This window comes from Electrophorus electricus, chromosome 26 (assembly GCF_013358815.1).
Source record: "Electrophorus electricus isolate fEleEle1 chromosome 26, fEleEle1.pri, whole genome shotgun sequence".
NCBI lineage: Eukaryota > Metazoa > Chordata > Actinopteri > Gymnotiformes > Gymnotidae > Electrophorus > Electrophorus electricus.
The window spans coordinates 2,113,513-2,174,460 of record NC_049560.1 but is presented as its reverse complement, the minus strand read 5'-3'; the positions used below and the strand labels follow the sequence as shown (position 1 = coordinate 2,174,460).

Below are 60,948 nucleotides of genomic sequence, written 5' to 3'. Positions count from 1 at the left end.
TGGTTCAAATACATGAATATTATATAATTATAGTAATTGCTGTAACTTTGAGAGAAAGGATGCCTACAGGCAGGTCTTGCTGTCATTTTGTCGAAGTTTTTTTTTTCCCCAAACTTGCTGTTCCCATGATGTTCCATATGTCGCTCGGACGCTACCCCTGAGTTTTTCAGATATGCAGAAGGTGGAGAGTTAAAAACTAGGGTGCCTGTCCCCTTAATAGAGTACCAGTGAGCTTACTAGAGTAACAGTGAGCTTTATATAGAAAAGAAACAAATGAGACAAACAAGTCACAGATGCCATCAGTCAATAATCAGGTAATTGGGAGGTGTGTGTGTGTGTGTGTGTGTGTGTGTGTGTGTGTGTGTGTGTGTGTCAGTGGGCATGTCCCCACGATACCATTAATGAACTTATATGTCAGCTATGGCTAAATGATTAAACTATTTTATACCTTAATCTAAGACAGAACATAAATTGTATCTTAAATTGCAATATTGGTCTGGGTCATCCCAGTGAGATATTTCTCTTCAAATCATTTCAGTATAACTTGGCCAGTTGTGTTATGATTGTGGTTGGAACAAAACTCTGCAGGGGAGTAGATCTGTATGACTGGAATGAGGCTTAGGTGGTATTTTGAGGCAGTCAGAGAGAAATGTTTTCTCAAGTAGTGTTTTTAGAAATTTTAATAGATGTTCAAAAACTAATAAAGACCAACACTAGATGATCACCAACTGGATGCAATTATCATTTTTATAGATAAGCCAAAAGTGTGGCCCCTGATTTTCCTTGTAAGACACAGCACATCGCGTTTGGATCAATGCCAGACAACGACTAATGGTTGGTGCTGTAAATATGTTTAATGCTGTCCAAAGTCAAAGGGCAAGTTATGTATTATCTGTGCCCAGAAAGGCAGTGTCAGATTGAGGTGCATATATGTCAAAGGTCAGAGCAATAGGAAATTACAACAGGTTTAATTAGCTCATTATAATTAGTTTCAGTGAGCACACAGGTAACTGCTATTCCCTTACAGATCCAGCCTTTATGACAATTTTAAATTTTAAATCGATTTTAGTTTTAGCCTTCTTTTAGTTTAGCCACTGAAATGGTATTTGGTAGTCTGCTTCAAGCAGATACACCCTATTCTTCTGTACACAGAGCAAAACAGTCACATTTGTATGTCTGTTGATCCAGTTGTTCCTAAGGACCTGGGTATAGCACAAGGACAAATCATATTTCAGCCATGCACGCTCATTGTCAGCGTAAGCCAGTTATTAGCCTGTAAATACTATGTTAACGGAATTTTGATGAGTACTTTCTGTCCTGACACAGTGAATGTAAACAGGTCATGATTGGATTAGCCTAGCTCTATAATTCTTTTAGTTCCATTGTATAAGCTTTCAGTTTTTACCCATATGGATTGAGACACTTCGTATCATATTTAGCACCTTCAAATAAACGCCACGCAATCTTTAGAAATATAAACAAATGATTTTTCAAATGTTTGTTTCTTTCGCTGTTCTTATGAAGGCATCTTTGCTAATGATACACTGACTGAGTGGCTGACCCACTGTCCATTGTTGAAATCTACATGTGTGAGGGTAGGGAACTCTGCCATAATGCTAGCTATAAGTTAGCATTCATGCAAAATGATTAGCGTTTGATATTATTTTAGTGCTGAAGAGCAATAAACGTTTTTTCTTATAAATGGTGATTATTATTCTTACATTAATCGCTTAATTACAGTTAAGTAGTTATACAGATGTGTTACATCCAAGAGTGATTGTTGTTTTTTTTCCTTCTTGTTGCTGGGGAATTGTTCGTTTATTAGTTAGCTACATCCGAATGACTATTTTTTCCAATGTTAGCTAGGGGCTTTGTTTGATGAACAGTTTAACAGTTTCTTGGTTATAATGGAGAGATTATTATCACTATTAATCTACCTAACGATGTGTTATGCTTTGCACAACCCCCCAACACATTTCTGCTCCTCATGAACAGGACAATATTAGCTACCATTAGCTAGCAGGCTCTGAGGCACATTTCCTATCTGTACAGTAGCTATGAAAGATCAGTCTCATTTTATAATCAGGCACTACACTAGTATTTTGAGGAAAGAAAACCCCAAAACAAATGTTTTACATTTTTTTCAAGGGTAATTGTAGGGTGAGAATCTTTTAACATTACTGACTGCCTCTCTACTGCTGAAATACACGCTTACAAAAGAGATGCGCTGTACGCCGTGTATACCGTTTGCTGTCACAGTTCCCGAAGCAGAAAGTTCCAGAAGGCTGGACCTCCTCACACTCATTCACTGAATTCATACGTAAGACTAAACGAGTCCACTCTGTGGAACGATAACAACTGTTCAAATGGTTTATGGGTGTGTTCATGTGTATGGATGAGAGATAGAAAAGTGGAAATGGTCACTCGAGATTAAGACAGCAATACTAATATTTTGGGGTTTTTTGTCACGCATGTTCTGTTTGAGATTTTTCTCTCTTTCTTTGATAGGTGTGGCAGTGTTTTCCTGTGATGAGATTATTCATTTACACGTGTGTCTCAGGGTTATAGAATTAAACCTTATCCAAACAAATCAGACACGAACATTCCCCTTCACTGTCAAACCTATGCATATCCACGTGTGCATGTCATATCTCAAACTTTACTGATGCTGCATAAACAATGACAGTCATCACAGTCAATGAAGAACAGGTATTCCATACAATTGAACCAGTGACTGATTTTGTTATGTAAATGTTCATAAAATATTTGTAGAGATTGTTACTTGAGGTCAATACATTAGATTCTAATGTCTGGGCCAATTCTTAATGAAATTAATTGAACAATCATGAAATCCTACAACATTAGAGTCAGTACTTTATGGTCAAATTTAAATGATAAAAAATCACCTGTTGTCAAAGCAAATAGAAATTCTAGAAAGGTTTCTGTCTGAATTGTGACTTTAAAGTCAAGAAAGCTGCTCTTGTGAGTTCTCATATGAATATGCCTCTGCTACTTCCTCAAACAGGCGGGAAACCAAAGAGAGGAGAAGAAGAATGAGCAAGGAAGTGGTATCTTGCAGCACACCCTACGCTGAAGGCCCTAGAAAAGTGAGATGTATTCATAGAGTCCTTAAACTATATGAACGTGTCTTTGGCTTTTAACCCTAAACAGAAGACTAAATGAATTAGATTTAGATCTGTTCTCAAATTATTTGCCTGGAGAAAATGTGTCATTATTCAGTGTGGATGTGGAATGGATGTTTTAGAATTTTAGTAGGATTTGTTAATATCAAGGGTGTTTATTCGTAATATGGTATTTGTATAATATTTTTGGTTCCTCCTTCACTTCATTGATGCTTTTGGTGTAAGTGGGTTATTTTATAGTGGGACAGTTTAGTAATTTTGAACACACAACACAGCCCACTAATTGCCAAATCTGAAAGCAAATTATTATTATTATTATTATTTTATTTTATTTTTTTGTACACTACCCAGTCAATATCATAAATGCAAACTTAGTTGATACTGATTTTTATTTTAACATTTACCTCATGCTTATGTTGCTTGTGCAGTATGTTTTAACCAGCAGCTATGTTCACTTTATTATTTTAAGATCAAATGCTGTCAGTTGCACAAACCTTCCATTCACTTTAGGATTAAACATTAAAATTATTATGACTAACATTTGTATGCTTCCACATACAGTGCTTCTACATGCTTCTACATAAAATGTGAAATATATGCCCAAGTCGTTGAATTTGAAATGAAAAATTGTTTCCCCACACAAGCTGTGGTTCTCAGTAAAGATACGTACATGAGGACTGGCAGACGTTTTCTGTATAGATGATCTTGAAGCCCTTAGTATTTTGTTTCATAGTTTTAAAGGATGACACAGAAGTACAAGGCGAGAGATTGTGGCGTAGCTTAAAATGCAACTTCCTGTTAAGACGCCCTTAGCGCATTACTGAAGGTGAGAGTGTTCGTGTCATTGCTCTTTTTGTCAAGCCTAAAGCAAGCTTCAGTAAACTGGGGGTGTAAAACTCCCAGGAAACTGTGCCAACTGATTAGACACCAGAGAAAACGTAAGTTTGAGAAGCTGGAGTGTTCAATGAGCAAAATCTACAATGATTTATATTACAAAAGCAGGAAAAAAAAAGTCCCCCAAAAGCAAAAATAGACCAATGTTTAACTCTTTGTTTCTGTTTCTACCAGGACTTATGGTGTCTTAGAAGAGGCACTTGTACCCCTGGTAATGGCGAAATTTCTTGGACTAATGTTCTTGGTCCTAACAGGATTAGCAATTTGTAAGTACAAACTTTTATTATTAACATTTTTGAATGGAGGCACATTTCAAAGTTGTCTTTAGGGGCTAAATAGTGACAGGATGCTTTTCATCCAGATGGGTACATATGAATTAAAACCTGAGCATAACTATACTGTTTTTATTTGATCTTTAATATTTTTTTGCTTAGAGATGAGAATGTTAGTGTGATACTGGTCTGAAGGGCCTGCCATGTAAATGTGAACATAGTAGATTATAGTTTACAGGATTATCATAATAAAAAATGTTTCTAAAATGGAAATGCTTTAATTATGTAATTCTTAACTTAAGGAATTCTCTTTGTGAGTGTAATTAAACATAAAATATAAAAATATATAGAGTTAGAGCAATTTTGAAGAAAGTTAAAAATGAGCAACATTGCAGCTAACCCTAATGGCACAGTTTCTAAAATATGCATGAATGAATAGATTAAGTCCATTAGAACTCAGAACATAGAATATAGAATTACTGACATGGGGGTGCTTCATGTTTGGTGGTGGTCACCTGAGCACAGTGCTGTTGCAGATGGAATTAATGTTTGGTGGAAATGGCACTTGATGAGATTATTGTGGTGGTAATCTGGGAATAGGGCTCCTGTTGATGGGTTGGGTTTTTGGGAGTGAGAACCTGCGGAGAGTGCTGGTGTTGTAGGATTGGTGTTTGCTGGTGGGGTTTGGGTGTGTCCCTGTTGGTGCTTCATTCTGGCTCAGCTGCCTCATGCATAATGGCAGCTCAAACAGTTTCACTCTGTGTTTGCTGTTAGCATCTTAGCCTGATCTTCCCTTCCACATTCTGACAAAAACTGTCTGCAATCCACTGTGTAATGTTAACACTTCTGCTCCATCTCTCCCCAAGACATATGGACCAAGTACAGTTTTAATCTACAGTCTGGATGATCATACCATGTCTGGGTTATGTGAACATTAGGTACCAGTGCTAATACTCAGTGAAGTCAGGGTTTTTTCAGAACGTTTTTTTTTTGTACGTGGGGTGTGTGTGTGTGTGTGTGTGTGTGAATTGTAGGCTCTCGGCACAGGCTTTTGACCACTTCCTCGTTCCAGTTTGCGCTGGTGTCTCTTCCTCACAAGCATGAGCTCATTAGTTTCCATGGTGCTAAATAAAAAAAAATTCAAAAGTTTTAAAAAAAGACATGGCGAAATGAAGTAATACCTATGGCATGTTACAAAAAATCTACACCATAGATGTGTATACACTGTAGGTAGTAGAAAATACTGGGAAAAAAAAGCAAAAATGAGGAAAGGGCCCACTGTAGGAAGTGTGAGAGTTACCATCATGTGCTTACATGTCAGGGTGGTCAGAAGAGGAGAACAGCTAATCATTATTATAGACACTCTAAACATTATAGAACTATTGCATTCAGCTGACACATTTAACCAAAATGTGCAATTGAGGGTTAAGGGCCTTGCTCACGGGCCCGACAGTGGCGGGGCTTGAACTGGCAGCCTTCCAATTGTAAAGCGAGTACCTTCACCACTGAGCTACCACTACCCTCTTACTGGTACACCTCTTATTTTGAGCTTCCGCACCTTTGGTTACAGTGTTATCATATTTTGCCTTCTTAAAGCATGAAAAGGCCATATCTGGTTACAGAGGTGCTTGAATTTTAAACACTGCACTGTGATACTTTTCAAATTAATGAATATGTTTTTAATTAAGTAGAGTGTAAAATTATATCTGCTTGGTTTCTTTTCTGGTCAGATTAGCATCCTTGTCAGATTTCAGTCATTTAGCTTGCTGCCCTCTATTATCAATTATTTACACTACACACAAACTCATGTGTGAAAATAAATTATAACGAACAACCAGATAATTAATTTTTTTTCAAAAACATTAAAGACACTGTAGTCATCTGATTTAAGTATTTGTTACAGTTTAGTAAAATCTGAGTATCACACAGAAATCTTTTTAAAACACCATCAAAATTTTTGATAAATTTAAGTTCAGTTTCTGCTGATCCAAATTTGAATATTTACGGAGGTGCAAGTAATGAGTCACAGAGCACAATGTCTGAACCTAATCTAATGAAAATTTAATAGGAATTATAACAAGTCTGAATGATTTAAATTGGACTTCATATACCTTTGTCATAAAAAAGACACTACTGCTAATCCCTTTCACTCCAACCCATCACTATTTGAAATGTTTTTGGCTCATGTAAATTTGTACACATTTGGAATAATAAGACCATGTTGGATGCCCATTTGGATTTACAATATCTAATATTTATTTACTGCTAAAAGGTAAAATAATAAATAATAAATAGCTCAAAATTGAACTATTGTTTAAACTTTAATCATAAGTTTAAATACCTATTTAAAATTATTCCACCTAAATCATTTAACTGTTCACACTGAAAAATATTTTATGAGTACAGAAAAATCCATCAGTACTTAAAGTGTCGTGTTAGCTATGATCAGTGGTCTAGTGGTAAAAGAAATTGAGGTGGGATGGTGTGTTTCACCTGAGTGAGTGAGGTGGGGGAATCAAATAATCTAGTTCATTCCTGTCTGAATCTGAACTATGGAGTGTGCACGATCGGCACCCCATACACCACTATATATGGGAGTGGCCCCTACTGTATAGGTGCTAACCCCCTCCTCATACTCCCTTTGTATTCAAAACAGAGGTTAGTATTCTGAAGATCTCATCTGTAGATGTAATTAAAATATCGATAATATACATCTTATTTGATAAAAGCAGATGCCGTCGGGCGGGGGGGGGGGGGGTGAACTGGGGAGCAAAGTTTTACATGGGTGCGGTTTTGTCTCTTTTTTTTACTGATGGGATGGCATCCCCTGACATTCCCCCTCAAATCAGGCCCTGGTTATGACAAATATCCAGTAAATATTTTATATATCCAGTATATATTCCTTATTTTTTACTTACTATAACTCTCTCACATTAATGCAGCCATACCTAATTATTGATTACTGAGCCTATAGTTCCAACGAGAGAATAGCCGATCATAAAACTTTTGGATGTAATTATTGTACGGTAAAAAGATTTTAACCCTTTCTCTCAGAAGGCTATATGCCTTTGCAGTATAATTTTTCAAAGTGGCTGTAGCTCATTTCAACTCCAATACAACCTATCAACTGGTTGTATGATAGGTGTTACAGAATGATATCAAATAATTTTTCTGTTGAAAATTCCCACACATTTTTATGAATACATGAAACATTTTCTCAAGTTTTAAAAGTGTATATAAAAAAGGGGCCATTTATGGTAAGGCCATTGTTCATAATGTACCATGTTCCATTAAGTGGGTGGATTTTCTAAAACCATTCTTGCAGAATGTGTGTCGTTCAAGCTGTGAAATGAATTGAGCAAAACCACATCCGGGAAAAGAGAAAGACATAAAAAAGTGTCCTTGCACTGAAAGTCTGGCTAGAGCGACAAATGTGGAGTATTTTCTTATCTGTCTTATTTGATGCCCCCTACTTAAAATTAATATGGCAGCAAATAAATAGAATACGATGCAGGAGCAAACAGATTATTGTAGTACACTGTTCTATTATTTGGCACTTTGTAATGGATATATATTTAAATGTGCTTATTGCTTGTGTATGTTTGGACAGATAATTCTTTCTGTGGTTCTTTACACATCAGTTGTGGCCTGTTAAGTTAATGAAGGTTTAGCTAATTAATCAGTGTATACACTGGAAGCACAAATTGTGCATTGGAATGTGCGTTCAAATTCAAATGTAGATTAACTGCATGAAGCAAAACAAAAGAAAAGAAACCAAAGTGCATCCGAGTGGGGAAGGGGGTAGGCTTTAGCCATCGCACAGGAAGCTGTGGTTGAAAAAAACTGAAATAGCTTTCATGTGCTGAATTGCTATGGCAACTAACTAAGAGTAAGCAGCCCCATGTAAGCTGCTGATTATTGAGCCACCCATTTTAAGTAATTTATAAAAATTAAATCAAAACTGCAAATTTCTGAGAAAACTTTAGATGGACAGAAATATGGTCAAGGAAAAGAAGTTGTTTGTTGTTTTCATAAATCAGTTGTGTAGATATGAAACGGTTTACAAATAGAGTCCTTGGGCATTGGTTCACCTGGTCACTAAAAAAGCTCATTCTCTTTCCACAGGTATATTATCAGCAGCAGGTAAGTAACTGCACCCTTGAAGTGTAATTATTGTTTGCTTTGTGTGGTCACAATGGAGAGAAAAATGAAAAGCTGGTGTTTACATTTGAGTCTGTTATACTCATGATCTTGTCAAACAGGTAGCGACTCAAACATGGATTTACGTAATGAAATTGTGATCATAACCTCCTTCTAGACAGTGTATTAGACTAAAGGCTCTCATCCACATGTGTTTCACATGTACACAGATGAGTACAAACTGGGTTTGCCACAGCAGATCTGTTTTGTCTGAATAGTAATAGAAAAGTAAGAAGCTGCTGTTTAAATTGGTAGTGTTGGACTCTGTTATGCTCATGATCTTGTGATACAGGTAACAACTCAAACAACTCAATCATGACTACTTCCACACAGCCAGCCTCATTCAACACTCTCAGTACCAGTCAAGGTAACCCTGCCTCCACTCATCATTCCTGACACTCTTAATCACTCCTGCACTCCTCAAACTCCCACCTCTAGTCAAAAACTCATCACAATTCAAAACTTTGGTTTGGGTTCAATTTGTATTAATCTACAAAATCTAGAGACATTTGCCTTCCTGTAACTTCACTGTGTATGATCCACATCCAGGCAGTAAGGTATGATGTGCTATATAATACAGTATCATACAGATTTTCTACTAAGTGATTATTCATTTTTATTTCATTGCTTGTTTTTAGTATTTTCCCATTGTTTCATCTTGACTGCTTCTTGATTATTGCACTAATAACAATGAGTGGTATAATGGGCTCCAAATGTATTAGTATTATTTAACCAAATCTTTGTAGCAAGCTCAAGCAAACAGTAGTGCAAACAGCCTTCCACCACTAAGCTCACATCACCACCTAAATGTAGCTCCAGTTGGACCAGCAAAGCAGCATGTATGCTCTCCTCCACCCAGTATCTCACATCCACTGCAACCAGCAACTTCATTGGGTCCCTTCGTGTTAATTTTCATATGAAGTGCAACTATTGTACTCTCAATCAACTTTCCTGGAGATGGTGACTGAATTACAAAAGACTGATCTGATATCTGAATCCAAGTATCTTAGATATAAGATGGATAATTTCTCATGAAATTATTACACGGCAAGCTTTCCTGCAAATATGACTTGACATCAGTCTCAACCACAAAATAGCAAATGTCATAACAGATCCATTGTGTCTTATACTAAGGTGCAGTGTAAAGAATATTTTTGTATATGGTGCAATAAAAACCAAGCAAACAAACCATTAAACAACAACAAAACGAACAGTCACACCAGATAATCTGACCTACATTTTGAATAGTGTAGGTAATGCTTTCATGAATTGTTACTTCTTCTAATCCTCTAATACATCTCTTATTGTGCAGAATGAATGGATGAAGTAGGGCAATATTGATAATTCTCTCTTTCTCAACACAGTTTATTAGACTGCAACCTCATATTCACATGTGTTTCATCTGTACACATCAGAAAAATGGGGCTTATTGCACCAGATCTATTTTGTCTGAAAAGTAATTTGCAAGATTAATTTACCATCATTCTTCTGGTCCTATACAACATTACAGACACCAATCCTCCACTCATCAACTCACAACAACACACAGATGTATCCAGTAGTGAAAAAAAAAAGCAGACTAAACCCTCAGCTCCATCTAGTACCTCACATTCACAGCAAACACCACCAACAACAAATGTTCCTGAGGGTACGGAGCTCCACAAATGTCAGATGTGTTTATTTTCATCCATATACTTTGGTATTTCATCCACATACTATGATGTTAGAGTCATTTTTACTCTTTATGTGTGAGACGTACATAGTTAATTGATTGTTGTTATATATTATTGAAAACAGCCCGACATGTCTGAAGAATATTAAGTCTTATTTAGACATCATAACTGACCAAAAGAGTGATCAGACTTATTCAAATGAAACAAGCTATCCCAGATCAAAGGCTTTAGAGTGTCTGTCTGTCTGTCTTAATTCCATTTATGGAACTTCCCACATTCTCTTATCTAGAGTCATGTACATTCTTTGTAATATCATCGTACGTGTGCTCCTTGGGAACTGATCTTATGTCCCCACTGGTGTTACTTGTACATTGCTGTACAAATGTCCTGCACAGAGAGAAAAAACATTCTTCCTCAGATTAACTGATGTCAATACCAACCAAAAATTAGTAAGAGTAACATAAAGCACATTTTGTATTAGTGTATTGTAAAGAACATGTGTAGCCTATATGATATTATTATGGTATTAATTTAAATTAAATTAACATACTCTCACTTCTTGTAGACATAAATATGGGCACATCCTCTCCTCCACACACCCCCTCACATCAACACCCACAATTACCCACAACCACTGCTGGAACAGGTAATGAGCTCTTATACTGCAGAATGATTTACATAATGAAATTGTGATCATAACCTCTTTCTGGACACAGATTATTAGACTACAGGCTCTCATCCACATGTGTTTCGCATGTACACAGATCAGTACAAATGGGGTTTGCCACAGCAGATCTGTTTTGTCTGAATAGTAATAAAAAAGTAAAAAGCTGCTGATTAAATTGGTAATGTTGGACTCTGTTATGCTCATGATCTTGTCATACAGATAGCAACTCAAAGATGGCCTCTACTTCCACACAGCCAACCTCATTCAACACTCTCAGTACCAGTCAAGGTAACCCTGCCTCCACTCATCATTCCTGACACTCTTAATCACTCCTGCACTCCTCAAACTCCCACCTCTAGTCAAAATCTCACCACAATTCAAAACTTTGGTTTGGGCTCAATTTGTATTAATCTACAAAATCTAGAGACATTTCTCCTCCTGTAACTTCACTGTGTATGATCCACATCCAGGCATTATGGTATGATGTGCTATATAATACAGTATCATACAGATTTTCTACTAAGTGATTATTCATTTTTATTTCATTGCTTCTTTTTAGTATTTTCCCTTTGTTTGAGCTTGACTGCTTCTTGATTATTGCACTAATAACAATGAGTGGTATAATGGCCTCCAAATGTATTAGTATTATTAAACCAAATCTTTGTAGCAAGCTCAAGCAAACAATAGTGCAAATAGCCTTCCACCACTAAGCTCACATCACCACCTAAATGTAGCTCCAGTTGGACCAGCAAAGCAGCATGTATGCTCTCCTCCACCCAGTATCTCACATCCACTGCAACCAGCAACTTCATCAGGTCCCTTCGTGTTAATTTTCATATGAAGTGCAACTATTGTACTCTCAATCAACTTTCCTGGAGATGGTGACTGAATTACAAAAGACTGATCTGATATCTGAATCCAAGTATCTTAGATATAAGATGGATAATTTCTTATGAACTAATTACATGAGATGATACTACAGGCTTTCCTGCAAATATGACTTGAGATGCGTCTCAACCACAAAATAGCAAATGTCATAACAGATCCATTGTGTCTTATTCTAAGGTGCAGTATAAAGAATATTTTTGTATATGGTGCAATAAAAAAACAAGCAAGCAAGCAAACAAACCAACAAACAACAACAAAACGAAAAGTCACACCAGATAATTTGACCTACATTTTGAATAGTGTAGGGAATTCTTTCATGAATTGTTGCTTCTTCTAATCCTCTAATACATCTCTTATTGTGCAGAATGAATGAAGTGAAGTAGGGCAATATTGATAATTCTCTCTTTCTCAACACAGTTTATTAGACTACAACCCCTCATTCACATGTGTTTCATCTGTACACATTGGAAAAATGGGGCTTTTTGCACCAGATTGATTTTGTCTGAAAAGTAATAGATTCATATAACATGCTTTTTCTGGTCAAAGATTTTCTATGGATTATAATTTTCCTAATATCTCTAGATGTAGATTAGTAGAATATGATTTGCAAGATTAATTTACCATGATTCTTCTGGTCCTATACAACATTACAGACACCAATCCTCCACTCATCAACTCACAACAACACACAGATGTATCCACTAGTGAAACAACAAAGCAGACTAAACCCTCAGCTCCATCTAGTACCTCACATTCACAGCAAACACCATCAAGAGCAAATGTTCCTGAGGGTAAGGAGCTCCACAAATGTCAGATGTGTTTATTTTCATCCATATACTTTGGTATTTCATCCACATACTATGATGTTAGAGTCATTTTTACTCTTTATGTGTGAGACGTACATAGGTAATTGATTGTTGTTATATATTATTGAAAACAGCCCGACATGTCTGAAGAATATTAAATCTTATTTAGACATGATGACTGAGCAAAAGAGTGATCAGACTTATTCAAAGGAAACAAGCTGTCCCAGATCAAAGGCTTTAGAGTGTCTGTCTGTCTGTCTTAATTCCATTTATGGCACTTGCCACATTCTCTTATCTAGAGTCATGAACATTCTTTTTAATATCACCGTACGTGTGCTCCTTGGGAGCTGATCTCATGTCCCCACTGGTGTTACTTGAATATTGCTGTTTAAATGTCCTGCACAGAGAGAAAAAACATTCTTCCTCAGATTAATTGATGTCAATACCAACCAAAAATTAGTAAGAGTAACATAGAGCACATTTTGTATTAGTGTATTGTAAAGAACATGTGTAGCCTATATGATATTATTATGGTATTAATTTAAATTAAATTAACATACTCTCACTTCTTGTAGACATAAATATGAGCACATCCTCTCCTCCACACACCCCCTCACGTCAACAATTACCCACAAGCACTGCTGGAACAGGTAATGATCTCTTATACTGCAGAATGATTTACATAATGAAATTGTGATCATAACCTCTTTCTGGACACAGATTATTAGACTACAGGTTCTCATCCATATGTGTTTTGCATGTACACAGATCAGTACAAACGGGGTTTGCCACAGCAGATCTGTTTTGTCTGAACAGTAATATATTCATATAACATGTTTTTTCTGGTCAAAGATTTTCTATGGATTATAATTTTCCTAATATCTCTAGATGTAGATTAGTAGCATATGATTTGTAAGATTAATTTACCATGATTCTTCTGGTCCTATACAACATTACAGACACCAATCCTCCACTCATCAACTCACAACAACACACAGATGTATCCACTAGTGAAACAACAAAGCAGACTAAACCCTCAGCTCCATCTAGTACCTCACATTCACAGCAAACACCAACAAGAGCAAATGTTCCTGAGGGTAAGGAGCTCCACAAATGTCAGATGTGTTTATTTTCGTCCATATACTTTGGTATTTCATCCACATACTATGATGTTAGAGTGATTTTTACTCTTTATGTGTGAGAAGTACGTAGGTAATAGGTTGTTGTTAAATATTATTGAAAACAGCCTGACATGTCTGAAGAATATTAAATCTTATTTAGACATCTTGACTGACCGAAAGAGTGATCAGACTTATTCAAATGAAACAAGCTATCCCAGATCAAAGGCTTTAGAGTGCCTGTCTGTCTGTCTTAATTCCATTTATGGCACTTCCCACATTCTCTTATCTAGAGTCATGAACATTCTTTTTAATATCATCGTACGTGTGCTCCTTGGGAACTGATCTCATGTCCCCACTGGTGTTACTTGTACATTGCTGTACAAATGTCCTGCACAGAGAGTAAAAACATTCTTCCTCAATACCAACCAAAAATTTGTAAGAGTAACATAAAGTACATTTTGTATTAGTGTATTCTAAAGAACATGTGTAGCCTATATGATATTATTATGGTATTAATTTAGAATATATTAACATACTCTTATTTCTTATAGCCATAAATATGAGCACATCCTCTCCTCCACACACCCCCTCACATCAACACCCACAATTACCCACAACCACTGCTGGAACAGGTAATGAGCTCTTATACTGCAGAATGATTTACATAATGAAATTGTGATCATAACCTCTTTCTGGACACAGATTATTAGACTACAGGCTCTCATCCACATGTGTTTCGCATGTACACAGATCAGTACAAACGGGGTTTGCCACAGCAGATCTGTTTTGTCTGAACACTAATAGATTCATATAACATGGTTTTTCTGGTCAAAGATTTTCTATGGATTATAATTTTCCTAATATCTCTAGATGTAGATTAGTAGCATATGATTTGCAAGATTAATTTACCATGATTCTTCTGGTCCTATACAACATTACAGACACCAGTCTTCCACTCATCAACTCACAACAACACACAGATGTATCCAGTAGTGAAACAACAAAGCAGACTAAACCCTCAGCTCCATCTAGTACCTCACATTCACAGCAAACACCATCAAGAGCAAATGTTCCTGAGGGTAAGGAGCTCCACAAATGTCAGATGTGTTTATTTTTGTCCATTTACTATGTTATTTCATCCACATACTATGATGCTAGAATGATTTTTACTCTTTATGTGTTAGAAGTACGTAGGTAATAGGTTGTTGTTATATATTATTAAAAACAGCCTGACATGTCTGAAGAATATTAAATCTTATTTAGACATGTTGACTGACCGAAAGAATGATCAGACTTATTCAAATGAAACAAGCTGTCCCAGATCAAAGGCTTTAGAGTGTCTGTCTGTCTGTCTTAATTCCATTTATGGCACTTGCCACATTCTCTTATCTAGAGTCATGAACATTCTTTTTAATATCACCGTACGTGTGCTCCTTGGGAACTGATCTCATGTCCCCACTGCTGTTACTTGCACATTGCTGTACAAATGTCCTGCACAGAGAGTAAGAACATTCTTCCTCAGATTAACTGATGTCAATACCAACCAAAAATTAGTAAGAGTAACATAAAGTACATTTTGTATTAGTGTATTATAAAGAATATGTGTAGCCTATATGATATTATTATGGTATTAATTTAGAATATATTAACATACTCTCACTTCTTGTAGCCATAAATATGAGCACATCCTTTCCTCCACACACCCCCTCACATCAACACCAACAATTTCCCACAACCACTGCTGGAACAGGTAATGATTTACATAATGAAATTGTGATCATAACCTCTTTCTGGACACAGATTATTAGACTACAGGCTCTCATCCACATGTGTTTCGCATGTACACAGATCAGTACAAATGGGGTTTGCCACAGCAGATCTGTTTTGTCTGAATAGTAATAAAAAAGTAAAAAGCTGCTGATTAAATTGGTAATGTTGGACTCTGTTATGCTCATGATCTTGTCATACAGATAGCGACTCAAAGATGGCCTCTACTTCCACACAGCCAACCTCATTCAACAGTCTCAGTACCAGTCCAGGTAACCCTGCCTCCACTCATCATTCCTTACACTCTTAATCACTCCTGCACTCCTCAAACTCCCACCTCTAGTCAAAAACTCATCACAATTCAAAACTTTGGTTTGGGCTCAATTTGTATTAATCTACAAAATCTAGAGACATTTCTCCTCCTATAAGTTGTGTATGCTCCACATCCAGGCATTATGGTATGATGTGTTATATAATACAGTATCATACAGATTTTTGTACTAACTGATTTTTTTTTTTTTACATTTTAATTTCATTACTTCTTTATAGTATTTTCTCTTTCATTGAGCTGCAAGACTAATTCCATGATTCTTCTCACCGTAGACAGTAATTCAAACAGCCTTCTTCCACTCATCAACTCACAACAGCTCACATTTGTATCCGCTATTTATACACGAAAGCCGTTACACCTTCCCCTCCATCCCCAGTGGTTCCACCAGTAATGGTCCACATATGCCAAATGTTTTTATTTTATTCCAAACTACAAGTATTGCCCTTCTGTAGCCAGAATGATAGCCATTTTACATTTTTACAAGTGTGAGATCTCTTGCTTCTTTTAGCCACAGAAAATAAAAGAGCCTCTCGTCCACACACCTCCTCACATCAACATCACTATTCACACACAACCACTGCTGGATCAGGTAATGATCTCTTATTGTTGGCAGTGATATTCCACAGACCTGCCTGTAGGTCCAGACTCTCATTGATCACTGTTGTAGCTAGATATTATACCCTGTTTCTGGAAACAGATTATTAGGCTATAGACTATTTAAAAGCTTAGACTTATAGACTATTATAAAGAGCCTGACATGTTTGAAGACAAGTAAATGTTATCTGGATATGATGACTGACTTGTGAAAGAGTGATTAGGCTTATTCAGATTAATCCAAGTATTCCAGATCAAACGTTTTAGAGTATTTATGCCTCGAGTCCATTTATGGCAGTTGTCACATCCTCCTATCTAGAGCAACAAACATTGTTTTCAGTAGCATTGTACGTGTGCTCCATGAGGATTGAACCCAGAATCCCACTGATGATGCTAGCACCTTTCTCTTCCTCAAATTAATTCATGTCAGTACCAACTAAAATCTATGTGTAACATAAAATTAAATTTGCACTAGTGTATTATAATGAACATTCTGTGTAGCCTACATGACACACACACACACACATACACACACACACGCACACGCAGAGACAGACACAGACAGGTCTAAATAGTGTATAATTTTAAATATATTGACATACTCATATTAACAACACCAACAATTAACCACAACCACTGCTGGAACCTGTAATGATCTCTTATACTGCAGAATGATTTACATGATGAAAGTGTGATCATAACCTCTTTCTGGACACATTGGATTAGACTACACTCTCTCATCCTCATGTGTTTCGCACATACACAGATCAGTCCAAATGGGCTTTGCCACAGCAGATCTGTTTTGTCTGAATACTAATACATTTATATAATGTGGTGTTTCTGGTGAAAGATTTTCTAAGGATTATCACTATTTCCTATTTTTCCTGGATGTAGATTAGTAGAATATGAGCTACAAGATTAATTTACCATCATTCCTCTGATCATAGACAACAATACAAACAGCTTTCCTCCAACCACCTCACAACAACACACAGTTGTGTCCATTGTTGAAGCAGCAAACCAGACCACCACACCCTTTCTTTCACCTAAAACCTCACAATCACTGCAAACACCAACAACAGCAAATGTTCCTATGGGCAAGGATCTCCACAAACGTCAGATGTGTTGCATCCATGTACTATTCTTGAGTCAAAATTATTTACATCCTCTATACAAAAGGCTGATCCTCTATACAAAAGGCTTTTGAATCCAAATCGATCACTTACTTTGGCAAGTTTTTAAAAAATTGCTTCCAGGTTGTGTATGTCATTCTGGAATTTTCAGTGCTTCATTTTCCTTGTATTTTGTTGCTTCTTTTTTCAATATCCTGTTTAAATTACTCTTTTCACAGGAGACCATAGCACGGAAAATTCATCACGTGAGTAACAAGCATATTTATCGAATCCATTTTGTCTGTATTGTGTGAGATTAGTTGGTTTCTGACAAGCTGGGTGTCTGCAGAGTAAAGGCAAATGTGCTTTTGGTAGAATATTTTGGACAAATTATCCAGCAGCAAATTATCCAGCAGCACCTCAGTGAACTAAACCTTTATGCACAAATCATAACATGTATTCATTACTGACATTGTAGTACTGGTAACTTTGTCTCACTTTACAACCTGTTCATAATGTTGAAAATCTGCAGGACTCATTATCACAGACACCACTGACGCTTCGCACACAGCATCCTCCATTAACACAATCTTACCCCCACGCATGTCCACCACAACAGGTAACAGAGGTGTCATTAGTCACAGATTTGTTTCTGTTTTATCCCTGTACAAAGCCTTCACTTGATTTAACCCAGATGTACCTCATGCAGATGTCCTTTATGATCAGAGCTACTATAGGAGATGTTATGTGTGTATTGTAGTGCTGGCAACTTTGTTATACACTTTACAACCTGTTGGTAATATTGGTTATTTTCAGAGGCCTCACCCACATTCACCTCTGACTCATCGAGTCTTAGCACAGCCTCACCCACACTCACATCCACTGAAGCAGGTAATAGTGTCAAATGTGTCACGGGTTTGTTCAGTTCATATGCAAACAGTGCTTTTGTTTCAGAACATTTTATTGACGTGGTTTAAAATGTAATCTTTTGCCTCAACAGGTTCTTGCTCCACATGTAAGTGTCCATCATGTTTAAAAGTAACACAGCATAATGTAACACAGCATGTACCACAGCATGTAACACATGTAATCTTGTTTTGATACATTTGTCCCAGGTTCATTATATTTTTTTGTTTTCAGGTGTGTACACCATAACAAATGTGTAACAAATGTCTTTGCAGGTGAATCCTCTGTAACAGTAAAAAAAATAGAAAGTAAACATGCATTGCTAGTGACGTTTGAAGAGTTTAATAAAAATAATTGCCCCAGTAAACCCTACTTTATGATACTCAAGAATAACGCTTCCAATAAAACGATAACCAGTGCAACGATAAACATGACTGAGAGTATTTTCGAGATACCACTTGAGAAATTGGAGCCTTGCCAATATTATAATGTCAGTTTAAACCATACCTGTACACTCAAGAAGAACATAATTTCGTCAAATGTTACTTACTGGGGTAAGTAATTAAAGCAGACATTCAATATTTATTACAGTGATTAAATAAAATATTATCCACACAATTTGTATTAGTAACTCATATAAACAATTGTGTACTGACGTCTGAGATATCAAACCATTTCTGGTAAATAAAATAACAAACATACAAATGAATAATAATGTTAAATTGAATATAATAATGATAATTGAAACTAAGTGGAATATGATGTCATGTTTTGAGAAAAGAGAGTCCTGTATTATAATAATAATGCAGTCTTTCTTTAGAATATGTCTCTCTGTCTCATTTCCATTTAGAAATATAAAATCTTCAAAATATTTGTGTGCTCACAGTATGTGTAATATGATCTTTAAAAAATGATTCAGAATCTCATTGGTTTTCCTGAATGTGTTCGTTACAGATAAACCTACTTTCAATTTTACCAAAAATGTCAGCAGCGAATTCTATTGGACAAATAGAAATGAAACATGCGCTGGAGATGTTACATTCAGCTGCGACTCCATTGGTGAGCATTAGAACTGTTGTGCATAAAATGCATAGGAGGTGCTGCTTGTTTTGTTTGTTTCACAAATTGTTAAAATCATCTAACATAATAATATGTCAATTATAATTTTTTTTTTCAGCAAGACCATATAAAGAAAATGAACATGTTAAACTGGAACCTTACCATAATTACTCTTGTAATGCCACATACGCTTTCTTTGCCCCTGAGACATTTCCAGTTTACTTTGAATGTGGTAAGTTGATAATTAGTATCAGACTCTAAAAAACAGTTTGACATTTTTGCTAGCACGCAGAATCCTAGACATGATGACACTTTTCCTCCTTATGTTTAAATTGATCTCAGGTGCTTTAAGCAAATTGTGATTTGTGATTTTAGATATTAACTGTCATTAGCACTGGTTCAAACCAGAAACTACCCCCAGCCCTGCTTCCAGTAACTTTACTGTATTACACTAGCATCTTGTAGAGTGGTACCTCCGAGCTGGAGGTCAGAGTATTAAATATCAGTTTGTGTTGCACAGATCTAAAGACCCAATTAAACCTCACCTTCTACTTATTTATTGAATTAACAGTGATTTGATTCGCTTTTTACTATTAGTAGTGGTTCCCACTGTGTTGCCTTTTGAATTCTTATTACCATTCCTTGTCGTAGTCAAAATGTAAGCAAAACAGCTATTTATAAACCTTTCTTTTACATGTCTTACTTTATTTTGGGCACATAAACCATCATATTGTCCATTTTCAGTTAACAGCGTATATATGCATAACACATGGGTCCCCACACAATGTAAATATCGGCCTCTGCATTCGAAGTACTGATACAGTTGTTTTTAAAAATATATATATTTCATCCCGTTTTTGGAAAATATTCTGTGTTTATAATGTTCTAAATAATTACAAATCCATGTTTCATCCATTGGTCACATGACCTATCTTCCTCTTTCAGTTTGTGGTTTATTCCTCAAAGAGAATGTTACCAGAGAAGGTTCAGGACAAAACCAATTACAAAATTCAGTTTTTAAAAGCTTGTTATGTTACTTTTAGCCACAGTAACTGCAGCCATGCGGTTATTAATTATGCATTTAATGACATATTCAATGATGTTTTTACCCACATCTATATATAAACTCCATTGCAGCATGTACTGCTTACATTTACAGAACTTAACTGGCACTTTTATCCAAAGCAACTTACAATTATGACTGAGTACAACTTGAGGGTTAAGGGCCTTGCTCAGGGGCCCAACAGTGGCAGGGCTTGAACCATAAACCTTCTAATTACAAGTCAAATACCTTAACCACTGAGCACATTTGACTCATTTAGGGCTCATTTCAAATTGTGCCAAAATGTCTTTTTGGTGTTTAGTTTTAAAAGTTGAATAAGTCAGTTCAAAAATGCACATTTGTTGCATGATTCTGAGTCTAACTTTTGTATTTTAAGGCTTTATATTACTGTAGAGGACATTTGTCACACTATTTTAAAATCCCGTCTCGCACCACAGAAAGGAACTGGGGCTATCAGTGGCCGTAATCAAAACACACATCAGCTCTTTCTTTTAATTACATATTCACTCTACATGTAGCAGTTTAATTTAATTCATGTTTAAAATGTGCTAGCTAATGTTTGGTAAGTTATTCAACACCTTTACCATCATATGAGCATGTCATAACCTTTTAGTGTTTCATTAGTATGTCATTTCTCCACAGACTTCATATTGGTGTACTTCAGGGATTATATAGAGTATATCAGAGTATATCATAGGATAGTATGCAATTTCAGATTTTAGATATCTTAGCTATCTGTACATAAGCAAGAGCACTTATCTATCTATCTATCTATCTATCTATCTATCTATCTATCTATCTATCTATCTATCTATCTATCTATCTATCTATCTATCTATCTATATATATATATATATATATATATATATATATATATATATATATATATATATATATATATATATATAGCGCCACTATCATTACAGTATTCCTGTTACTTAACCAGCAGGCACTGATGAGTTCTAAAAAGATTGGAGGACACAACAATACCAAACTTCAGAGAACACAGCAATACCAAAATTTACCAGCACCAAAGAAGTTGACTCTGTGACCCATTTTTGGTTTATATCAAAAATCATCTTTTTTCTTTTAACCATGGACTGTTGTTCTGATAGCCAAAGTTAGACTGCACACACTTGAAAGTGGCCTAGTGGTTATACTGACTGCTCAAGCACTTCAACACTCTGACTAACAATCCAGACTGTCCCTTTAAAGAGGTTGAGTACACTATCAGATTCATTTGAAACAAATAAAAAGCCATTTCTGTCTGTCAGTACTGGAGCAAAAATATTTTTAGCCTTTTTTTCAGTACAGTACTGATGCTTTGTCGAAAGAATTAATAAAGCAATACTGCTCCAAAGAGATGTAATTCACCTGTCAAATCATTATATCTAAAAATTAGCTCATTTTGAATTAGTTTTGTGCAAATTGTCCTCAAAAATGCCATCAATAGTGAGAAAATGGAAATGTTCACATCACTTTACCTTATTATTTAATTTGGACATGGAGTGAAAATAAAACACTTAAATGTTCATCTGCTAAATTTATTTTCATATAGAGTGGAAAAATAGTAGTGAACCTAAGCTCGAGGCAAGTACTAATAGCATTATGGCATCATGGAGTTTAACAAGCCCAAACTGTGATGAGCAAAAGGTTACCTATAATGTCACATGTGAGAGTAAACAAGGTAAGACATAATTCTTTTCTATAACATTCTTTCATATAAGAATCTTTTAAAACATTTCTCTTTTTACATCAGAATTTATTTTCAGTCATTTCTAGTTTCTATTATATATATATATATGGAATGGAAACTAAAACTTGAGAGAGTATTCTTTGCATTGTGTATTCTGCCCATATTCATTATTAAGAGTTTTGTCATCTTTTTGTGAGTTAAGATGCGAGTGCTCTTTGTTCTTTCAGAAAAAACAGATTCATGCATTTGGAACCAAAATCCGAATTCCTGTAATGTGCCTGCATTGGAATTTGATAGCCATTATACATGTACAATTCGTGTTGACTATAACAACAGCAAAAATGTCCACAGTATAACAATGGCTGTTGAAACACTGTCTGGAAGTAAGTATGACATGTAAAGAATTTGCAATGATTAAATGCTTTAGACCTTTAGAACAATATTTTTGGAAATTTGATACTATTATAATCCAGATCCTTCATGAAACACTCTCCATGCCACTATCCAGCAATGCTGACAGATGAATTCGAATGATTCTGCCTTAGTCTTGGCCTGATCATCTGGGCCAAGCTGTACACCTCACTGTATGTTTGTGCATCTGGTGAGAAGAGATGTAGACTAGCAGACAATGTACCACTTTGCTCCTTATCCCTCCCCCCCCCTCTCCCTTACTCACGTACTGACTTCACCCCCACCGGTCCTCTCTGGCCAGTAAAGCTTGTCCCAGTGACAGGGTTCTCAGCACAGAGGACTGTTTATGCAAACATAACTATAAGTAACAGAATGAATGGAGAGCTGGTAGCTCTGTGGTTCTTCCTTCTAAAAACCTGCTAAAGAACCCATGAGCTCCACTTGGACCTAGATCAGATGCAAAATGGATACATATTTCCTGGCAAGCTGATCTAATTGCTCCTATTTAGGTTAAATGCCCTCAAATCAGTCTTATTTGGTGCATACAACACAAATACTTTTATGATGAATACAATACATGTTTTGAAATGATGTGGCATTAGCTATATGTCAACATGTGGTGTCTGTGCGCAGGGTGGTTCACAATATGTTTCACGATATTGCAAGATAATGAGATTTCACAAGGAGTTATAAAGATGGGGTCAATTTCGGTTACTCCCAGTGTGATCCTCAGAATGATACTGCAAACATTGGGAATCCACGTTCCAAAATGCTTAGTATTCTTTTGCAAGTGACTGAGATACTAGACACTTGAGTTTGTATGTGTATGCCTCTCATTTTGTATGCCTCTCATTTTGCCTTTATAGAACCTGAAATCTCTGAGAAGAATTTTGTAATGCCTCAGCATAATGCCTTTTATGTGACATATCATGTTAAATGGAATGGGAAAAATGGAACGTGCTATCTAAACCTCACAAATGGCAATAAGGTGGAATCTACCAAACAAAATACATCAAATGAAGAGAATTGTTCCTTCCTTTTGGAGAACCTCTATTACTTAACGACTTATACATTTCTGGTATTTATGACTCATCATTTGCAGTTTCTTAATACTAACTTTGGGCATCACTGCATTTGCATTTCATCTTATATATTTTCCTTTCAGGTCTACGCTGAAAATGGCAAAGGAAATAAAAGTGATGTCCAAAGTACACAACATACAACTCAATGTAAGAGGTTTTAATTGAATCCAATTTGTGTTAGTCAAGATGTTCTAGATATTATAGGAAATAATTCAGAACTCATAATTTTCCTTTACAAACATATCTATATGTTTCTCAATGACAGACAATTATAAAGCTGTTCTGGGCTTCCTGGGCTTCCTCATCTTTGTTACATCTCTTGCTCTCCTGTTCGTCATGTACAAAATCTTTGCTCTGCAGAGGAAGCGGTCAAGGTCTGTGTCAGCACTCACTACTGCTGAGCTGTCATCTATATTGGCCTACATTGTAGGTTAACTTTTTTAATTAACCCATTTTTAACCCAATCTCAAGTTGGTCTTCTGCTTTTTTTTGTTACTGCAGTGAAGTATGTGAGATGGATCACCTTCTTCCTCAAGGTAAGGTATTGTTCCCTTTACCTGCAAGTGTCCATTTTTTGGGACTGGAGGTCTTGGGCTAATGTAGTTCTCTTCCTGTCCAGAAAACCTGCTCCACGTGGAGCCCATCAGTGCCGATGCGCTGGTAGACACTTACAGGAAGAAGATCGCTGATGAGGGACGCCTGTTCATGGAGGAATTTCAGGTGACTCGCGCTGATTTCATTCCACACTACGCGTGTCTCGGCTCCCTCGGCAAGAATAAAGAGCAAAGCCTGAGTTGGCAGAGAGGCTAGACATGTGATGATTCGCTTCCGTTAAGCCTTGCTTGTTTTTTCTTCATAGAGCATTCCACGTATTTTCTCAAATTACACCGTCAAAGAGGCCAAGAAATCAGAAAACCAATCAAAGAATCGATATGTGGACATTCTTCCCTGTGAGTTAAACATGGACCAAATACAGTCTGAACTCCATTGTTTGTACATTTAGTTTCTTGTTCAGTTTTCAATCATTATTCAATTAGTAATAAAGTGTTCCCTTACATGTGTTCTCAGATGACTACAATCGTGTTTCCCTCTCTAATGGAGGAAGACATGACTACATTAATGCCAGTTTTATTGAGGTACGTGTAGTGCATCAGAAACCTTGCCTGCAGGTTACAATGTAACATTTAACTTACCCATTCCCATTGTCCTCATATTATAAAGTTACAAATTGGTTACATGTCTTTGTACAGGGTTACAAGGAGCCCAACAAATACATAGCAGCCCAGGGTAATCACATAGCTTATTGTTCTGATCTTTAAGGCCTACACTAGCAGTCTTTCCTGATCGCTAATGTTGATTGTAATGCTGATTTCATTCAGGGCCAAAGGATGAGACAGTGGAAGATTTTTGGAGAATGGTCTGGGAGCAAAAGTCATCCATCATCGTCATGGTTACCCGCTGCGAGGAAGGGAACAAGGTGGGTGGATGAGTTTGTTTGCATGCCAGTGTTTTTATTCATTCATAAAGGGTTTGACCTCACCAAATCAGTTTTTTCCATTGTCAAAGAGCAGCTTTTATATCTTACATTACAGATTAGGTAAAAGATTTCAAGTTTATGTTCTAAAGAGACCAAAACCCATTTTCTTTGGAAAGCATTGTATAATCTGTTCAGACACAAGGCTCGATGCGTAATATGTAAAAGCTCCGTAAGTTTGACCGATGATGTTTTGCTTCTTAGAACAAATGTGCCCAGTACTGGCCATCCGTGGAGAGGGAAACAGAGATTTTTGATGATTTTGTTGTGAAGATCAAACACGAGGAGAACTGCCCAGACTACATCATTCGCCAGCTTAGCCTGATGAATGTGAGTTCGTTACGGTTGTCTTGTTTCCACTCCGTGTTTTCATCTACAGGCATTTTCTTGTTAATCGCATTAGAGTCTACGTGGACATCACTTCTGATCAAAATTAAGCTACTGACATTTATTTAGAAATCTTGGTTTAGGTCTTGGCAGTGGTAGCTCAGTGGTTAAGGTACTTGACTTGTAATTAGAAGGTTTATGGTTCAAGGTCCACCACTGCCAAATTGCTGCTTGCCCTGAGCAAGGCCCTTAACCCTCAAGTTGTACTCAGTCATAATGGTAGGTTGCTTTGGATAAAATTTCCAGCTAAATCCTGTAAATGTATTGCACTATCTCTTCAGGTTGAAGAGTTCTCAGAGACTTTCATGTCTTGGCCAAATGAATCTCATTGTATCTCTTAGGCACTGCATTGTCTGGCTCCTCAGCTGTGCTCTTATGTGTGCGCAGCGAAAAGAGAAGGCAGCTGAGCGAGATGTCACCCACATCCAGTTCATGAGCTGGCCCGACCACGGCGTGCCCGGAGACCCCGGACTGCTGCTCAAATTGCGGCGCAGGGTGAACTCCTTCAAGAACATCTTCAGTGGACCAATTGTTGTCCACTGCAGGTAGGAGGTGCTGTTTTATGGCTGCAGACACCTGCTCTTCTCAAATGAGAATTTTATACTATTATTCACAAGCTGTTTTAGCCAGTCTCTTAACCGTGTTGTTTTTCACTAGTCTCTCAAGCCTGGAGTTTTATTTCTTTATTTTATTTTACAAATTCCTACTTATTAACGTGATATTTTGTAGTGTATCATTTCCCCCAACAAGGGATGCTGAATGTTCCTTCTCCCACAGTGCTGGAGTGGGCCGCACTGGCACCTACATTGGCATCGATGCCATGATCGAGAGTCTGGAGGCAGAAGGCCGCATGGACATCTACGGCTACGTTGCCAAACTGCGTCGCCAGAGGTGTCTCATGGTTCAAGTGGAGGTAAGGCTGACGACAACCGCAGTGTCTGTTTTCTCGGGTTCCGTGTATTGAGGTAGGCAGTTGTTGTGTTTGTTTTCAATAAGCCTATATATGTTTTGTTGAGAGTTTTTTTTTGTGTGTTTGTCTGCTTTCAATCTCTCAGTCACAGTATGTTCTGATCCACACTGCACTGATCGAGTACAACCAGTTTGGCGAGACGGAGATCTCGCTGATGGACTTCCATTCAACAGTCAACACACTTAAACAGAGGGAAGGCAATGAGCCCAGTCTGCTGGAACTAGAGTATCAAGTAGGTGCTTTCACCTCAATTCATGTGCATTTTAGTTCTTCATGACTGCATAGCAATACCGTGCCATACTAAAGTTTGGAGTATTTACTAGAATTTACTAGAGTTTCTCACCTCTCCTGCCCTAATAAATTATATAGTTACCATGCTAAAATCTGAAATTTTTAATAGAATCCTCTGATCATTAAGCACTCCGTGCGTTAGAGGCTTCTGTGGAATGGCACAGGAAATTTCCAGCACAGCATTACATTGTGTGTTGCTATTATGCAGAAACTTCCAAAGTTTAAAAACTGGAGGTTGTCCAACCTAGCGGCCACTGAGGAGAACAAGAAGAAGAACCGCTCCTCGATAGTGCCATGTAAGTATCAACGCACTGGTCCTGCTGCTCTCGTACAGACCGACAGAGCGGTTTTTCAGTTATTATCATCATTTCTTAATCACTGATTCATGAACAGTGTGTAGTAATGAACGCGAATTAATATTTTTAGATTTTAATTGATGTGAGCAATTACTTTCTGTACTAATGTTTTGAAAATTAGTCTGAGTGCTATTGTAGTTTTGTGTTTTGAGGGGTTGGTGGCCACCCATTTTGGTCTATAATCTGTGGTGTTAGAATTCACCTACGACAGTAAACTGAAACTCTTCAGGTCATGCCATGTTTAAAGAGTCTAAATAGCAAGATAGTGAAACGTCTGTGAGGAACATGTGCGTTTCACGAAGGAGCAACCAGAGCATTAAATGATCAGCTATTTCCATTTATCCCAGATGACTTCAACAGAGTGCTGGTAAAACTGGAGGAAGAAGAAGGCCATAACAGTGATGCCGAGGATGAGGAAGACTATTCCTCCGACGAAGATGACGAAACATCCACCAAATACATCAATGCCTCTTATGTGAATGTATGTGCCTTTACAGGTTTTTTACTTTTGTGCAGGGGAGACAAAATTTGACAACAAGGGAGAACAGTTTTCACAACCCTCAGTCAAATGTGTACGGTTGCTCTAGGGTTACTGGAGTCCAAAGAGCCTCATCACTGCGCAGGGACCTCTGGACAGCACAGTTGAGGACTTCCTGCAGATGCTTTTCCAGAAGCAGGTTCCAGCTGTGATCATGCTCTCTGACTGCATGGAGAATGGCAAGGTGGGTCTCCGCACATGTCCGCTGTGTTCCCAGTCGTGCTGGCACAGAGAGCCTGGAACTCTCAGGGGTGTCGGGGGATGTCGTGCTCACGACTTGGATTCGTGTGCTCGTTCTTCAGGAGTTCTGCGCCCAGTACTGGGCGGAGGAGAAGAAAGTGTTTGGGGAGATGGAGGTGGAGGTTAAGGAGACTGAAAGTACTCCCACATACATCAGACGTCGCCTACAAATACAGAGTACAAAGGTATGCACTGCACCACGGGCTTCACCCCCTTGTTTATGAGTATATATCAACCAATTAAAATTAAATTAAATGGAAATATAGTGACTACTGTGCTGCAGCTGGCCTGGCAATATGGTCATTTAAATTGCAGTTATAATAAAAGTATGTAATCCATTTTTGCTTTTATCCTATAGTATAAAGAGTTATAGTACACTCATAACCGCTTATGACTCTGGCAGGTAAAAGAAAGTGTTACGTCAGAGCAGTATCACTTCCTGAAATGGGCGGGGCACGAGCTACCAGCCAACCCTCTTGACTTGATCGACATGATGAAGAGCATTAGGCAGAACGTTGGTCACGGCAATAGCAGAGACAACATAAGCTCCCCCATTGTGGTGCACTGCAAGTGAGTGTAGCCACCTGTGGTTATGGGGAGTGGCCACTTTTTACAGGGTGACATGGCTGTGGTTGTGTGTAGAATGTCACCAGATGTGTAGCACAGATACCCTCAAACTGAAAAACAAGCTTTTGGCAACTTACATATTAAAAAACATATGAGCATTTAATATATCTATCAGTCAACTGTGTATTTGTGAATGGCTGTCTGTCATATCAGTGATGGGTCCTCGCGTTCCGGAATCTTCTGCGCCTTGTGGAAGCTTCTGGACAGTGCGGACACGGAGAGGCTGGTGGACATCTTTCAGGTGGCTAAAGGCCTGCGCAAGGAGCGCTTGGGCATGTTTACCAGCTTGGTGAGTCTTTGTGCCTGAGCAGGCGTCCCACAGTCAAAGTCTTTGTCAAAGAAACATGAACCCCACAGACTCAAAGTCTACAAAATAGAGAAATATGGGAAAAATATGAGAACAAAATGCTGCATAACTTAACCAACATCACTTAAAGTTTCTGTCTTTGCAAACGTATAATGCCCATCCATGTTGTGTTAACTGGCTGTGTCCTGTTTGCACAGGAGCAATACCAGTTCCTCTATGAAGCTCTGCAGGCAGCTTTCCCTGTGCAGAACGGCGAGGTGAAGAAGGCCGCCGCTTCCCCTGACTCTGTGCAGGTCATCAACGAAGCGAGCGGTACTACCAGTGCAGACCAAGTGGAGGCAGCAAACAGCCAGGCTCCTGAGAACCAAGCGATTGCTCCTCCTGAGAACCAGGCAGTTGAGAACCCCAATGCTGCCACTGCTTCGCCATCGCCTCAAGAGGGCACTTGTGAGTCGAGCTGTGTACCAGAGAAAGCCCCCAGTGAAACCACCACCAATGGTCCCACTGTTACTGTAGAGGTATAAGCTGTCTGCTTAACATTGCATATATGCAATCAGTGGTAGTAGATTATATCAGGTATATATATCAGCATAAGAAAGTAAAGTCAAGCAGTTTATATCATACCACTTGGAAATGTTAATATTCATTTGGTTTAAAGATGAAATTGTATGTCTTGTTGATATTGTTTGTTTTAGATTATACTATTATTACCTACACCCTCAGTTGGGTTGTTTTTGGATTTTGTTGTTGTTGTTGTTGTTGTTAATATTATCTTTGTACATAATTTTTCATTTAATATTTTGAGAATTTTCATTGACTTTCATTGAGTTTATTGAGTACAGAGCACAGTTCGGGTTTTATTCTACTTTACTCCTTACATACAATGACAGCATGAACAAAGAAAATACAAAGTGTACCTTTAGGTTAATACATCTCATTGTAATGTGTTATGAGTATATATGACACCGTTATGGTCTTTTAGTACCATGAGGTTTCATATATTCCAAGTTCACAATTCATGTTCAAATAAGCCTCTTTTAATATGAATCTGCATTGCCATCTGTAAAAGTAACTTCTAATTGATTGGTTTATCATTTTTGGTTTAGTTTGTTTAGTTTTTGAAAATGTGAAAGTAATGTACCCTGAAAGTTTACTAAAATCTATTGTTTTATCTGATATCTAGAGCCTATTTTAAGTAATTAACTTATGCAGTGCAAAATGGTAGAATGTTTGTGCAGAATGTACCCTGAAAGAGTGATTTGATTACATAAGGCAAAGATAACTTTGCACTACATAGTCAACTTCAAACTATTAATTGGTGTGCTTGTCATTTCTTGATAACTATATCAGTGTAATTCTGCATATATGGTTAAGTTGGTTAACTAAAGAATAAATAAAATTGAAGTGTTTTCTTTGTATCTGTTCATTTTTTTTCTGTAAGGAGGCAAGAGTTTATTGAACAACATTTACCTGACACATTTATCCAAAGCAACTTACAATTATGTCTAAGTACAATTTGAGCAATTAAGGGTTAAGGGCCTTGCTCAAGAGCCAAGCAGTGGAAACTGGGCACTGAACTGGTAACCTTCTAAGTACTAGTCAAGTGCCTTGACCATTGAGCTACCACTACCCCAAGCACAGCTGAGCTACCACTCACATATGTCAATGCACCAGGTAGCTGTTCTGTAAGCTAAGCATTTAAGTGGGTTTGTAGGGCATATGAAGTTATTTCCATCTATAAGGTGCAACAAATGAGTAATTTTCTCCACCTGCCGTAAGTTATGCACGTAGCCACTCATCCCCCCAAAAAAACATTCCTGTGATGACTTCCTGCGCAGATGGGGTCCGACATGTGACGTGTCGTACAGACCTCACTGTAACACTGGGTGTCTACTTGAAGCCTGCCAGTGTGTTGTCTCCTTCAGTTTATGATATCTGGAAACCCTGTGGTCTACAGGGTTTGTTAACACAAGGTGATACAGTTGGGCACTTTTTGTACTGCTATTAAAAACTCAGTGCAGATGAAAGTGTAGCCCTTTCAGTAAGCTGTAAGATTTCACATTACCAATGAAATCCCACATTACCAACAAACTGCACATCCACATCTAAGACAGTTTTACACCTGATGATCTCCAAGGCTGTCCTGTGCTGACACCATACTGAATATTTCCCCTTGTTTATAAACAGTGTGTGAAAGTTATGATTTACTATGTTTTACAGCCATGATTTGCCTGGAGTTATATGAGTGGTCCTTTTTGAATTCAAGTTTATTCAAATCATACATTTATTGATTTGACTTGCACAACCAATTTGATTAAAGGCATTCAAATATATGTAGGAAAGTAAATTTCCCTAGAACGTGTGCGCCCAGGAATAAGTGACCTTGCATTCTAGTTTGAGACTAAGTCTGTACTGTTCAGCTGACCTTCAGAGACGCTCAGTCTTTAAGTTCACAATTTCCATAGAAACATTAATCTATTTTTTGTTATGCACTCATTCTAAGTTTTATTAAAATTATATTATTGAAACTTTTAACAAATTCATTTAATTACATTTATACAATTATTATTCAATAATGGTGGATGGTTCTGCAATGCTCTGCGCTTCCTACAGTCTACATTCTATACTTAGTGTTGTGTATGTATGTGTTTCCTAAGTCTAGTCTGGGAAGGCCCCTGACCTGTGCATGTAAGGGTCCTCCCTAATGTCTTCTTTGTATAGCTAAATAGTTAATGTCAGGAGTCCTGGGAGATGAGAAACACTAAAATATGCAGGTTCTCAATACTGGGCAACAGCAATGTTAATCCTGTGCATTTACATTTACGGCATTTAGCAGACACTCTTATCCAGAGCGACTTACAAAAGTGCTTTGTCATTTACTCATAGAATATATCCAAGTACACTACAGTAGGTTAGAATCAAACATACCAATGAACTAGAATACTGTAAAATGCAGGGATGAATGCTGATACCTAGAAGTGCAAAATACATAAAGTCTATCTTAAACAATGTTAAGTGCTATAAGCAATATGTGCTAGTTTGTTAAACAACATGAACAATACCCTACAGTAAGTATTAAATTAGTCAGTCAATATGGGAGCAGTGTCAGGTGTCCTTTAAATATTCTGCAAAAAGATGGGTCTTCAGTCTGCGTTTGAAGACTGCAAGGGACTCTGCTGTCCGGATAGCAAGTGGGAGTTCATTCCACCATCTTGGAGCCAGGACAGAAAATAGGACAGAAACTTTTAAGAGAATAAATGAGGAACAATTGCTTACCAATATGTAATGACAGATAATTACAACTTATAGTAGACATAGATGAGTGCCAGCATAATAATGTAGCTCATCACTCAACACTTCTAATGCTTTAGGCGTACAGGCATAAATGTATCAGGGTGCCATTGGTAAACTGCAAAGAAAGTTCCTATTCTTCTCGAGAAATAATGAGATAATGGTTCAGAGACTCATCTGTTTCGTGCACTGGAGGGAAAAAAAATTGCCACAAGGATCTTGGTCCATGAGCACAGTAAGAAATGTAGCTTTCCATACTATGCGTAACCCACTGGCAATATCGCCGTGTTGTCTGCCAAAACTTGGACGGCATTAGTTGGACGAAAATCTATCCCTGATCTTTTTAAAGAGTGCGCCATTTAATCGGTGGACAAACAGATGCAAATCCACCTGACCTTTATTGAGCTATAGCAAACAGAGTGAATAAACAATCATGTTTTCGCACGTCGCGCCGTGATACAGCGCCTTGGGAGCGAGCATGAACCCACTGGCTGGTGCTTAGAATGTTCGTGAGACAAGTATTAACAAGTACCCACAGGTTTCTAAATGGATGCTGGTTGGGAAACGTATTTTTGCTTCTCTCCCCTGGAAGCAAACACAAGACACAGCAGGCCTGTTACCAAAAGCGAATAACCAGCAGACCCGAACGAAAAAGCGAAGACGATGTCCGAGGTGGCGTGAGTTTAGCCGCGCCCCGGTTCTTGGACACTGACGTCTCACGCTCAGGGCGATGCTGCTTCTGGAAAAGTGGTACAAAAATGTTTTTACAAGTAATAAATATCTATACAAAAGAACATTCATACATTAGTTATTTGGATGCTGTGGTCATTTTGCCTGACACATTAAATTCTCATGGGTGAGGGACCACTAGTTCTATTGTAGGGTAGGTTTATTGTAATTTTTGCATCCTACAAGTTAACAATAAATTATTTATTATAATTACACAATAAATATATACAAATAATCTAATTATCTATAAATATAATATAATAAATACAATTATGGCAAATATCAAATTACTGAATTATGCTGTATGTACAGGCATCCATGGGTCTCTAATTGTACATTTTTTCAATGCATAATCCAAACATTGTGCTGTTTGGAGCATCTAATAACAAAAGGGATTTATTCACTGGGAGTTTTTTTCTTTCTCACCATAAATCCCTGAAGCGTGTTCTCTAACCACCCAGATATGTTTCCTGTATGAAGAGTCATTTTCCCACATTGATGGAAAACTGTCTCCACTTCATATGGCAGCCTGAAGAGCCTGTTTCTCAACATTTAACCTCTTTGAAGGCACTTTCTAGATATGAGGGCAGAGAAACTGGCAGACGTTTTCTGTATAGATGATCTTGAAGCCCTTAATATGTTGGTTCATAGTTTTAAAGGGTGACACAGAAGTACAAGGTGAGAGACTGTGGCGTGTCTTATTAAAATGCAACTTCCTGTTAAGACGCCCTTAGCGCATTACTGAAGGTGAGCGTGTTCGTGTCATTGCTCTTTTTCTCAAGCCTAAAGCAAGCTTCAGTACACTGGGGGTTTATAAACACCCAGGAAACCGTGCCAACTGATTAGACACCAGAGAAAACGTAAGTTTGAGAAGCTGGAGTGTTCAATGAGCAAAATCTACAATGATTTCTATTACAAAAGCAGGGGAAAAAAAGCCCCCCAAAAGCAAAAATAGACCAATATTTAACTCTTTGTTTCTGTTTCTACCAGGACTTATGGTGTCTTAGAAGAGGCACTTGTACCCCTGGTAATGGCGAAATTTCTTGGGCTAATGATCTTGGTCCTAACAGGATTAGCAATATGTAAGTACAAAATTTTATTGGTAACATTTTTGAATGGAGGCACATTTCAAAGTTGTCTTTAGGGGCTAAATAGTGACAGGATGCTTTTCATCCAGGCGGGTACATATGAATTAAAACCTGAGCATAACTATACTGTTTTTATTTGATCTTTAATATTTTTTGTTTAGAGATGAGAATGTTAGTGTGATACTGGTCTGAAGGGCCTGCTATGTAAATGTGAACATAGTAGATTATAGTTTACAGGATTATCATAATAAAAAATGTTTCTAAAATGGAAATGCTTTAATTATGTAATTCTTAACTTAAGGAATTCTCTTTGTGAGTGTAATTAAACATAAAATATAAAAATATATAGAGTCAGAGCAGTTTTGAAGAAAGTTAAAAATGAGCAACATTGCAGCTAACCCTCATGGCACAGTTTCTAAAATGTGCATGATTGAATAGATTAAGTCCATTAGAACTAGAACATAGAATATAGAATTACTGACATGGGGGTGCTTCATGTTTGGTGGTGGTCACCTGAGCACAGTGCTGTTGCAGATGGAATTAATGTTTGGTGGAAATGGCACTTGATGAGATTATTGTGGTGGTAATCTGGGAATAGGGCTCCTGTTGATGGGTTGGGTTTTTGGGAGTGAGAACCTGCGGAGAGTGCTGGTGTTGTAGGATTGGTGTTTGCTGGTGGGGTTTGGGTGTGTCCCTGTTGGTGCTTCATTCTGGCTCAGCTGCCTCATGCATAATGGCAGCTCAAACAGTTTCACTCTGTGTTTGCTGTTAGCATCTTAGCCTGATCTTCCCTTCCACATTCTGACAAAAACTGTCTGCAACCCACTGTGTAATGTTAACACTTCTGCTCCATCTCTCCCCAAGACATATGGACCAAGTACAGTTTTAGTCTACAGTCTGGATGATCATACCATGTCTGGGTTATAGGAACATTAGGTACCAGTGCTAATACTCAGTGAAGTCAGGGTTTCTTCAGAACGTTTTTTTTGTATGTGGGGTGTGTGTGTGTGTGTGTGTGTGTGAATTGTAGGCTCTCGGCACAGGCTTTTGACCACTTCCTCGTTCCAGTTTGCGCTGGTGTCTCTTCCTCACAAGCATGAGCTCATTATTTTCCATGGTCCTAAATAAAAAAATTTCAAAAGTTTTAAAGAAAGACATGATGAAATGAAGTAATACCTATGGCATGTTACAAAAAATCTACACCATAGATGTGTATACACTGTAGGTAGTAGAAAATACTGGAAAAAAGCAAAAATGAGGAAAGGGCCCACTGTAGGAAGTGTGAGAGTTACCATCATGTGCTTACATGTCAGGGTGGTCAGAAGAGACACTCTAAACATTATAGAACTATTGCATTCAGCTGACACATTTATCCAAAGTGACTTACAATTATGACCCAGTACAGCTTGAGCAATTGAGGGTTAGGAGCCTTGCTCAGGGGCCCAACAGTAGCAGGGCTTGAAATGGTTGCAAATCAAGTACTTTCACCACTGAGCTACCACTACCCTCTTACTGGTACAGCTCTTATTTTGAGCTTCCGCACCTTTGGTTACGTTGTTATCATATTTTGCCTTCTTAAAGCATGAAAAGACCATATCTGGTTACAGAGGTGCTCGAATTTTAAACACTGCACTGTGATACTTTTCAAATTATTGAAGATGTTTTTAATTAAGTATTATGTAAAATTATATCTGCTTGGTTTGTTTTCTGGTCAGATTAGCATCCTTGTCAGATTTCAGTCATTTAGCTTGTTGCCCTCTATTATCAGTTATTTACACTACACACAAACTCATGTGTGAAAATAAATTGTAATGAACAACCAGATAATTTAATTTTTTTCAAAAACATTAAAGACACTGTAGTCATCTGATTTAAGTGTTTGTTAAAATTTAGTAAAATTTGAGTATCACACAGAAAGCTTTTTTAAAACACCATCAAAATTTGTGATAAATTTAAGTTCAGTTTCTAATGATTCAAATTTGAATATTTATGGAGGTGCAAGTAATGAGTCACAGAGCACAATGTCTGAACCTGAATAGGAATTATAACAAGTCTGAGTGATTTAAATTGGACATCATATACCTTTAAGTCATAAAAAAGACACTACTGCTAATCCCTTTCACTCCAACCCGTCACCATTTGGAATGTTTTTGGCTGTAAATTCGTACACATTTGGAATAATAAGACCATGTTGGATGCCAATGTGGACTTACAATATCTAATATTTATTTACTGCTAAAAGGTAAAGTAATCAATAATAAATAGCTCAAAATTGAACTATTATTTAAACTTTAATCATAATTTTAAATACATATTTAAAATACATATTTTAAATACATATTTAAAATTATTCCACCTAAATCATTTAACTGTTCACGCTGAAAATTATTTTATGAGTACAGAAAAATCCATCAGCTATAAGTACTTAAAATGTTCATGCTTGACATAAAGTGTCGTGTTAGCTATGATCAGTGTTCTAGTGGTAAAAAAAATTGAGGTGGGATGGTGTGTTTCATCTGAGTGAGTGAGGTGGGGGAATCAAATAATCTAGCTCATTCCTGTCTGAATCTGAACTATGGAGTGTGCACGATCGGCACCCCATACACCACTGTATATGGGAGTGGCCCCTACTGTATAGGTGCTAACCCCCTCCTCATACTCCCTTTGCATTCAAAACAGAGGTTAGTATTCTGAAGATCTCATCGGTAGATGTAATTAAAATATCGATAATATAAAAGGGGGTGAACTGGGGAGAGAAAAATAAAAAGCTGGTGTTTACATTGGACTCTGTTATGCTCATGATTTTGTCAAACAGGTAGCAACTCAAACATGGATTAATGTAATGAAATTGTGATCATAACCTCTTTCTAGCAGTGTCTTAGACTACAGGCTCTCATCCACATGTGTTTTGCATGTACACAGATCAGTACAAACAGGGTTTGTCACATTTGTTACATTAATTTACCATGATTCATCCTATACAACATTACAGCCACCAATCCTCCACTCATCAACTCACAACAACACACAGATGTATCCACTAGTGAAACAACAAAGCAGACTAAACCTTCAGCTCCATCTAGTACCTCACATTCACAGCAAACACCAACAAGAGCAAATGTTCCTGAGGGTAAGGAGCTCCACAAATGTCAGATGTGTTTATTTTCATCCATATACTTTGGTATTTCATCCACATACTATGATGTTAGAGTGATTTTTACTCTTTATGTGTGAGAAGTACGTAGGTAACTGATTGTTGTTATATATTATTGAAAACAGCCTGACATGTCTGAAGAATATTAAGTCTTATTTAGACATCATAACTGACCGAAAGAGTGATCAGACTTATTCAAATGAAACAAGCTATCCCAGATCAAAGGCTTTAGAGTGTCTGTCTGTCTGTCTTAATTCCATTTATGGCACTTCCCACATTCTCTTATCTAGAGTCATGTACATTCTTTTCAATATCACCGTACGTGTGCTCCTTGGGAACTGATCTCATGTCCCCACTGGTGTTACTTGTACATTGCTGTACAAATGTCCTGCACAGAGAGTAAAAACATTCTTCCTCAGATTAACTGATGTCAATACCAACCAAAAATTAGTAAGAGTAACATAAAGCACATTTTGTATTAGTGTATTGTAAAGAACATGTGTAGCCTATATGATATTATTATGGTATCAATTTAGAATATATTAACATACTCTCACTTCTTGTAGCCATAAATATGAGCACATCCTCTCCTCCACACACCCCCTCACATCAACACCAACAATTACCCACAACCACTGCTGGAACAGGTAACGATTTGCATAATGAAATGGTGGTCATAACCTCATTCTAGACAGATTATTAGACTACAGGCTCTCATCCACATGTGTTTCACATGTACACAGATCAGTACAAACTGGGTTTGCCACAGCAGATCTGTTTTGTCTGAATAGTAATAGAAAAGTAAGAAGCTGCTGTTTAAATTGGTAGTGTTGGACTCTGTTATGCTCATGATCTTGTGATACAGGTAACAACTCAAACAACTCAAACATGACTACTTCCACACAGCCAACCTCATTCAACACTCTCAGTACCAGTCAAGGTAACCCTGCCTCCACTCATCATTCCTGACACTCTTAATCACTCCTGCACTCCTCAAACTCCCACCTCTAGTCAAAATCTCACAATTCAAAACTTTGGTTTGGGCTCAATTTGTATTAATCTACAAAATCTAGAGACATTTCTCCTCCTGTAACTTCACTGTGTATGATCCACATCCAGGCATTATGGTATGATGTGCTATATAATACAGTATCATACAGATTTTCTACTAAGTGATTATTCATTTTTATTTCATTGCTTCTTTTTAGTATTTTCCCTTTGTTTCAGCTTGACTGCTTCTTGATTATTGCACTAATAACAATGAGTGGTATAATGGCCTCCAAATGTATTAGTATTATTAAACCAAATCTTTGTAGCAAGCTCAAGCAAACAGTAGTGCAAACAGCCTTCCACCACTAAGCTCACATCACCACCTAAATGTAGCTCCAGTTGGACCAGCAAAGCAGCATGTATGCTCTCCTCCACCCAGTATCATACATCCACTGCAACCAGCAACCTCCATCGGGTCCCTTCGTGTTAATTTTTATATGAAGTGCAACTATTGTACTCTCAATCAACTTTCCTGGAGATGGTGACTGAATTACAAAAGACTGATCAGATATCTGAATCCAAGTATCTTAGATATAAGATGGATAATTTCTTATGAACTAATTACATGAGATGATACTACAGGCTTTCCTGCAAATATGACTTGAGATGTGTCTCAAACACAAAATAGCAAATGTCATAACAGATCCATTGTGTCTTATTCTAAGGTGTAGTATAAATAATATTTTTGTATATGGTGCAATAAAAAAAAGTAAAAAGCTGCTGATTAAATTGGTAATGTTGGACTCTGTTATGCTCATGATCTTGTCATACAGATAGCGACTCAAAGATGGCCTCTACTTCCACACAGCCAACCTCATTCAACAGTCTCACCAACAGTATCAGTCAAGGTAATCCTGCCTCCACTCATCATTCCTGACACTCTTAATCACTCCTGCACTCCTCAAACTCCCACCTCTAGTCAAAAACTCATCACAATTCAAAACTTTGGTTTGGGCTCAATTTGTATTAATCTACAAAATCTAGAGACATTTCTCCTCCTATAAGTTGTGTATGCTCCACATCCAGGCATTATGGTATGATGTGTTATATAATACAGTATCATACAGATTTTTGTACTAACTGATTTTTTTTTTTTTACATTTTAATTTCATTACTTCTTTTTAGTATTTTCTCTTTCATTGAGCTGCAAGACTAATTCCATGATTCTTCTCACCGTAGACAGTAATTCAAACAGCCTTCTTCCACTCATCAACTCACAACAGCTCACATTTGTATCCGCTATTTATACACGAAAGCCGTTACACCTTCCCCTCCATCCCCAGTGGTTCCACCAGTAATGGTCCACATATGCCAAATGTTTTTATTTTATTCCAAACTACAAGTATTGCCCTTCTGTAGCCAGAATGATAGCCATTTTACATTTTTACAAGTGTGAGATCTCTTGCTTCTTTTAGCCACAGAAAATAAAAGAGCCTCTCGTCCACACACCTCCTCACATCAACATCACTATTCACACACAACCACTGCTGGATCAGGTAATGATCTCTTATTGTTGGCAGTGATATTCCACAGACCTGCCTGTAGGTCCAGACTCTCATTGATCACTGTTGTAGCTAGATATTATACCCTGTTTCTGGAAACAGATTATTAGGCTATAGACTATTTAAAAGCTTAGACTTATAGACTATTATAAAGAGCCTGACATGTTTGAAGACAAGTAAATGTTATCTGGATATGATGACTGACTTGTGAAAGAGTGATTAGGCTTATTCAGATTAATCCAAGTATTCCAGATCAAAGGTTTTAGAGTATTTATACCACGATTCCATTTATGGCAGTTGTCACATCCTCCTATCTAGAGCAACAAACATTGTTTTCAGTAGCATTGTACGTGTGCTCCATGGGGATTGAACCCAGAATCCCACTGATGATGCTAGCACCTTTCTCTTCCTCAAATTAATTCATGGCAGTACCAACTAAAATCTATGTGTAACATAAAATTAAATGTGCACTAGTGTATTATAATGAACATTCTGTGTAGCCTACATGACACACACACACACACACACACACACACACACACACACACACACACACACACACACACACACACACACAGACACAGACAGAGACAGACACAGACAGGTCTAAATAGTGTGTAATTTTAAATATATTGACATACTCATATTAACAACACCAACAATTAACCACAACCACTGCTGGAACCTGTAATAATCTCTTATACTGCAGAATGATTTACATGATGAAAGTGTGATCATAACCTCTGGACACACTGGATTAGACTACACTCTCTCATCCTCATGTGTTTCGCACATACATTGATCAGTCCAAATGGGCTTTGCCACAGCAGATCTGTTTTGTCTGAATACTAATACATTTATATAATGTGGTGTTTCTGGTGAAAGATTTTCTAAGGATTATCACTATTTCCTGGGTGTCAGCTGGGTGTCTGCAGAGTAAAGGCAAATGTGCTTTTGGTAGAATATTTTGGACAAATTATCCAGCAGCAAATTATCCAGCAGCACCTCAGTGAACTAAACCTTTATGCACAAATCATAACATGTATTCATTACTGACATTGTAGTACTGGTAACTTTGTCTCACTTTACAACCTGTTCATAATGTTGAAAATCTGCAGGACTCATTATCACAGACACCACTGACGCTTCGCGCACAGCATCCTCCATTAACACAATCTTACCCCCACGCATGTCCACCACAACAGGTAACAGAGGTGTCATTAGTCACAGATTTGTTTCTGTTTTATCCCTGTACAAAGCCTTCACTTGATTTAACCCAGATGTACCTCATGCAGATGTCCTTTATGATCAGAGCTACTATAGGAGATGTTATGTGTGTATTGTAGTGCTGGCAACTTTGTTATACACTTTACAACCTGTTGGTAATATTGGTTATTTTCAGAGGCCTCACCCACATTCACCTCTGACTCATCGAGTCTTAGCACAGCCTCACCCACACTCACATCCACTGAAGCAGGTAATAGTGTCAAATGTGTCACGGGTTTGTTCAGTTCATATGCAAACAGTGCTTTTGTTTCAGAACATTTTATTGACGTGGTTTAAAATGTAATCTTTTGCCTCAACAGGTTCTTGCTCCACATGTAAGTGTCCATCATGTTTAAAAGTAACACAGCATAATGTAACACAGCATGTACCACAGCATGTAACACATGTAATCTTGTTTTGATACATTTGTCCCAGGTTCATTATATTTTTTTGTTTTCAGGTGTGTACACCATAACAAATGTGTAACAAATGTCTTTGCAGGTGAATCCTCTGTAACAGTAAAAAAAATAGAAAGTAAACATGCATTGCTAGTGACGTTTGAAGAGTTTAATAAAAATAATTGCCCCAGTAAACCCTACTTTATGATACTCAAGAATAACGCTTCCAATAAAACGATAACCAGTGCAACGATAAACATGACTGAGAGTATTTTCGAGATACCACTTGAGAAATTGGAGCCTTGCCAATATTATAATGTCAGTTTAAACCATACCTGTACACTCAAGAAGAACATAATTTCGTCAAATGTTACTTACTGGGGTAAGTAATTAAAGCAGACATTCAATATTTATTACAGTGATTAAATAAAATATTATCCACACAATTTGTATTAGTAACTCATATAAACAATTGTGTACTGACGTCTGAGATATCAAACCATTTCTGGTAAATAAAATAACAAACATACAAATGAATAATAATGTTAAATTGAATATAATAATGATAATTGAAACTAAGTGGAATATGATGTCATGTTTTGAGAAAAGAGAGTCCTGTATTATAATAATAATGCAGTCTTTCTTTAGAATATGTCTCTCTGTCTCATTTCCATTTAGAAATATAAAATCTTCAAAATATTTGTGTGCTCACAGTATGTGTAATATGATCTTTAAAAAATGATTCAGAATCTCATTGGTTTTCCTGAATGTGTTCGTTACAGATAAACCTACTTTCAATTTTACCAAAAATGTCAGCAGCGAATTCTATTGGACAAATAGAAATGAAACATGCGCTGGAGATGTTACATTCAGCTGCGACTCCATTGGTGAGCATTAGAACTGTTGTGCATAAAATGCATAGGAGGTGCTGCTTGTTTTGTTTGTTTCACAAATTGTTAAAATCATCTAACATAATAATATGTCAATTATAATTTTTTTTTCAGCAAGACCATATAAAGAAAATGAACATGTTAAACTGGAACCTTACCATAATTACTCTTGTAATGCCACATACGCTTTCTTTGCCCCTGAGACATTTCCAGTTTACTTTGAATGTGGTAAGTTGATAATTAGTATCAGACTCTAAAAAACAGTTTGACATTTTTGCTAGCACGCAGAATCCTAGACATGATGACACTTTTCCTCCTTATGTTTAAATTGATCTCAGGTGCTTTAAGCAAATTGTGATTTGTGATTTTAGATATTAACTGTCATTAGCACTGGTTCAAACCAGAAACTACCCCCAGCCCTGCTTCCAGTAACTTTACTGTATTACACTAGCATCTTGTAGAGTGGTACCTCCGAGCTGGAGGTCAGAGTATTAAATATCAGTTTGTGTTGCACAGATCTAAAGACCCAATTAAACCTCACCTTCTACTTATTTATTGAATTAACAGTGATTTGATTCGCTTATTCTTATTACCATTCCTTGTCATAGTCAAAATGTAAGTAAACAGCTATTTATAAACCTTTCTTTTACATGTCTTACTTTATTTTGGGCACATAAACCATCATATTGTCCATTTTCAATTAACAGCGTATATATGCATAACACATGGATCCCCACACAATGTAAATATCGGCCTCTGCATTCGAAGTACTGATACAGTTGTTTTTAAAAATATATATATTTCATCCCGTTTTTGGAAAATATTCTGTGTTTATAATGTTCTAAATAATTACAAATCCATGTTTCATCCATTGGTCACATGACCTATCTTCCTCTTTCAGTTTGTGGTTTATTCCTCAAAGAGAATGTTATCAGAGAAGGTTCAGGACAAAACCAATTACAAAATTCAGTTTTTAAAAGCTTGTTATGTTACTTTTAGCCACAGTAACTGCAGCCATGCGGTTATTAATTATGCATTTAATGACATATTCAATGATGTTTTTACCCACATCTATATATAAACTCCATTGCAGCATGTACTGCTTACATTTAAAGAACTTAGCTGGCACTTTTATCCAAAGCAACTTACAATTATGACTGAGTACAACTTGAGGGTTAAGGGCCTTGCTCAGGGGCCCAACAGTGGCAGGGCTTGAACCATAAACCTTCTAATTACAAGTCAAATACCTTAACCACTGAGCACATTTGACTCATTTAGGGCTCATTTCAAATTGTGCCAAAATGTCTTTTTGGTGTTTAGTTTTAAAAGTTGAATAAGTCAGTTCAAAAATGCACATTTGTTGCATGATTCTGAGTCTAACTTTTGTATTTTAAGTCTTTATATTACTGTAGAGGACATTTGTCACACTATTTTAAAATCCCATCTTGCACCACAGAAAGGAACTGGGGCTATCAGTGGCCGTAATCAAAACACACATCAGCTCTTTCTTTTAATTACATATTCACTCTACATGTAGCAGTTTAATTTAATTCATGTTTAAAATGTGCTAGCTAATGTTTGGTAAGTTATTCAACACCTTTACCGTCATATGAGCATGTCATAACCTTTTAGTGTTTCAGTAGTATGTAATTTCTCCACATGCTTCATATTGATGTACTTCAGGGATTATATAGAGTATATCATAGGATAGTATGCAATTTCAGATTTTAGATATCTTAGCTATCTGTGCATAAGCAAGAGCACTCATCAATCTATCTATCTATCGATCGATCGATCTATCTATCTATCTATCTATCTATCTATCTATCTATCTATCTATCTATCTATCTATCTATCTATCTATCTATCTATCTATCTATCTATCTATCTATCTATCTATCTATCGCGCCACTATCATTACAGTATTCCTGTTACTTAACCAGCAGGCACTGATGAGTTCTAAAAAGATTGGAGGACACAACAATACCAAAATTTACCAGCACCAAAGAAGTTGACTCTGTGACCCATTTTTGGTTTATATCAAAAATCATCTTTTTTCTTTTAACCATGGACTGTTGTTCTGATAGCCAAAGTTAGACTGCACACACTTGAAAGTGGCCTAGTGGTTATACTGACTGCTCAAGCACTTCAACACTCTGACTAACAATCCAGACTGTCCCTTTAAAGAGGTTGAGTACACTATCAGATTCATTTGAAACAAATAAAAAGCCATTTCTGTCTGTCAGTACTGGAGCAAAAATATTTTTAGCCTTTTTTTCAGTACAGTACTGATGCTCTGTCGAAAGAATTAATAAAGCAATACTGCTCCAAAGAGATGTAATTCACCTGTCAAATCATTATATCTAAAAATTAGCTCATTTTGAATTAGTTTTGTGCAAATTGTCCTCAAAAATGCCATCAATAGTGAGAAAATGGAAATGTTCACATCACTTTACCTTATTATTTAATTTGGACATGGAGTGAAAATAAAACACTTAAATGTTCATCTGCTAAATTTATTTTCTTATAGAGTGGAAAAATAGTAGTGAACCTAAGCTCGAGGCAAGTACTAATAGCATTATGGCATCATGGAGTTTAACAAGCCCAAACTGTGATGAGCAAAAGGTTACCTATAATGTCACATGTGAGAGTAAACAAGGTAAGACATAATTCTTTTCTATAACATTCTTTCATATAAGAATCTTTTAAAACATTTCTCTTTTTACATCAGAATTTATTTTCAGTCATTTCTAGTTTCTATTATATATATATGGAATGGAAACTAAAACTTGAGAGAGTATTCTTTGCATTGTGTATTCTGCCCATATTCATTATTAAGAGTTTTGTCATCTTTTTGTGAGTTAAGATGCGAGTGCTCTTTGTTCTTTCAGGAAAAACACATTCATGCAATTGGAACCAAAATCCGAATTCCTGTAATGTGCCTGCATTGGAATTTGATAGCCATTATACATGTACAATTCGTGTTGACTATAACAACAGCAAAAATGTCCACAATATAACAATGGCTGTTGAAACACTGTCTGGAAGTAAGTATGACATGTAAAGAATTTGCAATGATTAAATGCTTTAGACCTTTAGAACAATATTTTTGGAAATTTGATACTATTATAATCCAGATCCTTCATGAAACACTCTCCATGCCACTATCCAGCAATGCTGACAGATGAATTTGAATGATTCTGCCTTAGTCTTGGCCTGATCATCTGGGCCAAGCTGTACACCTCACTGTATGTTTGTGCATCTGGTGAGAAGAGATGTAGACTAGATGAAGACCAGCAAGTAGCGATTTGCAGTAGTCTATCTTTGAGATCACAACAGACTACACAAGCACCTGGGTAGCTTCCTGCAAAAGAAAGGGTCGAATCCTTCGTATGTTACAAAGGAGGAATCTGCAAGACCGGGTTAGATTAGAAACATGAGCTGAGAACGACAACTGGTTGTCCAAAGTCATGCCCAGCTTCAGATGGTGATACCAGGGAATTCTCAAAGGAAACAGTGAGGTCATGGTAAGGGTTGTGAGTACCTGGGATGAACAGAAGTTTGGTTTTACTGGGATTGAGCTTCAAGCGGTGAGCTGTCATCCATGACACAATGTCAGTCAAGCATACCGAGATACATCTGGAGACCTGCGTGTCAGAGGGTGGAAAAGAAAGAAATAATTGAGTGTCATCGGCATAGGAGAAACCATGAGAAGATATTACATCACCAAGAGAATGAGTATACAAAGAGAAGAGAAGGTGGCTTAATACTGAGCCTTGTGGAACACCAGTGGAGAGTCTACATGGTTTGGATGTGGATCCTCTCTCCAGATAGGACTGAAACCATCTCCAAGCAGAGCCAGTCACACCAAACCTGGAAAAAACAGAGAAGAATGCTGTGGTTCACTGTGTCAAAGGCTGCTGAAAGGTCTAGAAGAATCAAAACAGATGACTGTTTGGCAGCTTTAGCAGAATGAAGTTTCTCAGTCACTGCTATGAGGGCCGTTTCTCTAGAATGTGCTGGTTTGTAGCCAGACTGATTGGGATCATGCAGCTGGTTCTGGGTGAGAAAGAGACAACTGATTATAAACTGCTCGTTCAAGGACTTTTGAGAGGAAAGAGAGAAGTGATACCGGTCTGTAGTTGGTAACGCTGGAGCTGTCAAGTGTGGCCTTCTTGAGGATTGGTACCACTCTGGCGGTTTTGAATGCATTAGGCACATATCCAGAAGATAAGGAGTTGTTGATGATGACAGAGATGAAAGGAAGCAGATCTCTTGCAATTGTCTGGAACAGAGCAGAAGGAATTGGATCCAGCGGACATGTAGTCGAATTGCTGGAAGTCAGGAATTGAACAATTTTATCTAAGGAGAGAGGAGAAAAAGAAGTCAGAGAGTTGGATGTTGGGGAATGCACATTGGTTGGAGGGGTGGGAACAGAGGACAAGGACTGGCAGATTGCTGTAACCTTCTCCTCAAAGAAGGTGATAAAATCCTCAGGAGTAAGAGATGAGGAAGGAGGGGGAGGGGGAGGACTAAGGAGAGAAGAAAAAATAGTGAAGAGCTTGCGTGGATCAGATGATGATCTAAATTTCTCTCTGTAGTTGGATGACTTTGCAGATGTTACTTCCAGTGAGAACTTGGAAAGGAGAGACTTGTATGAGCTGAGGTCTGAATCTATGCGAGATTTCCTCCACCGCCTCTCTGCAGTCCTTAGTTCTCTCCTGTTGTAGTGAAGTGTTTCTGTTAGCCAGGGGGCAGGTAGGGAGGACTTAGTAGGTCTAGAGGAGAGAGGGCACAGAAGATTCATTGATGAGGAGAGTGTAGAAATGAAAGTATTTGTAACTGTATCCAAAGAGAGAGAGGATAGAGAGTCAAGGTGAGGAAGGGTGGACAAAATGGTAGAAGTAAGGGAAGAGGGAGCTATGGAGTGCAGATTGTGACAGAGGGAGGAGGAACATGTTGGAGAGGACTGGATGGAAAGAAAAGGAAGGGAGAGAGAGGATAGAAAGTGATGGTCAGAGAGGTGGAGGGGGGTGACTGCGATATCCGATGTGGTGGTACGGGTGAAGATCAGGTCCAGAACATTGCCCGCTTTGTGAGTCGGAGGAGAGTGGTTGAGGGTGAGGTCACATGCTATCAACAGCGGAAGGATGCAGGAGGAATGCAGCTTGTCTGATGGAAGGCTGAACTCACCAAGGAGAATGAGTGGATTTCCTCTAATAGGGAATTGACTTAGAAGGATGTCAAGCTAATCAATGAAGTGATCTAGGGAACCTGGAGGGCGGTAGATGACAATGATAGTGGGGAAAGACACTGTAATGGCATGAAATTCAAAAGAGGAGATGGAAAGTGTAGAGAAGGAAAGTGGAGTGAAACGCCACTCTCGAGACATTAGTAAACCTGTGCCACCACCCCTGCCGAGACGTCTCGGAGAATGTGTGGATGAAAAGGCAGAGGACAGGGCAGCCGGAGTCACCGAGTTCTCAGGGGTGATCCGTGTTTCTGTCAGAGCCAGGAAGTGTAGGAAGTGGAGGGATGCTAATGCTGAGATGAAGTCAGCCTTCTGGACCGCAGACTGGCAGTTCCAGAGCCCTCCTGCCACCACGATATGTGATGGTGTGAAGCGTTGCGAGTCAGTGAGGTTGGTGAGATTGCGACGTCTATGATTGTGTCGAGGAGACCTGTGGGATATGTGGACAGGAATTGTGAAGCACATTTCAGATGCTTGATTTGTGGATGTATGAGATGAAGGATTGAGATAATATGAGAAGATACTTAGCTGAGTTTGTGAAGTCCTGTAGGTGAGATGTAGATGAACTGATTGAGAACACCAAACCTTCTCCAAATGTTGATTACTGCTACAGACACATGTGTCTGTAACGGAATCATCCTAATTTAACTCAGTTCAATAAGTGCTGAGCCCGCCCATCAATTCACACCTAAGGTCAGGGCGAAACTACACCTTTAGTGTGTAAATACTGCTAACAAGCAACTAACAACTAGGTTTAGACAACAAGCCTTGAATTTCACAGAATCTAAGACAAAAGTAAGTGAACTCAGAGCCTACCTTAACCAACCAGATGATAATCCAACGAGACAAACCAAAGCATACTGTACAAAATATTTCATAGCACTATTGCAATACAGGAAGAAGACACTAGATGGCGATTTAGGACAAAGAACAGAGAGGACACACTTTTCCCGAGCGTACCCGCTAGTCTACACAGAAATTGGCGGATATCTTTTAACTTTTTACAAGCCTGGCTGCTGGTTATGAGGAAACCTTAACCATCATACTGATCTGTACACGGTAAACTGGGATGATATGATGCTGTCACGTCACCCCTTTTTTGTCACTTGTAGGCTGTGAGTGGCGGAGTGCTGATGTTCCAGGGAGCTCTCGGGCCATTGCTTCCTTCTGGCTCTTTCCTTTTAGCTGCGCTGCCATAGCGAGATCTGCCAGAGTCCATCCTTGCGCATTACAGTTCGACCTAATCTTTACATCTTTGTACATACCAAATAATCAATTCTGTCTTTCTACCGAGGTACCTGTCTCAGCTGCCACGGCTCTTCTCACCACCCCTCCACCACAGCCAACTACTGCGTTGCCTCGGAAAGACGTTCTCATGGCAGATGAGTTTTGAACACACGTACTGTCATCTAACCCAGACTAGGATTTATAGAAAAGCAGAATAGACATTATTTTATTTTATTTTATTTTTTTTGCTTTTTTTTGTTGTTGTTGCTTTTCCTTGTTTATATAGCTCAGTGGTTAAGATACTTGACTTGTAATTGGAAGTTTGCTGGTTTAAGTCCCACCACTGCCAAGTTGCCACTGTTGGGCCCCTGAGCAGCACCCTTAGCGCTCGAGTTGTACTCAGTCATAATTAATTGTAAGTCGCTTTGGATAAAAGCGTCAGGTAAATGCAAAAATATTGTTGCTATTTTGGTGTCTGTTGTTGGCCAGAGGCTGGGCCCCTCTTTGAGTCTTGGTTTCTTCCTCATGCCCTGAGGAGTTTTTCCTTGCCACTGTCGCCCTTGGCTCGCTCACTGGGGGCTTGGATTCAGATATGTGTAAAGCTGCTTTGTGACAATGGCTGTTATAAAAAACTATATAAATAAATTTTACTTTGACTGCATGATGGACAACAGCAGTCCAGCTGAAATAAAAACGGAAGGAAAATGTTTTCTGGTTTTTAGTGTTTATTTCCTTTTTAAAGACATTTTCTCTCAATTGTTTTATTTCTCGGAGAATGATACAGTTACATATAGTAACTGTAACGTGCCTATCTGTCCCATCAACTTGTGTTCCCAAATGTCGTTAGTTCACAGACGTCAAAATCCGCATACTGAAAGAAATCATTTGTTTACCCTTCAAAAGTGCTTTAAGATTTCTGACGACACCATCTTTTGTATTGTTTAATGCCTCCTAATCCTGAAGGGAAAATTGACTCCTTTACCAGAAATAAAAAAATAATAATAAAATCAATCAAGCCTCAACTGTTTATGATACCATGTCAAAAAATAATGAACTTACACCAGTAACGCAGTTGGTAACCTTGATATCCTCGTTTACATTTTTCATGCACAATATTAAAAACACTCATTTTGACATGTGAGCTATGTGCCTCTAGGCTTTACAAGAAGCAAAACGTTTAGCTCATGAGTCTAGTGGCAGCTCCTATGACTGCTTTTCCATTGAAAGTAATGATGTGAATATCACAAATACATTATGCACTCACTGACAGCAGAAGCTTCAAACATAAACCAGAAGCATCTAATACTTTTTAGTACATTCAGCTCAATCCATACAAAGCTTTACGACTCTCGCGGTTTCAGAATCGGTACTTTAAGTATACACTGTACATCAAATGACAAAAATAAGGGCGATTCCCCTTTAATAAATGATTACTTTGTAGCTTCCAAAGGGCATTTGCATTCAGCTGCCACATGCAACCCCACCCAAGCATGCAATTATCATATCATCTTTCTCTGCAACCTTTGTGTCAAATAATGGCAGAGACTGCACGAATTGGCAGTAGGTGTGGCCCACGTTTACAGCTATAGCCACACATAAATAAGGACTAATATACAGCTACGTAAGGGAAGGCTCTAAATGTGTCTTTCCCTATATAATATATATGTGGTGTGTCTTGTCCACAGCGGGTCTATGTAATTATAGTTACTGCTTTGGGATGGGGGTAGTTACTGCGCACCTCCAGCTCCGTTGTAACTTTAGCAACTGAGAATTTGGGATTTTTCCTCCTTTTATTTTCTTTTGGCGTTCACGTTAAATTACTGACGTCATGACATCACAACTATGGGCCGGCGTCTTTGAAAGACCCTGGAAATAGCGCTTAAAAGCAGCAGATCTGAGTTTGCATCTGGTAAAAAGCTCTGCGCTAACAAACATACCGGCAGATATTTGAAGTGAGCGTGTTCACTCCCCGTGCACATGGGTGGGTGCTTTTAGCACAAACACACAGAACACGTGCGTAGCGGAACGTCCATGGAACAAACTGAAAATGTCCTTTCCAGTACAGTATTACAAGGAGAGACCACACAAAAGGAGTAGTATATTCCTAGGTATGCGAACCGTGCGCTGTACTCTCATTCCACATTATATGTGATGATCTCTAGCACATTCCTCCATACCACAGGGATTTTCCATGGACCTCAGATTAACTCTTTCCAAATGACTCTTCATAGCACTTTAAAAGCAGCTAATGGTTAGTCCAACCCTGGTTGTTTTCATGTTTAACTTCTTCTGACACAATCGTCACCTGCACATACATGAACCAGGGCAGCTCCTTTTCCTATGTGCCAATTTATAGTTTTCCAAATGAAGCTAATTATTAGGCACTTGAGTTAATGAAGCAACCAGCTGCTATCAGGTGCACAGGGAAAACCCTAAACTGAACAATGTGCAGGCACACCAGTACTAGAGTCACCCAAACCCCCCTCCCACGCCACCCCTGCCCCCTGCCCACACTGCACCCACATCCCACCGCAGCCATTTACTGCCTGCTCCAGAGAGAATTCCCATGCCTATATCCATAACATACCACACAGTTCTGAAAGCCTTTGTCTCGATAGAGACGTCCTCATTTGGTGTCTGGTTGGTGGGACAAGAGGGAGCAGGAGAGGCTCAGGTGAAGCCCGACAGAGATTTACACACCACGCTCGGTAATGCGAGGCATCTGATTGCAGGGACGACAGCCTGGCTTGGATTTACACGCACCCTCCCCCATCGTATTTCAAAGTCACACATTCCTGCGGGCCCTGCACCGAGAGGCTGGGGCGAGCGGTGCCAGGCGCCTCTTTTCAAAGCCCAGGATTTTAATGCCTGCGCAGAGGGAACTGGCCCAAGGAGGCCCTGACTGACGCCCCGTCATCAGTGGCAGAGAAAGCGGGGTCCAGTCCTGCTCTCCTTTTACATCTCCTCTACAAAATGAGTAACGTTTCACGTGACTCCCTGTGATGGCCCAGACGGAGTATTATCATGCAAAAAGAGGGTCCCCCTCCTCAGCCCCCACCTCCACCCCCCATACAAAGAGGGTACATATCTTATACAAAAGATGTCTTCAGCTGGGACAAAACCCACACAGTGCAGGGCCCGGCTTCATGCCCTGATACAGTCATGTTTTGTCTGTGCTGCTTCTCACAGCTGGCCAATCTGCATCACTCTCTCTCTTTCTTTCTCTCTCTCACTCACTCTTTCTTTTCCTCATTCTCTTTCACAACCACACACACACACACACACACACACACACACACACACACACACACACACACACATCTAGCACTTTGGCTGTTTCTAAGCTCTACTTTCTTTGGAGGTGTGGTGCATGCATGGCCTACAATCTACAGTCCCGCTAAGTTTGATCACCTTGCAGAGCTTTAGATTCGTGCTGGGTAAACAAACCCCTTTGCAGCTCCTGTCTAGACTCCACATCATCCACTACTACTAATAGCATTCACTTCAACAGGCTATCATCTCCGGCGCAGAATTTCAGGATGACCTTCTGATACCGCTGCACACCCACATTCTCGCTGCGAGCTTCATAGCATCAAACATACTTTCAAATCAGGCCAAATTCTATTGACTTTCTACAAAGGATTATTTTAATATGGCAACAAATAATGAAACATGCCAAATTGATTAAAAACAAATAAAATGATTATTTGCTTATTCAAAGCCACAATAGTTCTTGTATACAATGGGTTTGTGCTTCAGCTGTAGTGAATGCTATGTGGTACTAGACTAATTCATGATTGTATGTATGGTGAATGGGTGTGCCTGGCAGACCGACTGTCCTAAATAACTGTGACGCTCTATTGCATGCCTCATTGTTGCATGATAACACAGCGCCGGGACAACTGCTGCCTCCGCCCCCTAAAACACCAATCAGATTCCACCTAGCCAGAATATAATTCCCCATGTAGGGTCCATTTATGAGGCATTATGGGAGCACTTTAAAATCTCATTAGACGGTACAGCTGCACTTCGATACTGCATGCTGATTTTAACGTTTTTTATTAATTCTGCTGGGTAGCGCACAACTCCCTTCACCACAAGACAAGCCTCATTTTGGGTGTTTTAATAGAGCTAAACAGAGTTCAAAGTGTAGATAACTCCAGATTGCACAATACACTATATGAAGAACAGCCTACCATGAATACATGTGGTGTTCTGAAATACATCAGAAGAATGCTCCTCCCCCCTTAAACTGAGCCAAAGCTAAATATGTAGGGTGAAAATGTTGACAAAAATGATTTTATTACCTACATTTAAATGTTTCATGTCCCCAAAATGCCCCACACTTTTATTTTACCAACTTATTTTAATAGGCTATGCTGAAAGTTCTGTGATTCAGTTTGCACCTTCTCATGACAGGTTCATGTCACACCTTGATCAGGTGCAGAGTCATTTAATAAACGTCCTTAAAGATGTGCAACTTGAAACAAACAATAAAAACTAGACAAAAAACATTTTGGACTAAGTATTTTACCTGTTACTACAAAAAATGGAATTATGGATTCTTTTTAATTTTTTTTTTTTAACATAGATTCTGTTATATATTTGTGCTTTCTCCTGGGGCTTAGTGTTTAGGGCTCTCTTTGCAGCTACTCAGTGGACTGTCTCTCTATACTGAGTGTGATTACTAATTAAGTGAGAGGAATGAAAACTGCTGGTAAGCTGTTCACTGAAGAGGGAGGCACACAGAGGAACACTTTGTTCACACCTGATATTTTTGGAGGTCTCTTGTTCCAGCTTGAGGAGGGAAAAAGAGAAGAAGTTTAAAAAAAAAACTGTCCATGTTTATGTGGAAACCTCGTTGTGGAAATTCGCCTGCCGTCTGAAGCCAGTGCGAGTGAAGAATGTGGCGGTGGGTATTTTTAAACCCCAGAGAAACCTCAGAGCCGGTACTTAGAGTGGGGTCATGCGAGGCAAGATGGAGACACGCCAGCCATAAGGTCCCTCCCACGCAATGGGGCCTGGCGGAGTGCTTCGTCTCTCCACCCCTGACTCCAACCCCAACCTCTGACACCTGAGGAGACTTCCCTGTCCCCTCCTTGCCAGGGTCTTGACCCTTTACTGCTGACCTTTCACAGCAGTCCCACCCTCTGCCTCGACCATCACACAAACACGTCTCATCTGTTAAACACCAATGAATGCGTCAGTGTAGGTTCCTTGATGTTCGAAAAATGTAACGAGGGTTGTGGAATATGACAGTTTTTCATTCTTTCATTCCTGCTTCCTATCTTTTATGGTTGCTTTCTAACACGTGCAACTAGTGTCATGGCAGAGAGCCTCTCCATGTGAAGAGATGCTCAGTGATAGGCGCTGAGGTGACAGCCGCGTGCAGGATATCGGAGTAGACACTTCCTTCTTCTCACTGTGCCACCGATAATCACTCTTGCTAATTTATGGTCATGAAAGAGATGAAGAGATCTTGCTACTAGGAAGCAAGCGTGATGAGAGAAGCAGCAGTCCATCATAGTTTCAGTGCCATGAGCTTTCTGAGCTTTAGAACATCGCCCTGCTGAACAGAAAGACACAAATAAATTATAACACTGAGAGAATTACTAAAACTACCCATAGCAAAGAAAGACAAATACTTCTGGTCTAGAATGTCCCTAGAACAGAATATGTTGGGAGGATCACTTTAAAGACAAAGTGTGAAATTTAATGTGATAGTAATGTGTATTTTAAATGGTTTACATTTAGAAAAACTTGCAAATTAAAACTCTTTACTATGTGTACGAAGTGACCTGATTAAAATGCAAATACTGCGTCTATATGGGTGTCACATTCCAGTGCATTTTAACAAGCATGTTGCTTACATACTTTAATGAGCACTGACCTGTAAAGATGTGAACCATATTGGCAGGTGACATCCTTAAACATGTCATGTTGGATATGCTAACTGAAGATGGAAAAACCCAAACATGCTAACAGAAAACGAAGTGAAATGCCTAAGTTCATACTGCCATACATGCATGGTCCACTGGCTTCCCGCTCATGCTTAAACTCCATTATGAGTTTGATGATTCCATATGCAGGATGGGATTAAAATTGGCCGTGTCACAGACGTGTGCTTATTGTATAAATGTTTTCCCCTGAAAGATGTGAGTGAGAAAGGACTAATGGTTTAAATTTGCACACTCCATTGATGGGGTCCTCTAAGGATTTAGCTCCATTTACCTGCTCGCGTGTGGAATATTTTGAATAAAAAGGCGGTAATGTGTGTGTTGGGAAATATCCAAGAAATTATGTCAAATAACTCAAGTGCTCTGTGCCTGCAATTCAGTCAAATGAAGTGCTTTTTGAACATAATGAAAGCAGCAGTTACATTAACTCAGTCACACAGTTTAAAGTCTAGGAAAAGCCAGTTGAATCAATGAGAGACATGTGGTAGTTTTTGCAGAGTAGAACTGTCCATTCACTGACCATTAATTGTAGTGTAGTCTCACCATGGCATATCAAGGTTAACGACAAATAATAAGGTGTGAATGTCTTTGGGGCACACCCAAAGCCGGATTAGTGAAAGTAGAGAGATGATCCACATAGCTGCCTGAATCTTACTTGACTGGAAACTTCCTGCATGTCATATTAAATGACTTACAATCAAAAGGAAAAGGAGATTAATGGATGACACAGAAAGTGAGGTCCAAATAAAATGCTTTTTATCTCGAGAGGTTTTCCTCAGGATAGAACACACTTTGTCTCGACCACAGTCTGCCTCGACGTTCCATGAAATCACATCCAAACTGAAGAACCTTACTGAGTAAAGGGAACACTATTTCAGTGTTGTTGCATTATAGGCCACAGTTCACTGAATGGACTGTTGCCTTATACTGCACATTTTGACCCAGCTCGCAAAATTACAATTTTACATTTACATTTCCTTTACATTTCATTTACATTTACGGCATTTAGCAGACGCTCTTATCCAGAGTGACTCATTTACTCGTAGAACACATCCCAGTACAGTACAGTAGGTTAGTCCAACATACCAATGAACTAGAACACTGTAGAAATACAGGGATCAACGCTGATACCTAGAAGTATAAAATACAAAATATGTAAGGTCTATCTTAAACAATGATAGGTTCCATAAACAATAAGTGCTAGAGTTTGTTAAACAACATAATAAAAAATACCCTGCAATAAGTACTTATTTAGTCAGTCAATATGGGAGCAGTGTCAGTTGTCCTTTAAATATTCTGTAAATAGATGGGTCTTCAGTCTGCGTTTGAAGACTGCAAGGGACTCTGCTGTCTGGACAGCAAGTGGGAGTTCATTCCACCATCTTTGAGCCAGGACAGAAAATAGGACAGAAAATTTTAAGAGAATAAATGAGGAACAATTGCTTACCAATATGTAATGACAGATAATTACAACTTATAGTAGACATAGATGAATGCCAGCATAATAATGTAGCTCATCACTCAACACTTCTAATGCTTTAGGCGTACAGGCATAAGTGTATCAGGGTGCCATTGGTAAACTGCAAAGAAAGTTCCTATTCTTCTCGAGAAATAATGAGATAATGATTCAGACACTCATCTGTTTCGTGCACTGGAGGGAAAAAAAATTGCCACAAGGATCTTGGTCCATGAGCACATTAAGAAATGTAGCTTTCCATACTATGCGTAACCCACTGCCAATATCGCCGTGTTGTCTGCCACGACTGTTAGAAAACTTGGACGACATTAATTGGATGAAAATCTATCCCTGATCTTTTTAAAGAGTGCGCCATTTAATCGGTGGACAAACAGATGCAAATCCACCTGAGCTTTATTGAGCTATAGCAAACAGAGTGAATAAACAATCATGTTTTCGCACGTCGCGCCGTGATACAGCGCCTTGGGAGCGAGCATGAACCCACTGGCTGGTGCTTAGAATGTTCGTGAGACAAGTATTAACAAGTACCCACAGGTTTCTAAATGGATGCTGGTTGGGAAACGTATTTTTGCTTCTCTCCCCTAGGAGCAAACACAAGACACAGCAGGCCTGTTACCAAAAGCGAATAACCAGCAGACCCGAACGAAAAAGCGAAGACGATGTACGAGGTGGCGTGAGTTTAGCCGCGCCCCGGTTCTTGGACACTGACGTCTCACGCTCAGGGCGCTGCTGCTTCTGGAAAAGTGGTATAAAAATGTTTTTACAAGTAATAAATATCTATAGAAAAGAACATTCATACATTAGTTATTTGGATGCTGTGGTCATTTTGCCTGACACATTAAATTCTCATGGGTGAGGGACCACTAGTTCTATTGTAGGGTAGGTTTATTGTAATTTTTGCATCCTACAAGTTAACAATAAATTATTTATTATAATTACACAATAAATATATACATATAATCTAATTATCTATAAATATAATATAATAAATCAAATTACTGAATTATGCTGTATGTACAGGCATCCATGGGTCTCTAATTGTACATTTTTTCAATGCATAATCCAAACATTGTGCTGTGCATGCATATGCACATCATTGAAAAAGCATCAAATAACAAAAGGGATTTATTCACTGGGAGTTTTTTCTTTCTCACCGTAAATCCCTGAAGCGTGTTCTCTAACCACCCGGATATGTTTCCTGTACGAAGAGTCATTTTCCCGCATTGGTGGAAAACTGTCTCCACTTCTTATGGCAGCCTAAAGAGCCTGTTTCTCAACATTTAACCTCTTCAAAGGCACTTTCTAGATATGAGGGCAGAGAAACCTGTGGGCCACACTGCTCGCCTGACAACTACAGAGCAGAAAACCCTCAGACGAGCAAGCTGATTACTTAATGTCTCCATGAACTAGCATAAGGTGACCCACTGAGTGGCTGCAGGATTTTTGGCCAAACCCTGCCCAAGATAGATGATGTTGCTTTCAAGCTCATGAGATCAAACTGAATGAACTATAAGATGGTTTGGAGTTTTTAAGAAGGTCACAGTTTGATGGCCAGCCCATTATAAGTGCATTTTCTGGGTTGCTGCAAGTGGTTGGTTCCTGTACTGATGAAAAAAAGTTCATTTTGAATATTAAAATATGTTTCCTAGGGTTTTCTTTTTTAAATAATAAATGGTTTGACAATAGGAAATACACTGTGTATGCTTCAGGGTCCTCTAGAGACCCATTCAGTTATTTACAATTCAGGGAATTAATCACACTTAGCACAGGCAGGAGTCTCCTGAAGACAATCTCCTTAAAAAAGCACTGGATGGGGTGTAGGGGGTGGTTGTGTGTACTGAGGGTGGGGGTGGTGGAGTGTACAGGGGGTGGAGGTGGTGGGTGTACTGAGGGTGGGGGTGGTGGAGTGTACAGGGGTGGAGGTGGTGGGTGTACTGAGGGTGGGGGTGGTGGAGTGTACAGGGGGTGGAGATGGGGTGTACAGAAGGTGGGGGTGGTGGAGTATACAGGGGGTGGGGTGGTGGGTGTACTGAGGGTGGGGGGGGGTGTCTGCACAATTCAAGACTTATTTAAATCCCCCTCGTAGATTAGAAACCGGTTTGACAAGCCTTTCACCACTTGTGATATCTGAGGGCTTTTTATGCCATACAGAAGTAGGTAATCCATTAGGACTTTACAAATGATTTGAAGCAGGCCTACAGACACACTGCTGGGTGTTTCCAAGAAAATATTTCCATATTGTAGATAATTTGTGAACTGAAATGCAAATGAGGGCAGCATTTGAGCCATTGTGTGGCCCATTGCCAAATTTTACCATTGTTGGGGCTGAATTACCCAAGGCATCTCTGCCTGAGGCTCATCAACATTTCAAGTGCAGATATTGTTATTTATGGCTGGGTAAATATCACGGAAACATTATGGAAATAAGTGGTGATGTGTATTGTTGTGTTTTGGATATTGCAGAAAGAAAATATACATGTATGGCAGGTAAGATCAGTGTTTTTATTGTACCATGTATGTGTCTGTTGCTGTTTGTTGAGAAATAAAACAAAACAACAATGCTGACCCATATAGTGGAGTACTGCAGCGGCATCTGTTATGTTTACTCGACATTAAATAAACTAGATTAATTTTTGTCATTTTTGTAATTAAATCAAAAGTGTTGGGCAAATATATAAAAAAAGGCTCATAGGCCGTCTTTTCATACAATCACTGATGTTGAAATGTCAGCGTGTATTAGTCACTTTAACTGCCTTAAATTCATTAGACATTTCCTGAGGAAAATGAATGAAATCATTATCAGGCACAATTCTCTATTTTTTTTATTCTTACCAATTAATCTGGGACTGGACCATCGGCACATTGGAATTTGATGTTTTTTCTAATTATTCTGACCATCATGGTGAGGGCCCAGATTAGCTAACACAAACGCTGCGAGGACATTTTGACAGTTCAGTAATGTCTAGCTGGGTCTGAGTGGGGCTGCCCAGCCTTCAGTACCCGATGCCTGGAAGTTTCCAGCCATTCACACTACATCCACATGCCCCAAATACGCAAATCTTTCTTGTCCACTGCAAGTTGCTTGTGTAAAGTGAATTAGTTTATGTTCATGTTTAAATGTTACTTTCATCAAATTGCTCTTTTGGGTAACTGGTGGATATCAGAGTTTCAAGAATACTGAGAAATTCACGTTTTTAAAATATAGTGATGTCATTACTCCGTGTTACTCTACTAGTGTATAAAAAACGTACAGTTGTTCAGAAGATTCAAAAGCAACAATTAAAGGTGCAAGCATTCATAAAACATTTTTATGTGGTCAGTGTGTGTGTTTACTATGCGGGACGGCAGAACATCACACTGACCTAGCAAGCATGCTGTAAGCACGTGGGTCTTGAGCTCATCTCCACTCAGTGTCCTTCCCTCTGCGTACCATCTCCTTCTACCCATCCCCCCTTCTTTATGCGCCTCTCTGTGATTTGCCTTCCTCAGTCGGCCCATAAGTCTCTCTCTCTCTCTCTCTCTCTCTCTCTCTGTCCCTTCATGCTGCCATTCCCCTACTGGTTAAGGGCTAACTTCCTCTAACACCAATTACATGTCTGGGGATCTGGGGCTGCCCCACCGCACTAGAATGGCCCTAAATGTCTGCCTTATGTAATGGGCAACTGTCTCCAGTCATTAGGGGCAGCCTTTAAAAAATACACGCTTCTGCCGACAGCAGCACACTCTTGACTTCACTTGCCTTTCACATCGGATTTGCTTAGAGACTCTGTTTGGTTAGATTTAACCCAGAGCAAAATGCTCACTCCAGCAGCCAGGACCTCGCGCAGAGTTTTAACCGCCACACAGCTCTAAGGGTGAAAGGAAATCCAGCACTCCAGACCGTGCTTTAGAAAAACAGAGAATGGTGTTTCATATTTCATTTGGTCTAGTATGTGTGGGCATCGATGAAAGCAAGTATAATAAAGTAGCTTTCAGCAAGGGTCAGAGAATCGGTTTCAAGTGAGGGTGTAGAATAAAATGTTCAGTGTTTGTGATATTAAATAATAAACAATTAATATTTTTATAATTTGTTGCTATTAACTTTAATGATCATTTTTGTGTTGTGTTTGTGTATTTACTGTAGCAGGATGAAAAAGGCTAAATAACTGTAGGCTTTAATTATCTTTCCAACCTTGCTGGTTCTAGATTGTTATATGATCACACACATATTACGACATTGAATTAAAAGCAATAAGACATTTTCATGCTCACGCACAAGACAAAATCCTGTGGGCTCTGTAGTGTATGAGTGATGAACATACACACTGACAGGCATGTCACATCCTGTAAGAATGGGGACAGCTCCAACACAGCTACCCTCCAGACACCCTCAGACATGCCAACATACCCACACAAACACACATCTGTGTGCATTTACAGCAGAGTCCAACACAATGCAGATATAAACATTCTGCTTCATCATTAATACACAAAACATTTCTTCAGCATTTTATTTCTTCAGCCAAAATTATTATTAATATCTCATATGTGATGTTTTTGGTATCTAAATTGTCATATCACAAAGTCAAATTTTACATATCCAGGAAAACACAGCGTTTTTTTGCCTAACAAAACAAACAGTATTATGACAAACTAAGAAAAGACCTGTAAATTGCTGTGTATTTAATGTAAAATATTTAGCAAGAAATTCTAGTGATATTTAGTCATCTGTATTTAAGGATTAGACGTAAACC

The 60,948-nt window shown here is 38.4% G+C and overlaps 2 protein-coding genes across 19 annotated transcripts; both read left to right on the top strand.

Moving 5' to 3' along the window:
• The first annotated feature begins 3,912 nt into the window (after positions 1-3,912).
• Positions 3,913-30,353, top strand: ptprc (protein tyrosine phosphatase receptor type C). Of its 18 annotated transcripts, XM_035523203.1 has the most exons (41): positions 3,913-4,081; positions 4,212-4,303; positions 8,435-8,452; positions 8,802-8,876; positions 10,748-10,828; positions 11,069-11,137; positions 12,391-12,528; positions 13,119-13,193; positions 13,503-13,640; positions 14,216-14,296; positions 14,606-14,743; positions 15,635-15,703; positions 17,708-17,734; positions 18,001-18,087; positions 18,285-18,359; positions 18,469-18,483; positions 18,650-18,928; positions 19,329-19,433; positions 19,552-19,665; positions 22,055-22,183; positions 22,420-22,575; positions 23,470-23,681; positions 23,769-23,832; positions 23,951-24,059; positions 24,187-24,221; positions 24,305-24,405; positions 24,545-24,635; positions 24,754-24,821; positions 24,936-24,972; positions 25,065-25,162; positions 25,424-25,549; positions 25,994-26,151; positions 26,384-26,519; positions 26,662-26,808; positions 27,076-27,163; positions 27,571-27,704; positions 27,811-27,945; positions 28,064-28,186; positions 28,405-28,571; positions 28,782-28,917; positions 29,133-30,353. In XM_035523203.1, the coding sequence occupies exons 2-41, from the start codon at positions 4,252-4,254 to the stop codon at positions 29,457-29,459; spliced, it is 4,413 nt and encodes a 1,470-aa protein (XP_035379096.1). In that variant the 5' UTR covers positions 3,913-4,081; positions 4,212-4,251; the 3' UTR covers positions 29,460-30,353. The 18 variants fall into 18 exon arrangements, with proteins under 18 accessions (XP_035379096.1, XP_035379098.1, XP_035379097.1 ...); XM_035523205.1 differs by lacking the exon at positions 14,216-14,296; XM_035523204.1 differs by lacking the exon at positions 10,748-10,828 and having other exon boundaries at positions 3,914-4,081.
• A 10,325-nt stretch (positions 30,354-40,678) lies between these two features.
• On the top strand, positions 40,679-45,367 carry LOC113568602. Its single transcript, XM_035523081.1, has 8 exons — positions 40,679-40,954; positions 41,152-41,226; positions 41,336-41,350; positions 41,517-41,795; positions 42,196-42,300; positions 42,418-42,531; positions 44,834-44,962; positions 45,195-45,367. The coding sequence occupies exons 1-8, from the start codon at positions 40,939-40,941 to the stop codon at positions 45,365-45,367; spliced, it is 906 nt and encodes a 301-aa protein (XP_035378974.1). The 5' UTR covers positions 40,679-40,938.
• Positions 45,368-60,948: the final 15,581 nt, after the last annotated feature.

Coding starts and splice junctions, on each gene's coding strand:
- ptprc (XM_035523203.1), top strand. CDS start 4,252: ATGGCGAAATTTCTTGGACTAATGTTCTTGGTCCTAACAGGATTAGCA. Junction 26,152..26,383: donor CCAATTGTTGTCCACTGCAG/GTAGGAGGTGCT, acceptor CTTCTCCCACAG/TGCTGGAGTGGGCCGCACTG. Junction 28,918..29,132: donor TGGGCATGTTTACCAGCTTG/GTGAGTCTTTGT, acceptor CTGTTTGCACAG/GAGCAATACCAGTTCCTCTA.
- LOC113568602 (XM_035523081.1), top strand. Junction 41,796..42,195: donor GTCAAATGTTACTTACTGGG/GTAAGTAATTAA, acceptor TGTTCGTTACAG/ATAAACCTACTTTCAATTTT. Junction 44,963..45,194: donor CACATGTGAGAGTAAACAAG/GTAAGACATAAT, acceptor TTGTTCTTTCAG/GAAAAACACATTCATGCAAT.